Here is a 72,089-nt window from a genome sequence, read left to right on the forward strand (position 1 = left end):
CAGTCCTTTTTTATTCTTCTTTGATGGTCCCTCTACCTATGTGCAGCCTCTAAACACTGCTATTCCTCTAGACTCTGACGGCTAGTTGTTAGATCCTCCGCTCCCCTCCTCTGTTCTCTCCTCTCCTCTCCTCTCCTCTCCTGTCCTCTCCTCTCCCCTCCTCTCCCCTCCCCTCTCTTATCGTCTCTCTTCTGTGCTCTTCCTTCCTTTCCTCTTCTGCTTTCCCTTAATCTCTCTCTCTTCCAAAGTAACCTTATCCTTTACCATGATTTAAATGCCACCTCTATGTTGAAGAGTCTCAAATTTATATAAGCAGCCTAGCTCTTCTTTCTGAGCTCCACAAGTAAATATTGAACTGCCTACTTGATGTTGATATTTCAATGTCTCGTAGATATTTCAAAATTAACATCTCAACATCTGAGCGCTAAATCTCTCTCCAGAAATCTGCTCCTTCTACAGATTCTACATCTCAGTGAATTATATCTTCATATGCCCAAGTACTCAAGAATATCCCTGGCCTCCTCTTGGAACTTTCTTGTGCCACAGGTGCTACAGACATTTCAAACTCAACATGTTCAGAGCCATTCCATCGATTTCCATCCTTTCCACATCACTCTGCTCTCAGGAATCTTTGAAACAAAACAAAACTTAAAACCCACATACAAAAGAAAGGAAGGAAGGGAGGGAGGGAGGAAAGGAGGGAAGGGAGGAAGAGAGGAAGAAACAAAAATAAATCCAAAGCCATCTGGTTCTGTCTCACAACCGTCTACTGTGCTATTAAGTCAGAGCGTAATGAGTTTTGACTTCTTCCTTTCCTTTGTCCCTTGTACCACATTTATGCAAGAGAAAGTTTCTTCTACTTCTGGCCATGATGAAATAACAGGAAGTAGGTTGTCTTTTCCATCTTCCACACTGAGAAATAGGCAAAACATGTGCATGATTTTGAGGGGATTGGATAACTGGTTGATTGTAACAGCGGGTGGTTCAGAACAGAGATCTCTGAAAGAAGGAAAACAGTGTGGGTCCTACAATTAATTTCCCAAGCTCTTTCAGAGCACGTTAGCTTTTCCCTGTGTGCTCATCTATTGTCCCTCTCCTTCTACTAGAATATGGACTCCAGGAAGCGCAGGGACTTGGTTGTCTAGCGGAACACCTAGCCCAGTGCCTAGCCCATTGTTAGTACCCAGTAAATTTTCCATTTGGGGTACATGAGTGAATTCTTGATAATTTCTGCTTCCTCACTAGCCAAGTCCTATCTGATTGTAACTTTAAATTACATCTGAAATCCATCCACTTCTCTCTAACTCTATTGCTATTACCCTGATCCCCAACACCACCATGTCTGCTCTGGACAAATGCTATATAACTTCCTTGGTGGTCTTCTACGCTTGCCTTCTCCAATCACTTCACTCAAATTGATTCTTTAAAATGTAAACTTCATTGTGTCACTCTATACTAAAATGTATCAGTGACTACTGCATTTTGAATAATTCAAGCTCCTTACAAGGGGATGATGGCCGACCACAGCCTACTTACTCAGCTTCCTCCTCACACCTCTAGCTGCCTAATCCAGCAGCCCATTGGGTCCATGAGATGCAATTTGAAAACCACTGAACTAGATGATTGCCAATGTTTTTCCAGCCCCTAGGTGCTGCACTACGATGCTTAGATTTATTTGCCACAATCTAAATTACCCATCAAAGTATAATTGACAAAAGTTACCTGTAAGTTTGATAATCTAAGCACAATGACAAGTACAAACAGAATGAGAATATCTTTCTTTGACAATGGGAAAAATGAGGGTTGAACTGTAACAATTTATCAATGTCACTCTGGCACCCTCCAGGGAGAAGACCATCTCATTCTAAATACTGGACTTGGTTTTTCAAGCATAACCATCATGAAAGGCAAATTCTCAGTCTACCAGAACTTTCTAGAAATATCACATGACAACATACAAACAGCTTTGCATTGATTCTGTGTTGACAAGGCCATGCTTTGCTTTGCTGTTTGGCTTCTATGGTGGACTCACCCCAAATACAGTGGCCTTTCAAATGCATGTCCTTGCTTCTCACCCCAGTTTAATCTTTCTCTGTAATTTAACACATTGTTCTCTCAGTTTATGAATCAGCCTTTTGTGGGTTTAATTAGTGCAAATCAATTTACAACCATTGGATCATACAGAGTAAACAGATAAAATGCATCTTGTGGTCCTGAAAATTTGAGAACCAGACTAGAACATAAACATATCACAAAAGCACAGGTGTCCTTTGATGAAGAAACGATGTCATGGCAGAATAGGGTCAAACGGTGATCTGTAATGTTGGTCTCAGGAAGTCTGGAGAAGGTAGTAGGTCCAGGCCATGGTTCTAGAGATGGAATGGAGAGTGGGAGAAGGAAGAAATGATAATAATAGCCAATGTCATTGATATGACCCGTTTCACACACATAGAGGAACAAATAAAGTCACATTTCACATATTTTTTGAAATTAATACCTTCTCTACTCCTCACATGCATGGAGAAGTAGGAAATCCTGTCTTCCTCTCTTAGCCCCTCCCTCCCCTTATATGGACAGGAACTATGGCGGGGCCTTATTGGTGCCCATCTTCTCATGCTGGGCCCAGAACTCAGGTGCCCTGTTGAGGCTGGAGGAGCCCTATTGCTGAGTTCCAAGAACAGTTCACTGTTGCTGGTTTTGTTCCAGTGAATGAGCTGTGCCTGGATCTCTCTTTTGGGTCACTGCTGCAGGCACACAATTGTTCTTTAAAGGGTAAAAGAGTTTGATTCCCACTGGCCTGCTCTTCCCCTTCCTGGAACAGCGTTCCCTCCAGTCTGCAACACCCACACCAACTCACTCCCCAAACTAGCCTGCTCCCAACACTACTACATTTACAATTTGCTCCCTGCATGGCCAGTTTTGGTGCTAATATTCTTGGGAGGGCGTGCTTGGGACAGGCTCTGGCATCTATTGCCACATGGACCCAGAGTGGCCTCTACCCTGAGATCGTCAACTTGCTCCCTTCCAGAACAAAGAAAAGTGTGCCCAGAAGACATATTCTTGCTTCCACTTTTAGAGCCACAGGAAGCAAATTTCTGGAAGATTTCAAATACATTTTGTTCCTAATTTTACCCTCAAGTGTTCAGAAACGGTGAGATCTAGTCTCCTGACACCCCACTGCACTCAACATCTGTGTTTTAAATCATTTAAAAAGTGGATACTTGTGTTCTTGTTTATTTATTTTCTTGTTTGTTTACTCTTACTAGGCAGGAAGCAAAAGTGCTGACTTTAAGTGCTTGAAGTGCTGGACACCCCACACTCTGGCTGTATGGAGAAATGATGGTATGTGTGTGAGTTTGTGTGAGTGTGAGAGTGAGTTTGCACGTGTGCATGTGTGAGCGTGAGTGTGCGTGAGAGTGGATACATGTTTCTGCAAAATCACAGGCAGGGAGTGGCTGCTGGAGGAATCCACGTGGGCCCAGGTACTGAGTGGTAAAGGGGAGGGAGAAGTAGGTAGGAGCCATGCAAAGGTGCCATCCACAGAGAAGACCCAGGGAGAGAAAGCCACTGGGGAGAGAAAAGAGTCCATATAGTGGTGGTAACAAAACGCTTATTCTGGAGCCAGAAGAAAGAACAGGGTCAGAAACCTGCCCTGCTACTTAAGCTGTGTGACCTCAGTTTCCTCATGTGTATAAAGGGAATAACGATGATGATGATAATGATCATAAGCCATATTAAAGGAGCTGATATACATAAAGCATTAGTAAATGCTATGAAAGTGTTAGCTTTTGTTATCATCATCACTTTTTTCCACGTGTGCAAAGATAGAACGATGTTTTGATTTTCTTCTGAAACGTTTTCTGTCTTACATGGCAGAGTGAATTGAATATTGCCAAGAGCATATTTAAAGAACTGTAGATGGTTAATATTTGGGCCAAATGAGGGGTTTTCTCCTGCTGAATGCCATCAAACTAACTTTTGGGTCTATGTGGGTGAGGAGGGTGAAGTGGGGGCGTGCACACACACGCACACTCACGCTCTTTGAGAAGAGAGATATTGAAAGACTTTTAGCACTGTGTTATGCAATGTGCAGTGCTGCATCTTTTCTGCATACCCTCAAGAAATTATCAAGATAAACTACTTTGCTCTGTAAGGCCTCGGTCAGATCTGAGTTTTGTTTTGTTTTTTAAAATAGGCCAAGTTATATTTCAGGTAAAATTAAATTATTTCTTTCCATGTAAATTATTTCTTTTCATATTTAGTACCTTAAACCTCTAAATAAATTTAGTCCACAAATTCTCCTAGTCTTCATGTTTATTTCTCTCCTAAAATACTAGATTCCTTTAGCCTGATTTCCCCTATTTTGCCACATTTGAAAAATATGGAGGATTTCTGCTTGATTTTCTCTTCTACTAGTTTACCTGTTATATAAGTGAAGCTTCTGTTTAGTTTGTACATTTTTTGAAGATATTCATGCAGAAGAGATGCTTACTTGGCGATCAGAAGTCACGTGTTGACTATGGCTTCTTATACATTTTGGGAAATACTTTCTTCAGAGCTCCTGAGTAGCTCTCTGGCTCTGATGACATTGTTCTATCAGCCACATCTAGAACATTCTGGGCGTTTATTGCTGCTTGTTCTAGTGTTTCCAATCAGTATTTTCTTTCTTTTTTTTTTTTTTAATTATACTTTAAGTTTTAGGGTACATGTGCACATTGTGCAGGTTAGTTACATATGTATACATGTGCCATGCTGGTGCGCTGCACCCACTAACACGTCATCTAGCATTAGGTATATCTCCCAATGCTATCCCTCCCCCCTCCCCCCACCCCACCCAATCAGTATTTTCAAATGGAATTTGGGAGACAAAACTTCCCTAAAATCTTCATTTAGTCTCTTTCTTGCTCTCTCTTTTTTTAATTTCCATCTATTAAATCTTTTGTACCATGATTAAAGGAGGTCCCACAGACTTCCAGCTGAACTTCCTCTTTCTCTTACTCCAGCATTGAAAGCTCCCAGCAGTTTCTGGTTTATACCTGTCCCTTACAATCTGTGTGTCCCCTGTTCCTGTGAGTCTCACTTGGCCAACCTTTACATTAAAAAAAAAAAAAAAAAAAGAGGCCAGGCACGGTGACTCATGCCTGTAATCCCAGCAATTTGGGAGCCCGAGGTGGGTGGATCACTTGAGGTCAGAAGTTCAGGACCAACCTGGCAACATGGTGAAAACCCGTCTCTACTAAAAACACAAAAATTAGCTAGGCATGGTGGCACAGTCCTGTAATCCCAGCTACTTGGCAGGCTGAGGCAGGAGAATTGCTTGAGCCTGAGAAGCGGAGGCTGCAGTGAGCTGAGATCACGCCACTGCACTCCAGCCTAGGCAACAGAGCGAGACTGTCTCAAATTTAAAAAAAAAGTATTCTTCCTAAAATAGAAGTGGTTTTTGTTTTTTGTTTGTTTTTAACTATTAGTGGTCATATAGATTTTTTTCTTTTTCTTTTTTTTTTTTAAGGATCAGATTTTTTTTTTTTTTTTAAATCTCTGGCAAGTACTTTCTTTTGGTTTCTAGTAATGTTTAAACAATAACCTGGTTTTCTCAATTAATTTTTCTTTATATGATTCCTTGTAATGCTTTTGTTGTTGTTGTTTCCAATTCACTGCTTGTGAGTTAATTACAGTTCCCTTTTTAAAACTGGGTAACTGAATAATGGATATTTTTTATTTTCTGCCAGAATGTGGAACTAAATTGTGTTGTAACCATGATTACATAGTGGTTCCTATGAAAATACTTTCTCTGTAAATTCTTATCTGGCTCTTAAAGCCCAACTGTGATATTTCCTTTGTTTGTGAATTCTAAAGAGCAGTCATTTGTTTGATCCCCACACTCCTTACCAAATGGTGTTTAGCCCGTTTGTACGATTAAACGAGGTCCGTCATTTTTCTACCTTGCTTAATCTTGTGATTTCTTCACTTTCATTTAATATCTCCAGTTTTATCTCATAGATATTTGGCTTATAGTAAAACCCTGTTGCCACATATTCGTGATTTAACTGTGAAATTTCTGCCTAGGAAAATTCGACTGTATTTTCTTAGCCCTGCAAACATTTTCCAAGGTTGCTGTTGATTTTGTTCCTTACAATGCACTTTTTTTCTGGGAAACACCCTCCATTCTGTCCCATATTTATAACCGGGAAGCTCTTAGTCCATTGTTGGCTAATGATTGCTATGTAAAGCCCCTCACTTTCAGCTCAAGAGCCGAATCCCCCTTTTCTATTTTGTGTGTTTCTAAGCAGAAAGTGGTAGGTATGTTGGCTTCATTTTCCCCAAGCCCCACATTGTCAGTTACCTAATTAGGTGGGTACTTCATTTTCCTTTTTTTTCTCACTGTCAAACTAAAACTAAAACTCACATTCATTCACACTGATCAGACTCACCCTAATATCTACCTTGAATGCAGCTTTCTGCTTTTTAGTGCAAGAAGCTGTACACCAGTTTGGTTTGGGTCAAGCCTGTCCTGCCTCTGTAAGTTTGAGTTATCCTGAGATAATTTTAGTCGTTAGGTAATTGTCAGGGACTCTAACAAAGTGGAAGTTGATCTCACTTTCAAGTAAACACTATCTATGGTTGGTACGATTGCTCCCTTATCATCAGGGATCCAGGCTCTTCTCTTCTTGCCTCACCGTCCTCAACATGTGGCTTTCACTTTGTGGTCTGAGATGGCTTCTGTAGCCTGTGCCATCACGCTTAGATTTCAGTGAGCAAGAAAGGAGAAAGGAACAGCAAAGGGGCATACTCCCTGAAATTGCACACACGACTTCCTCTTATAATCCATTGACCAAAACTTTGTTGTAGGGCAACATCTCAGCTGCGAAAAAAAAGCTAGTCTTTATTTTAGGCAGCCAAGTGCCCTGCTAACCTTTGGGAATTCTGTTACTGAGCGAGAAGGGAATAATGACATTGGAGGTCAATTAGAAATATTTATACATACCTTAATTTCAAATAAATCCCCAACTTGCTTCTTCTATAATCACATCTATGTATCTACATTTTGGGAGCTATTTAATTCTACAGTCTTGTCTGTGGGAACTCCATGGCAGAGGTCCCAAACAAACAGCTCTGCCTTCTGGGTACAAGCGATTCTCCTGCCTCAGCCTCCAAGTAGCTAGGGCTACAGGGGTGTGCCAACACACTGGGCTAATTTTTGCATTTTTAGTAGAGACAGGATTTCACTATGTTGGTCAGGCTGGTCTTGAACTCCTGACCTCAAGTGATCTGCCCACCTTGGCCTGTCAAAGTGCTGGGAGTACAGACGTGAGCCACTGCACCCAGCTAAAATTCTAATGCAGAACTTATCCATGTTCCCAATGGCTGTCTTCTACCCTCCATAGCATTACAAGAGGCAGGCCACCTTTATTCTGGCACTGAAGGTTACACTTTTCTAGTAAACTGGAAACTCCAGAATCTGAGAAAAGATTGTACTTTTGACAATGCCAAAGGCTAAAGTCTCCTGCTAAATATTGCATTTGATTTTATTTTGTGGTGATTTGCACATTTCTAATCTGAGGAGCTCCAGATTTCCAGTTTACTTTTATTTACCACAGCTTTCTTCCAAAGCCTCTGTTCTGGGTGGGGTGTTTTGCTGATTCTTTTGCCTTTCCCATTTGCTCCTGGAAGATCTTCATGTTTACATTCATTTCACATACAGACATTTCTCTTTTCCTGAAATTCTCATGCTTTGCTTTTCACCAGGTTTTTAAAAACATCTTTCCTGGTATCTACCTTATTCTGTGTCGAGTGTCTATTTTTCTTTGGATTTCGGCATCGGTTGGGCCTCTTTCTGTTTGTTACCGAAGTAACTATAAAAAAGAAGAGAAAATGTCAGGTAAAAAATTCACATGATCCTTAAAAGATCAATTAGCTGTCTGATACCAGCTATCCTTATCCAAGAACCATTTTTGTCTTGAGCTCTGATTGCTTCTCCTAGTAAAATATGTTTTGATTACATGTAGCACTGTTCTGCTATTTTGCTAAAGATTAAAACATGACCTGGCAACATATAATATCTCGGTGCGTATTCTCAATCCCCCCAACCTTGTAAATTTCAAAGTTATATAAAACTAAAGCCAACAAGAATATTAACCTTAATTTTAACCATGCGTCTTAGAATCAGAAGTTAAAAAGAAATATTCCATGGATGACTAACTCATAAATATATGTTACGAATTTTAATCTGAAAAAAATGCATCCTCTACTTGATAAATTCCCCTTGTCTTCAGTGCCACCACCCGTATTCTCATCCCCAGGGTTTTCATTTCCTCTTTCCTCTCCTTTACTCCTTTATTGACAAGCATCTTTCCTTTCTCCACAGAGACTCTTGGATTTGTCCCCGGGTCTTCGTGTCAGCTGTCACCTCTCAGAGCCAAGTCCCTATCAAGTCCCATATAAATTTTTGCAACAGCCTCTTTACTGGTCTCCTCACTTTCAATCTATCCTCCTGCCTGCGGCCAGATTCATCACTGCTTTCATCATCTCTGTCCCCCGATTAAGACCCTCCACTATTTCCTTATTTCTGATTACTTCAAGTCTGGGCTCAGCCTAGTAACAATGAGCCTTGCTCCATGGACTGTATTTTTCAACTTTCTTTCACAGAGCATCCCACTATGCATGCCCGACTTCAGTCACATGGTTTTCAGCATGCTCTCTTCTTTTTCTGTATATTCCCATATTCTTGTCTGCTTATCCTCTGCCCTCCCTGTATAACCTCCTCTCCCCTAATCCACATGATGCCTTTCCTTTAATTTCCTGAAGACTTCCTGCTCTCAACCCATTCCACAGCAATCCATCTTTCTGAGGCGCTATTTCGAACTGTGGTCTGTATTTGTCAAATTACTTCGAATTGAAGATTATGTGAAGGTCGCTACATAGTTGTTCTATTAAGGTTGCTACATGATTGTACATCTTCTCTTTTCAACTGCTTTCTGTTCTTTGTTTTGTCTAGCTGGCTATAATTTGGTATTTAATTGTTATTGAACAAATCAACAAATGAGAACCATGTAGGAGTCAACACATTCATTTCATGTATTTTGCTCTAATGTCCCATACTTGTTCATGGTGTGGAACTGGGGTTTGGATCTTATTATTTTATACATGAAATTCCACACTGTTCTGATATATATCTTTGTTTCTTGTCTTTATGGCCTTGTTATTTCCATTGATTACTTGAGGGAAGCAATTAAGAGACGCAGATCACAGAATAAGCCCAAGGTGAATGAGATTAAACCAAGAAAGAAGACGAGAAAATAAAAATTTCCTCACTGGGATATGCGGGCTATCCTCATTGGATTTAATTTATAATGAATTAGAAAAGATTTAAATATATTGCTTTAGAACTGTCTGTTTGAATTTGTTTCCACCCTGGCTGAACTATTGATAATTGATTTATGTGGGCTGTTTCCCATGATATTGGACAAGATCATGTACAGCCAAACAAAAATAAGTGAAGTCTAAGAAGAGTTAAAAGGGAGAAACCACCAGTCAAAACTAAAACCCGTGGCTCTCAAAATCCATTTGTCTTAGCAAGAAAATAGGCCTTGAAATTCAGAGTCTCAAGTTGCTGTTGAACATTGCAAAGTTTGGGTTGGTGTTATGGCTAGAATTGGGCCCAAATATTGTGCTCGTAGGAATGCAGAAAAACATGAAGGCACATGCTTGGGGGAGAGGGGGTTAGAATTGTTCTGGCAGAGTTTCATGTTCATTTGCTCTGACAGAGCCAGGAACATTTTGGTCTTCCCTATCTGTTGAGGTTTATTCATCACTTTCTGTAAACCCCAAGTACCTAAAAGGCCATAATCAAACTTGCTTATGAGGCAGACACCTGGAAGTCACCATGCTCCATGGAGAACAAGAATGGTGTGGCAGAGACTGAGGAGATGCTTGCCAGTCCTGACCCCTCCTCCTGGGCATTTCTGGCCTCCCTGGTAGTTAAGTTGGAGCCATATGACAAGCTCTCATCAACGGAATGTGAATAAAGGTGTTGTGTTGTCTTCCACTTCTGGGCCTGGCTGCCCAAATCTCCGTGGAGGTTCTTACCTTGCTCTTTCTCTTTGCATGCTGACGGGACAGATGAGGAAATGACAGTGGAAGGTTTGAAGGGAGGGTATGGAAGAGCCACAGATGGAAGGAACCTGGGTCCTGGGACCTTTGTATGGAATGCTGCTCACAGAACTCCTTCATTGAACATCGAAATATATGTAAAATATACTTTCATTGATTTATGCCTCTGGCATTGCTTCTGGTGTTGCTTGCTGCAGTTTCTGGTGTTGCTTGCTGCAGTTAATTAGCCTCACTAATACAAATAATATCTTTAATTCATCCTAAGATTTGAAATAGTTTTATTAAGAAAAATTACTTGTCCAAGAAAAAATTTTAAAAGCTACCAAATTTAACTCAATTTAATAGTTGATGAATATTAATAATAAAATAAATTAATAATAATAGTAGTAATAATATTGAACCCCTGGAATTCAAGGCTGCTGTAATTCAAGGTTTGAGCCCAGGAATTCAAGGCTGCTGGGCTGGAGCCCAGGAAAACAAGTCTGTTTTCACACTGCTGATAAAGATATACCCAAGACTGGGCAATTTACAAAAGAAAGAGGTTTAATGGTCTTACAGTTCCACGTGGCTGTGGAGGCCTCACAATCATGGCAAGAGGCAAGGAAGAGCAAGTCATGTCTTACATGAATGGCAGCAGGCAAAGAGAGAGCTTGTGCAGGGAAACTCCTGTTTTTAAAACCTTCAGATCGCGTGAGACTTATTCACTATCACAAGAACAACATGGGGAAGACCTGCCCCCATGATTCAATTACCTCCCACCAGGATCCTCCTATGACATGTGGGAATTGTGGGAGTTACAATTCGAGATGAGATTTGGGTGGGGATACTGCCAAACCATGTCAGCTGCAGTGAGCCAGGATCATGCCATTGTGCTCACTCCAGCCTGGGCAACAGAGGGAGACCCCATTTCCAAATACTATTACTACTACTACTACTAATAACAACAATAACATCATATTTATATAGTGTACTGAGAATATATATGGGGAACAAGAGAGAATATTTTACTAAGAATAGCAAGTTAAAAAACATATACAAGTGAATAAACAGTATGCTTACATGTGCTATGAAGAGAATAGGACACACTAACCTGAAACAGAGTGATGGGCTGGGGCCTAACTTAGATGGAGGACCAGGGAAGATCTCTCTTTGAGAAGGTGATATTTCACTCAAACTTGGATAGGCCCCAGTTATGTGGTTGTCTGGGGGAAGAGCTGTCTGGAGAGACGGTACAGCATTTGCAAATCACTGAGGCAGGAACAAACCTGATGTGCTCAAGGCACAGGGAGAAGAAGGGTGGCAGAAGCCTCAGGGGCAAGTACCACAGTGAGCGGGGAGCGGTCGTGAGGCCCAGACCTCTTATAGCTTTTAGACCAGGATTCAAAGTTTGCACTTTATTCAAAGAGCATTGGGAACTCTTTGTGAGTATTCAGCGAGGAGCCTGATTTGTGTTTTGAATAACTGGATGCTGTTTGGATAATGGATTTTAGAGAGAAAACATGGAGGCCAGTTAGGACACTAGACAGTGGTCCTGGAGAGAGAGTATGGTGGCTTCACCTAGGATAAAGTTGGATGGATTTGGGATTGAGATGAAAGAATGATTTTTCAGATGGCTTGAACATGAGGAGTAGGGGAAAAGAAGAAGATTTATTAATTCATTCAGCAAATATTGATTTAACATCTACTATGGGCCAGGCACTCTTCTAGGCTCTGGGAATAGAGCAGTGAACAGAACGGGTCAAGTCCCTGCTCTTGAGACCTTATTCTCTCATAGAGAGGGACAGATAATAAATAAACATCTTATGTCAGGTAGTGACAGGGCTTTGAAGTTAAGCAAAGCATTGTGAAGGGATGGCTAGAGTTAGATAAGATAATCGGGAGTCTTCTTTGATGGAGTGATATTTAAGCAAAGAAATGAGGAAGTGAGCCACATTGCTCTCTGGGGCAAGGGTGTCCTGGAAGAGGAAATGGCAAGTGTGGAGCCCTGGAGGTTGAAGCCTGAGTGGCATGTAGGCAGAGTGGTACACAGGTACCAAGGAGGGAGGGGAGTGAAGGAGAGAGGTTGCTGGGGAGACAAGGCCACGGGGAGGTGGGCAGGTGGGCAAATCATAGAGCTGGTGTCCCTGGCCCTTGGAGAGTTTTTTGTTTGTTTGTTTAGACAGGGTCTGGCTCTGTCAGCCAGGCTGGAGTGCAGTGGCATGATCTCAGCTCACTGCAACCTCTGCCTCCCAGGCTCAAACCATCCTGTCACCTCCACCTCCCGAGTAGCTGGGACTACAGGTGCACACCACCACACCTGGCTAGTCATTGCAGAGTTTTGAGTAGAGGAGTGGATGCAGGAAGGCTAGGTAGAAGGCAATCATCTTGTCAAGACATGATGGTTTTGTTTTCACCACTTTTTTCCATGATTTTCACCAGAATTTTCACCACGATGGGTTGTTTTCATCAATGCTTAGACGTTGATGCACTGATTGAGAAGGGACAGACAGAGGAAGAAATATGGGAGGAGAAATCAAAGTTCTGTTTAGGATAGGTTAAGTCTGAAATGCTTATTGGACCTACAATGAGAGATATCAGGTAGATAGCTGATGACTGAGCCCAGAATTCCAGGGAGAGTCAGGACTAGAAAGAGAAATTTGGAGTTGCCAGCTGAGAGATGGTATTGAATCCCTCAGGACTAGATGGGATTTTTTCACCCAGGAAAAGCCTGTAGACAGAGAAATGAAAAGAGCTGAAGTGTAGCCCTAGAGTTCTCCTACTTGTAGAAGTAGCATGAGGGGAGGAAGGTTGAGGAGGAGTGGCCAGTGAGGAGGATAAAAATCAGAAGTGTTTAGTGTTACAGAATCCAAGACAAGAGTCTCAAGTTAGCAGGTTCATCTCTATCCAATTCTGTTAGCAGTCAAAAAAGATGAGGACCAAGATGTGACCATTAGGTTTGACAACACAAAGTCACCGATGACTTTGACAAGACAGGTTTCAGAGGCATGATAAGGGCAGAAGCAAGGGAGGAGTGAGTACAGGAGGGGAAGAAGTGGACAAGGGGACAGTGAACAGCTCATGGGACAAGTTTTGCAGGCAGAAAAACAAAGAAATGCGGCAGTAACCATGGGGAAATGCGATTTCCGTGGATCAAAGCCTCATATTCCAAGACATTAGGGGAAAAATTCTCATTGTACTGTGTTATACCAATTTCTACAGGAATGAAGGCTTAATGTTTTCTTTCATGTATAGTTGCATTTTAAAATGCAAACCTCTGTCTTGCATGTAGTAAATAGTCTAATATACATTGGATACCTAGAATGAATAAATATTCTGGCTAAGACTAGCTCTGGAGTGAGTGTGTGTGTGTGTGTGTGTGTGTGTGTGTGTGTACACGTGCATTGTTTTCAAGTCAGGTGGGTTGGAAATCTTCCTGACAATCTGTTAGGCATCAGGAATTTTTATCTCCAGATGGGTGCCCCATTTTTCTTCTCGATAACCTCTTGCTAATGAAGAGCCTTGGATGGGAGTTCCATTTACAAATGGTGAATCATTAGAAACAGATTTGTAGGCAGGGAAGGATCTTCCAGCAGCAGAGCCTCACTTCTGAGGCATGCAGTCAGTTTCCTGCACAAATGGGCCTGTGAGCAGCTCCACCAGAGGGAAGACAACTCGTTCCACACACCCACTCCCACACCGCGGCTCCAACTACAAGCCTTCATCTGAGAGCCTGAGGGCAAAAGGACACGCTCTTTGTTTATTAATCACCTCTCCAGCCCCTGGCTTTTCCTCTCTTCTCTACCTCCTTTCTTACCAGTTATTGGGAGACAGAAACATTTCCTTCTATTACAGCCCATAGTTGTTAGCTGTGCCCTCAGCTCTCCCCGCCTTCTCTAAGCTTCCTTTCAGTCGGTCCTTCCTGGAGCCATCATGGTTTTCTGTCCCTGGTTCTCATGACCAGTCTGCAAATGGATCTCCTACTGCTCTGAGGCAGGGTGTTTTGCTGCCTCGAATCCTTTCTAAACCACTGTGGAAGGCAGGATGGGCCAGTGAGCTTTCAACAGGAAAGCAGAGTCAGGACCAGCCTGCGTTCTGGGATTTATGATTAGACTCTAGCTTCACAAGTCCTAGCCCATCATTCCCATGATGTTTTAACTGGTTTTTCATTCTTCTTATGCTCCTCCTCCTAAATGCTCATCACACGACCCTCCCATTGCTGTCTGTCCCACCACCAGAATGGTGGTCCCAGTACTCTGTCATTCATGTTCCTCCTTTCTGACTCCTGGCCATATCTACCACTATACTACCATGAATACTACTAATCCTACCATTAATACTACTCATCCTACCACTAATGCTACTATTAAATCAACTGACCATTTCACTTAAATATGTACTTAAGAAGGAAATTCTGTGGCTATATACATAGAAATTCACATCAAATAAAAAATAAATGCACCCCTCACAAAACACCCCAAATCAAGTTTATATTATCACACTCTAGCTGTATGCTTGTTTACCAAAGCCTCTAAGCTTGCTTTTATTTTTTAAACATAAATAATCAAGTATGAGAGCATTATTAAAGATATTCCAGTAACAAACTGAGACTTTTTCTTTGACACGTTCTGAAGGATTCAAAGAGAAGTGCTGTTTGCTCAGTATTGTGAATGTACTACAAGCCACTGAATGACACACTTTAAAATTCATCATGGTTAAAATGGTGTATTTTATCTCAATTTTTAAAAAGCCCAAAAGAATAATTTTGATTCAGTGTTATTTAATACCATGTTATAGTATTGCTTAAAATCTTTTCTCCCTCATTTTGGCAAACCTTACCCCAGTAAAGATGTAATGCTCAAGAGGCTGAGATCCATGCGGCTCTGTCTTAGAGTAGCACTGCTGTCAGAAGAACATGGCCTCGTGGGCTAAAGCTGTTTTAAGCTGAGCCAATACCTTCACCTGAATTTCTTGAATGATGGCGAATATAGCAATACACACAGAGTACAGCAACGTTCCCCAAAAGCCCCTGTTTACTTCTTCCCACTTCCAATATGTTTGAACTTTAATAATTTACTTTTCACTCTTTAGGTTTATTTACTTGTAAAATAGAGATAATAGTAACTATGTCAGTTTTATGATTATTAAATAAGAAAATCATGCAGCAGCCTAGCACAGTTCCTATATGAAATACAAGTTAGCTCTCTTCCTCTATCTCCTCAACTCCTTTCACTCAGTTGAAGAATATTCAGGGAGCAAATTCATATTGATGCTTTATGAATGATTTGATGCTGATATGATGATGATTTGCTAGAAATCCCTACAATCCAGAAATGGAGTAACTTAGAGATTCTGGGAAATCATCACTATATAGCCAGTACCAAAAAAAGAAGAAGAAGAAGAAAAAGAACAAATAGATTCTTCTGAGCACTCTTTTCAGAATCATTGATTGTTGATATACAGCTCTTCATTTGCATTAAGAAGCATTAAGAAATTATTTGTATCCCCACTGGGTTTCTATTGAATTCTTTTCTAGTACAGTTCTATACGTTGGAGTTTTGCCAATTTGGTTTAATTAATTAATCTTCAAGTAAAACCAAAGCATATTTACAGTATTTATGGGATTTCGTTATGAAACATCATCACTTCTGGTTCACTTGCATTCTGCTGTTTTTGGTCATCATTATTTGTATTGTTGGATTTGGCAGCAATCCTGGAAATACAATTTACTTTATGCTAAAACCATGTCTAAGAAAAAGCTGTGACTCCACGGTGGAGTGAAATATGGTGTACACTCCCTTGCATTGTGTTCTTGGTTTTGGAGATACATCAAACTACGAATGATGTATTCTTTCAAACTTGAGAAAGTGTGGGAGGTAGGGAACTTTTAGATGCCACAAACACGTTTTAAAAAGCATCTCAGAACCAGTTCTCTCTAAGAGGAGAAATACAGTTAGATTCTCCATGGTAAAAAGGAAGTTTTTTTTTTTAATTTTTGTTTTTTAAAGCACTGTGATAGGAGAAAAGGAATACTCTCAATGTATAGGCTCCTTGTGGCAACTGAAAAGACAACCAAGGCATAAGCTTGTGTGTTTCAGGCATAGTTGGTTTGTGGAGTAACTGAGGCCATCTGAAGTGCTTTTTATGATGGGTTTTGCAGTTCATTAAACATTCACTTACAGGGAGAATCTTTAACACTGTAGTTCGTGAGGTAGGCCTTTTCCTCCCAGTCCAGAAGAATAAAATTATCTGGAATGAGAATCGGATGTGAGACAAGTTAAAGAGAATTGGAACTTCTTTTTCTAGGCATTTCAGCTGTATTTTTAGCAGGCAAAATAATTTTGGGGAGCATCATATCTAAATCTTTCACTCCCATTCTTTGAATTTAGCAATTCACGTATATTTTGGGAAAAAAACAACATATGAACACCTACATCTTACAAGGAAGATGTAGATCTATACACACCTAGCGTTGATGTTAAGTGTCTCCCTTCATGGATGAGGTGAAACAGAACAGTTTCACACAGCTGGTGGGAATGTAAATAGTACAACCACTATAGAAAACAGTATGGAGGTTCCTTAAATAACCAAAAGTAGATCTACCATTCAATCCAGCAATCCCACTACTGGGTATCTACCCAAAGGAAAATAAGTCATTATATGAAAAAGACACTTGTACCTACATGTTTACAGCAGCATAACTCTCAATTGCAAAGATATGGAACCAACCTAAGTGCCCATCGATCAATGAGTGGATGAAGAAAATGTGGTATATATACACCATGGAATACTACTCAGCCATAAAAAGAAATGAAATAATGTCTTTTGCAGCAACTTGGATGGAGCTGGAGGCTATTATTTTGAGTAAAGTAAGTCAGGAATGGGAAACCAAATATCCTATGTTCTCACTTATAAGTGGGAGCTAAGCTATGAAGATGCAAAGGCCTAAGAATGATGTAATGGACTTTGGGGACGGGGCCAGGGAAAGTTGGTAGGGGTGAGAGATAAAAGACCATGTATCGGGTACAGTGTACACTGTTCAGGTGATGGGTGCTCTAAAATCTCAGAAATCACCACTAGAGAACTTATCCATATAACCAAAAACCACCTGTACCTCAAAAACTATTGAAATAAAAAAAAAAACAGAATGTTAAAGAGTATCCCTTAACTTGCCCTTCATTAGTGATCAGTACCTTGTCAATGGTAGATAGATCCCCCAAAGTGCTGTTGGTCTGTACATAGGCCGTCCAACTATGTGTAGGTTTGTCACCAGTAACCTAAACTGACACTAAGTGTAGGTAATTTCAGCTCCTCAAACAGGCATGATGGTTTTCAGGAACCATGTCAACTAGAGGAAACCAAGAGGATTTTCTGAAAGCAGCTGATTAATTCTTCGATGACTTCTCTTGGGGTTCCCTGATTTCCCATGGAATCAGACAGCTCTGAGCTGTAATCATTGGTAGTGTTTTGAAATCTTCACGTTATATAAACAAATCATCATCTTGCCAGGTTTGGGGGTCATCCTGTTAATAGGTCTGAAACAGGAACTCAGTGTGAGTCCTGGGTCACGGCCTCTTTTCCCCCAAGATCACATTTTTTTAGACAAACATTGCTTACTTTCTTTAACTGCAGAAAGTCTGTGCACGATTAAGTAGAATTTAGGCTCCTGGTGGTGTGCTAAAGTGAAACAAAGGAATTCCAGTGATTGGTAAGACAGGTGTTTGCTTCCTCTTCCTTGTTTTGGGCAGCACAGGCAAATCCCCCACATTACTGTTGTTCTTCATGGGATTGCCCCTTGGAGAGAGGATGGACACTGCTTATAAACCATCGTCCAGGTCCTATTCCCTCCTCTTTATGGTCGGAGGCACAGTTCTGAGTTCCCCCATATCACAGCAATTACCTTGCATCCCTTTTTCCCCTTTTTGATTACTATAAGTTTGAGTCAGCTCTTCATCCTCTCAAGTTGGCACCCATGGGAAGAGGCCAAGTTTATTTATCTTTGGTGCATCCTGTCTTCCTTTTCTGCCCTTCTGTGGCTTTTGGTAACTTCTTCATCCTTGGGCATTTTTTTGTGCTTAGCTCTTTTCATCTCCTCCCTTCTAAAAAAAAGACTCTTTGGCAAAGGCTCTGATAAACACATTTGCACTGAGGTGTAAATGGCTGATAAAAGATGCGTGTTTTGTTTGTTTGTTTGTTTGTTTTTTTACTAGGAGCATTTGCTTTGGTGCAAAGATATAAATTTCTAATGGTGGAATTTCAGATCAGCAGCCAGGGAAGGGAAGGAGTTGGGGGTGAGATATCTTCTTGAGGCCCCCATCAGCCTGCTTCTAAGGACATCCTCCTCCAAGGTAGCAGCCGGTCATAGGAGGCCCGGGCTGCTGTCTGTGGGAGGGGCTGGTCCCATGGTGAAACTCTGGCCTCACTCCACGACCAGAGCTTGAAGTCCTGGGGCTCTGTCTGAAAATCTTGAGCAAGCATCTTGCTTTTCCCAGAGGAATGTTTGGAAACACTACGAATATCACATTTGTGGTATATGTTTCATTACTTTACTGTTTTCTTCAGCTGATCTGATAGATACTTCATCGTTTTAAGGATTCTTGAACTTGCCCTTTAGCGACTCCAGTGCAACATCCTGGGTTCCCACATAGAGGTTAGTTCTTGCTGACAGAAACCTTTTAGTCTCATCATTCCTCAACTTGTCTAAATCAGAAGTGTTTTCGATATTCAAACCCTGACCTCCAGTAAATGAAAAACTGTTACAGCACAGTGAAATTCCTCCAGGCTTGGAGCACATACATCCATGACCACATCACTGCAGAATGAGATGACTAGGGCTGATGTCAAGGCAGGCAGCACCAGCCCCCACAGAAATGCCGGCCCTGCCCCGATTTCTTTGACACAACATGCAAGCCAGGCCTCTCAGGCACACTCCCAAGATGTGACATCTTCCAAACAACCCCTGCCCCATTAAAAAAATAAAAATCATCAAGCTTCAATGTAACTCAAAGCAGAAAGTATTGGTTAACATTATTTTTTTCCCCTAAAATACAATTCACCTCTCAGAGAAACTACTTTTGGATTCTGTTTATTCTAGTGAGTTGAAAATTTACTGTGGCCAGGGGCCTGTAATCTCAGCACTTTGGGAGGCCAAGGCGGGCTGATTGCTTGAGTCCAGGAGTTCGAGACCAGCCTGGGTGACATGATGAAACCTTGTCTTTACAAAAAATTTAAATAATAGCTGGGTGAGGTGGCACGTTCCTGTAGTCCCAGCTACTTGGGAGGCAGAGGTGGGAGGATTGCCTGAGTCCAGAATGGTGAGGCTGCGGTGAGCTGTGATAGCACCGTGGCAGAGTGAGATTCTGTCTCAAAAAAAAAAAAAAAGAAAACGAAAAATAACAGAAAATTTACCCTGAATTTCACCTTATATGATTCTATGATGTTTATGTGTGTTGAAGAACAAGTCAGACCTATAGGGTAAAGCGTTGTGTATTTGTCGGTTTTCTTTATCAGAGTAACTCAATTTTACCTGTCTTATCATCTTTCCAGGGCCTTTGGTATAGTACGTTCTCATAAAAAATTGTGAGGTGAAAAAGCAAATAAAGATGTTTATTTCTAACCCTATTTTGATAAGTTGAAATCTTTCATTTTCCAGCTGTTTTGTCTATAGTATACTAAACTTCCTCCATGGGCACAATAATACTGTTTATACTGCAGTGTGGGTAAACCTCAGAAACATTATGCTAAGTGAAGGAAGCCAGTCACAAAGGATCCCATATTGTACGGTTCCACTCATGTCAAATGTCTAGAATAGTCTAATCTATAGAGATAGAAAATACGTTAGTTGTTGCCTAGGGCTGAGGGAGACAAGAGAAATGGGGGTGACTGCTAAAGAGTATGAAGTTTCTTTTTGGGGTGATGAAATGTTCTAAAATTATGTTATGGTGATGGTTGTATAACTCTGTAAATGTGCTTTGACTTATACACTTTGAATGTTATGGTATGTAAATTACATATCAATACAGTGGTTTAAAAATGAATAAACTGGCCTGGCATGGTGGCTTAAGCTTGTAATCCGAGCACTTTGGGAGGCCGAGGTGGGCAGATCACTTGAGGTCAGGAGTTCGAGACCAGCCTGACCAACATGGTGAAACCCCAACTCTATTAAAATACAAAAATTAGCCAGGTGTAGTGGTGGGCGCCTGTAATCCCAGCTACTCAGGAGGCTGAGGCAAGAGAAACACTTGAACCCAGGAGATGGAGGTTGCAGTGAGTGGAGATCATGCCACTGCACTCCAGCCTGGGTGACAGAGTGAGTGAGACTCTGAAAATAAAAAGGAGAAAGAAAGAAAGAAAGAGAGAGAGAGAAAGAGAAAGAAAGAAAGAAAGAAAGAGAGAGAGAGAAAGAAAGAAAGAGAGAGAGAGAGAGAAAGAAAGAAAAAAGAAAGAAAAATGAATAAACTATGGTCTTATAAAATGGAAAGAAAAAGAGAGGACTTGGTTTGGATCCTTACTGCGGTGTAATATGAAAGACATTTGGTCTTTGTCCCCAGTTCCTGGCAAAGAGTTCCCTAACACCCAACCTATGGGATCTAATGCTAACTCCAGATAGATAATGTCAGGATTGAATTGATGTATAGTATACCCAGTTGGTGTTTGCTGGAGAACTGCATGGTGTGTGGGGAAAATCCCCTCTGTGTCTGGTCACAGAAGTGTTCTGGGCTGTGATGCAAGCACAGTAGGAGAGAAACAGAGTATCTTTCTTCAGAATTGGCATCAGAAGTGTTGCGAGAGAGGGTAGAGCAACAGCGAGTGTGCTTACCCCACCCCCCAACCTTTCTACAAATCTGGGAAATAGAATGAATCTGATCATTTTACTGGTATAGTAAGAAAATGCTTTGTTGTGGCTATGAAGGTGAGGATGAAATGGGTGAGGGTACCCTTCGGAGATGAAAAGGAAATTAAGGTAAGTGGGAAAGAAAATAAAAATTGAAGCCAAGGAATGTGTGCTGGTCACATCCTAAGGTGGCTCGCAGTGGCCCAACCTGTGTAACTCCCTCCTCTCGAGCTTGGTGAGACCTATGACTTGCATCTGACAATAGACTATGGCAAAGCCGCTGCGACATCATTCCTGTGATTATGACTATCAGACTCCGTCTTAGACTGGAGGGAGAAATTCTCCTGCTGGCCTTGAAGAAGCCAGTTGCTCTGACGTGAGCTTCTTTCAGAGAAGGCCACATGGCTGGCCCCCTCAGGGACCTCTAGGACCCGAAGGTGGCCTCTAGCCAACATCCAGTTAGAAGCTAGGAGCCTTCAGTCAGTCCTACAACAACAAGGAACTGAATTCTGCTAACGATCACATAAGCCTGGAAAAGGCTGCTCAGCTCCAGAAGGAATGCAAGCCAGCCAACACCTTGATTGCAGCCTTGTGAGGTCTGATGTTACCATCAAGATAGATAACGCCAGAACTGAATTACCAGCACCCAGCTCAGCTGTGCTGGGACACCCGGCCTCTAGAAACTGTGAGATGAAAAATGCATGTTGTTTAAGCCACTAAATTTGTGGTAATTTTTTATACAGCAATAGAAAACTAATACTATTATTGTAATAGTAACAATAACCGTTATAATAACAGCATATTGGAAATTAGTATGTGCCAGGCACTGGGCTAAGCTCTTTATACACAGAAATTCATGATTTCATTTTGAAGAAACAATATAGGATGGGTTCTGGCTCTGAACACAGACCACCAGGTTCCACGCGCTAGTCCTGTCTACTCGCCAATGACAGGGCCTTCAGCAAGTCACTCAACACCATTTCCTTTCAAGCCTCACATTTGTCCTTTTTGGTTGTTTATTTTTTGAGACAGGGTCTCGCTCTGTCACTCAGGCTGGAGTGCAGTGGTGAGATCATGGCACACTGCAGCCTCGACCTCTTGGGCTCAAGCAATCCTCCCACCTCAACATCCTAGGTAGCTGGGACTACAGCCACATGCCATCATGCTCGGCTAATTTTTTTTTTTTTATAGAGACAGAGTCTTGCTTTGTTGCCCGGGGTGGTCTTGAACTCCTGGCCTCAGGTGATCAGTCTGCCTCGGCTTCCCAAAGTCCTGGGATTACAGGTGTGAGCCACCGCGCCCGACATAAAATGGGTTTAAGAATGGTGTCTGCCTCACGGAGTTGATGATAGGGTTACATGAAATAATCCTACATCAGTGCCTGGCTCAAGGTAAATGCACGATAGTCACTAATTGTTGTTGCTGTCATCGCTACTATTTATTATATTGTTACATTCACGGTAATTAAGAGACCTCCTCTGCCACTCATTCATTGGGTGGCCTCGAGCAAGTTATTTTCTTAACTGAAGTTCTTCATCTGTAAAATGGGCATAGAAACAATACCTTCCCTGTAGGATTTTTATGAGGATTAAATGAGACGGTGCCTGTGCCACAGTGCTATGTCCAAGGTCTGACAGATGAGATAGACTTCATTCCCTTCTATCAGGGTGGAGAGGTGCCTCCTGGAAAGAGGCCAGTGTCAGATGGGACGCTATGCTCCCTTCCTTCATTCAGCAGTTTCATCTGTAAGACTGTGAAAAGGCACCTAGCACAGTAATCGAGGACTTGTGCCAATTCTCAGTAAGAAGGAATAGCTGCTGCTATGGTTGCATATGATCAGCATAGCTTTCCCAACATGGGTTCTTTATTGTAATCATTTTACATGTGCAAAACTGAGGCTTTTATAGAGGGTAACTTGCCCAATGCCAAACAGAATCAGAACTGAAAGGCAGATCTGCCTGGTTCTAAAAGCACAAATACTCCAGAAAAGCATATTTTGCATAGATTACAGTGGACTAAGACCCTTAGCAGGGGTCAAAGCAAACAGTACACTTGGAGATGGAGGATGGGGGAAAAGGGAGTAAAGAAGGATGGTCAATAAACGTAGGTGATGACAAGAAGGAAAAGAAAACAAAGGCTAAATGAAATTTCTGGTAAACAAGCTCATGGCACTAAGATGCATTTAATTCCACTTATACATTTTACAAGTGATTGTGATTTTTACAACAAAACGGTGACACTGGGTTAGAAGTTCTCATTTCCTGTCTCAGGGATGGAGTTGTGGACAACCCAAGCAAGTACTTCTATGTCTGATTTCTGTGGGGCCGTGAGCTGAGACAGACACGATTGCAAAATCTCACAGTCTGGCTGGAGCTAGTCGGGAGGGGGAATCAACTGGTCTCTCTTTATCCAGATAAAAGAAGGAAGGCAATCAGCAATGGGATGAAGTTGTGCCAGGGACACACACTCTGACTTCATGCCAGTTTGCATCCTGGCTTGGCTCTTTTGGAATTTCAGGGCCTCCCCCGACAGTGTATCCTACCACCCATGCATTGGTGTCACACCAGATTGACCTTTGGGGCAGCGGCAGGATTAGTACAGTGTTGTTTGTGCAACAAAGTTACCATCCTAGAGCTGACTGAGCTTGCTGGAGCACTTTTGTAATATGAGATAGGCCTGGTTAGCATCCTGGATTACGATGATGATGATGATGATGGTTAACATTCATTGACTTGAAGAGTGCATTGAGACATTGCGAGACATTCTAATGGAATGCTAAGAGCACAGACTTTGAATCTTAATTACCTGGGTTTAAATTTCAGATCTGCTACTTACTAGCTGTGTGACTTTGGACAAGTTACTTAACCTGCCTCAGTTTCTTCATCTGTAAAATAGAGATAATTATAGTACCTCCATCATACGGTTGTTGTAAGGTTTATATGTTGTTACAGGCAGTATAATGTGTATGTGTGTGTATAAATACATGTGGTATATATACACACTATACATGTGCATGTGTGTGTATGTGTATATATATATTTTTACATACTCCTGTGTGTGTATATAGTTACATAATATATAAAGCCTTAAGTACAGTGAGTGATAACTATGATTGAGGGCTTCCTCTGTGATAAATGCTCTAAAGACATGATCTCATCTCATTTTTAAAATGGTGCTGTGAGGCTTCACTTTTTCCATTTTACAGATGAGGAACCAGAGGCAGAGAGGTTAAGTGACATGTCACAGGTCACGTGTTGATGAAACTAGGATTTAAATCCTAGTTTGTTTGACTTCAGAGCCTGACATTTCTCTTGATGACTATGCAAGTGTAACCTATGCCATCTCCCCATGGATTGAAGCAAAGGAAATCCTGCCCACAAATATCTTTCATATACCAACACAGAAATTCAACTGCAGTACTGTCTACAAAGTATTTCGTAGCTGACTGGTTTTAGCATAAAATAATTTATGGCTACTCTAATACAAATTAGAATGTTATACAAGATACCTGCATGCGTGCTGCTGGATAAATGAATTTCACAATCTGCACCTGCAGAGTGAGGCAGGTGAGCCTGTTGGGGAGCGGGGATTAATTGAGAATGTTTCTTTCTTTTCTCCAAGAATGCACACTCACTACCCAGGAATAATGAGAGTTTTATCAGGTTGCAATTGAAGAGGAACAAAGAATCCAAATTAGGCATTGTGCTAACTAGCTGCATTTAGTTACCCAGAGGATATCATTTAGTGCCACAAGATTTCATTCATTCAAAAGAGAGACTGGCAGCTGCTGTGCCACATTGTACTGGTTGCTGAGGGAGTGCTGATGAGCAGTCCAGAGTCCTGCAAGCAGGAAAAGCTTGTCTAATTGAGGGGCCGTGGCGTGGAGCATGGTGGTCTAAAAGCATGGGTGACCGAAGGGTGTCTCTCTGCAGACAGAAACCCCCAAAAGCTCATGGTGGAAGTGAGTTGGGCCCAGTGGATGAATAGGGGCTCACCAGGCAGAGAGCAGAATAAATAAAGGCCTGCCAGGTAGGAGAAACTATATTTGCAAAGACATGGAGGAATGAAAAGCTTGCATGCTCAAGAAACAGCAGGAAGTTTGGTCTTGCTGGCGCAAAGGGTGAAGGGAGAGAGAGGAGGAGGGTGGTGTGGACTATGTAGCTGACAAGGTCCATAGGTTGGGCTGGAAAGGCCCTGCGCTTGTTTCCAGGAGTGTAGGCTACAGCTTTGGGAAACAGGGGTTGAGCATCAGGCAGTGACACAGCTCTTCACATGTTTGCCTTGTAAAGATTGGAAGAGGGTAAGGCTGGCAGAAGAGCGACCAGAAAAAAGAGGATTGCAACAGTTAAGACAAGAGCTGATGAAAGGTTGAATTCAGGAAGTAGCAGTGGGGAAGAGGGAGAGTTAAGAGATGGGAGGGAGACTGTTGGCATTGAAACAACAGGGATTGCTCTCAGATCAGATGGGAAGTTTGAGGGGGAGGAAGGTATTAAGGGGGACTCTGAGATTTCTAACTGTGGACAACCAGATACTTGACTACATAGGAAACACACAAAAAAGCATTCGCAGAAAGAAAAAGAAATATTGAGTTTGAGATGGATGTGGATATATGAAGGGTGTGTGCCTGACTGATTTTTATTTCAGACAGTAGGCAATTGATACATGGTGGTTGAGTTTGCTGGGTTCTAGCTTGAAGAGCCAGTGGGCAGATGTGGTGCCGGAACCCAGGTGGGCATTGAGGGGTGGAGACCAGACATGGAGGTCCCTAGTATAAGGGTTATAGCTCAAGCCTATAGCTCAAGTCCTATAGTTCAAGCCTATAGCTCAAGTCTATAGCAAGTCCTATAGCTCAAGCCTATAGCTCAAGTCCCTAGTATAGGGATTATAGCTCGAGCCTGTAGCTCAAGTCCTGTAGCTCAAGTCTATAGCTCAAGTCCCTAGTACAGAGGTTACTAATCAAGCCTATAGCTCAAGCCTACAGCTCAAGTCCTATAGTTCAAGCCTATAGCAAGTCCTATAGCTCAACCAGGGGCAGCTACGTGGCATGAAGGGGGAGTGGGCTGAGAACTTGCTGGTGGTGAGGAGGCATTCCCATTCTGGAGGAGAGAGCTGGGGAGCGAGACCCGGAAGAATCATGAAGGCAGGCACAAAAACAGGAGAAACAAACAAATTAAAGTCAAGAGAATAGAAAGATTCAAGAAGAGAGTGCTGGAAAGTGTCAGATGCCACCAAGAGGTCATGTGGGAGACTTGTAGGATTCCTAATTAGGAACCCAGCAGAGGACCTAGGATTCGAGTCTCAGGCAGGAAGTGAAGGCATCGAAAGGAGGTTGTGGTTGGGATCAAAGGAGGCGACTTACGTGACAGTGTGGTTATTATTGTCAAAGAGAGGGTACCAAAGTGGGATCCGGTATTAGGACATTCATGTCCTGGAATAATTTTACAACATCCTGTCATCAAATCTTGGAAACTAGGAAAAGATTTTTGTTACCGAAGTTGTTCCTGGCATTGATGCTGATGGCTTGTGGAATCACATGGAAGAAGGGGATTTTGAAGGAATGTGTAGAAGTGTTTGGAGAAAAGGAGAAAGAAACGGTAAATGGATGGGCCAGAGGTGGCAGTGAGGAAGTCAGGTCAGAGGGAAGGGGAGGGTCTGCTTGTCTGCAGTGAGTGTCTGATGTGAGGCACAATGGCCTGGACAGCTCATCACTAAGCAGTCGGCTCTGACGTGAAATGCCCTTGGAGCCACGGTAGTTTTCTGAGAAACAGAGTGATCAAAACAGCATAGTATGTGCAGAATCAGGGTACAAGGCCAGAATGTCAGAAATGACCTCCACAGTCTACACTTGCTTGGTCACAATCTGAAATGGAAATGTCTGTGTGTGTTCTGGTCCCAGCAAACTCCAAAAAGCGCCTTGGCCTGGGTAGCTGACATCACACTCAATTGCACATGCAAATGCAGTAATTACGCCTGAAATATTAGAGGTCAGCTGGAGGCCAGCGGAAGATTTGGTCTCTCTGCTTCCAGATTTTGAAATAGCAGATTATACACAACTCACTGTCTTCCGCCAAGACCTTGTTACACACATTTGTCAGGATCTCATTTTGCAATTTCCATTCCTTTAAAGAGAAATCCTCACACAGTGGTGATTCTGGCTGTTTTTCCCTAAAGTGCAGATTGTCATAAACCCGCACTCTCTCCCGGGGCCTGTCAGCCTCCTGGGCCCTGCAGTGAACACACCATCACTGAGGGAATGCGGGACACAGACAAGGCCGGGATTTTCTTAGGAGAAACGTTTTGGGAGAGGTAGATATTGTAGAGTCCTGAATATAATATGGCACAACAATTTTATGTATTCCAGACAGGAAAAGTTTTTTGTCAAAACCTCTGACAGTTTAAACTTTAAAGCTTCAGCAAAACTTTTAAACTTTTAAACTTTGAACTTGTTTGAACCTCTCGTGATTTATGAATTATTAAATGTACCACTGAAAATCACAGACTTTAACTAGTAAAGCTTTCTGCTTAAAAGCAACTGAGAAGAGGGTGGCTGTGGGACTGCAGGAGGAGGAGAGGGCTGGGGGTTTTGTCGGAATGGCGCTGCTCCTGGTTGCATAAAAGCCAAATCCAGAAAATATTTAGGAGGCAAAAGACCCAAACCAAGACAGAAACTACGAAAGAGGAGAGACATCAAAAAGTGAAATGGAAACTGTCTGACACTAGTTATGTAGGTGTATCTAAATAAGAGTTGAACTAATTTTATATTTAATATGTATATATTATATATTAGTGATAAAATATACATGACATAAAATTTAGCATTTTAGCCACTTTTAAATGGATAGTTCAGTGGCCTTAAGTACAATCACATTGTTGTGCAACCATCACCACCCTTCATTTCCAGAACTGTTCATCTTCCCAAATGGAAACTGTCCCCGTTAAACACCAACTCCCCATTCCCTTCCCGCAGCCCCTAGTAACCACCATTCTTTTTGTCCACATACCTCATATAAGTGGAATTTTGTATATGTATGTAGGTACATTCACATAAATATGTATATATATATATGCATGACTGAAATTTTATGTGTGTATACATTATATATAATATAATATAAATATAATGTAATAAAGTTAAAATATATGTATATTATTTGACTATTCCATGTACCTCATATAAATGAAGTTATATCATGAATATATTATTATATTATATATTATTAATATAATTATATAAAATATATAAAATAATGTATTATTACATGATTCCATTGATATGAGGTATAGAATAGTCAAATATACATATATAGTAATATATTACATCTATGTAGTCATATTATATAATATATATTACATATATGATATACAGTATATAATATGATTCAATTTATATGACGTACATGGAATAGTCAAATAATATATATATTTTAACTTTAAATTCATAGTAACAAGCACAAGGGGGTATTAGGTAAGAAAAGTTCTGAGGTTTTTCATGCCTTTCAGACAGAATTGAACGGTAAACAAAGTGAGTACAGATAGGGACAGAATCTGACAATAATTTATGCTTCCCAGAGGGTGCAGTCCATTTAAATCTCCAGGAGCTCCGAATTGCTCTTGAAGTGTCTGGGTCCTGTGGCCAGCAGAGCAGTCTTGAGAGCTCCAGCGGGCAGGGCTGGGCTTGGCTGGGCTGGGAGGAAAGGGGAGGGGCGCGCAGCTTGCGGCGGGCACACAGCGAGCCCGTGGAGGGCGAGTGCCCTAGGTCCTGACTCCAGCTTGGAGCTCAGGCACGTGTGGGATGGGCCGGCTACTTCAGCTTCCCCAAGGCTCCCAGCACGAGGATTCCATTACTTTCTGTTAGTGTGCACTCAAGGATTTAGTAACCAGTTCACAGAAAAGCCCCTCACTTCACAGCAGGAAGTGTAAACTCAGCATAAATCTTGCCAGCCTGCAGGGGAGCCGGTTAGGAATTTAGGAATTACCTAAAGTTTCGGAATCCACCCGCCGCGCCCTTTGCACATTTTACCTGGGATGAGGCCTAATGGCCTCTAGGAGGTGCAGCCCAATAGGAGGTCGACAAATTAAGCAGGGATTTGTTTCTTTAAACACTTCCATTGTTACCAAAATGAGAGCGAGCCCTGGAAAGTCTAGGGCGTGGGAAGGTTTTGTCCCCTGAGGAAGCAAAGAAGACAGGCAGTGGTTTGAGTGGGTGGGCGCTTCCACGTGGACAGAGGGCCCCCGGGAGGGTGGAGCGAGGGGCCCCTGGGAGGGAGGAGCGAGGGACCCAAAAGGGGAATGGTGGAGCCCAACCGCGACTGCTTGCTTCACAGTTGAAGGGCTGCCCCTTCCTTTCCCTCTTGGAGACCTCTGTCCTGGTGCCGCTGGTGCAGCTTCGGTTACAGTTGGATCTGTCCAGTCCTTTACCCTGCCTGCATGCACACATGGTCTCAGGGAGTGAATTCCTTGGGCGGCTGCCATGTCTGTGCTGGGACTCTGGCAATAGCCAGAAAGGCAGGAGGAGAACTAGGGGTGGGAGAGGATTGGGGTTCCGCTTCTTTCTTCTGCACCAGATATCAGGACCTGGGCACCACAACGGAGGCCAACTAGCAGCAGGTGGGAGTTGATGCCAAGTCCCAGGATATTGGACTAGAGCTGTGTTAACACCTCCTGCTGAGGTTGAGGCCTGGCAGGGTGAAAGGAGGGGTGGCCCAGCTATGAACCCAAAGTTGGAGGCTCCAGGGTGTGCTTGAGGCCCCTACATTCTGACACCCTCAGGCACCAGCGTTTTCAATGGGAGGAGGATTTCTCTTTTCCTCTTTTTGCAGTGGCATTTGTAATTCTAAGAGAGCTTTTGTTTCATGATGGATCTTTCAAGGATCTTGTATAAAGGCCCGGCACACAAGTCCCTGGGCTTAGCGTGAGTGGCCCCATGGGTGGATGTCCCCAAGATACGTCCGACAATCTATTGCTTAACTCTGCCCCCGCCGCACGAAAGAGGCATCCACAGTTCACCAGTTGCCAGAGAGAGCTGCCACTCGCTCTCCTTCTCTTACCCTGCCAGCCACCAGGGTCATGGAACACTTGAGAGAATAAGAACAAAATAAAAAAAGAGAGCAAGACACCCCAGGAAACTGAATGAAACTTGAGCAGCCTAACATTTAAATGTGGGACTTGGCTCTGGCTTAGTGTCAACATGGGAAACAACAGGAGCTTCTGAACTGAGAGAAGAGGAGAGAGGGAAGGCAGTCCCAGTGCGGCACAGAGGAAGGCTCGCACGGGGAGCCACAGTGACTTTGCTAGCACAGACTGACTGCTTCCTATGTACTAGAGTGGGTTACATGCTTTATTTAATCCTTGTCTTTCAATCCTTGAGGAATTCTGGAGCCAGACTGCCTGGGTTTGAATGCTGGTTCCATCACTTACTTCCTATGGACCGTAGACAACTGTCTTAAATACCTGATGATTCAGTTTCTTCAATTGTAAAATGGAGATGATAATGGTACCCAACTCACAGGGTTGTTCCAAAGATTGACTGAGCCCGTGTTTGTAAGTATCTTAGAACAGTGCCTGATGCATAGTAAATGCCATGTAAGTACAAGATGAACAGATAGACAGATAGGCAGACAGACAGACAGGCAGACAGATAATCCCATAAGCATAGATAAAGAAACTGAAGCTTAGAGAAGATGTTAAGTAACTTGTCAGAGGTTTCACAGGTGTTTGCTGTCAGAGCTAAGATTTGAACTTGGCCTATTCGACAATTTCACTTGTGGTCACCTTAGCAAGTGGGATGGAATATTACGGTTTGGAAATATAATCCATTCCCTGACATGATGGATGATGGTAATGACGATGGTGATGATGATAAATATATTAGCAGCTAAAATGTATCGATTGCTTATATTTTGCTAGGTGCCTTATGTACATTATTGGGTTTAATTCTTCTGTAGCCCCTTCAGTTATATACTCTTATCTCCACATACTGAGTTGAATAGTATGCCTCCAAAATTCATGTCCACCTAGAACCTCAAAATGTGACCTGATTTGGAAACAGGATCTTCACAGATGTACTTAGTTGAGATGAGGTCATATGGGATTGGAATGGGCTCTACATCGAATGACTGGTGTCCTTATAGGAAGGCCACGTGAAGACACAGGGACCTTCAGGAAGAATGACAGAACAAAAGGTGATGATGGAGACAGAGACTGGAGTGAGGCAGCTGCAAGCCAAGGAATTCTGAAGGTGGCCAGCAACCACCAGAACCTAGGGAGAGGCGAGGTGGCCATTCGTTCCTAGAGTCTTCAGAAGGCACGTGGCCCTGCAGGCAGCTGGATTTTGGACATCTAGTCTCTAGGCCTGTAAGATAATAAATTCCTGTTATTTGAAGCATGACACATGGGGTTTTATTAGGGGCTTACATACAGTTTACGGTACTTTGTTATGGCAGCCCCGAGGAGCTAATATAGACCAGTTCACAGCTGAGAAATTGAGGCTCAGGGAGATGAAAGAACTTGCCTAAACTCAGCTAGTTAGTGGCGGCAGACCTGGGACTTGAACTTGGGTCTGTCTGACTTCCAGTGTTGTGCTCTGACATCCTCTAGTGAGTGTTGGAGTCGTCAAAGTGTCTGGGTCAGCTTTTAGGCTGGCTGTCTTGCCAAACCCCTATTAACCTCAATAGGAATGGCACCAAGTTCAAGAGGCAGGAGACCCAGCATCAGCAAATGAGAAACCTGGGGTTCTATTGGAGGCTCACATACAGGAGAGAGAGTCCAGGGGCAGTGGGCTGGACGAGATAACCATCTTACCTACAGTCCAGTGGCGGCAAGCTGGGCAGGAAAACTGCAACCACTTGCAAACTGCATGCCGTTTATATAGCATGTCACTTAACACCCTCTCCGTAATGGCCTCCACCTGGACACTCTCATTTAACCCAAAACTCAGGGCTTCAATCCCCTGTATGGCCCCTGTTACATGGAATGGGCTGAGAGTTCAGATGTTTATTATAGACAGGAATGACTTTCCGGGTTGTCCACACCACGATTCCTTAGCTCAGAACACACGTTCAGGTGCGTCTGCCATACAGGGTCACTGTAAGTTCTTGCTTAAGTTCTTGCTATAAGGTGCGTTTACCCTGTGCTGTCAGATTGTGTACCCTGCCCAGCACTGTCTGGCCCCAGTGCCTTCCTGCAATGGGATGCTGTGGTCCACCGACCATGGGCCACGTGCTGCTCCATGCATCCTGTTGGAAAGTATTTAAAATGGCAGCAACTGGGAAAAGGAATCCACCAAAACCTTTGAAGAGAATTCCTCATTTAAGCAGGTATTAACTTGGGAGGTTTTCTTTAAGTACAAGCGATATAGACAATTATTTCAGAATAATGAACATTTTAGCCCCAGGCAAATTACTTTAGTTTATATCTCTCCAGTGCGCAGAATCAGACTAGTAATGATTTTTGGCTCATAACACTTTAACATCTTTGTATGGCTTTGCTAGCTAGTCCCTATACAGAAATGCATATTATGAGACCCACAAAGCCACCAATCAACCCCCAAACTAAGATACTGACAATAACCCAGAGCAACCTCTATTCCCCTGCCTGTACACCCTCCCTCCCTGTATATACATAACCACCTTTTTGAATTTTGTTTTCATTTCTTCTGTGAGATGTGCATATGTGTGTCCACAATGTCCATGCAGTCCATAAGTCTGGCCCTTTCTTCAACTTGACTTTTATGATTCTCCCTCATTCACTGTACACCAGCCACGCTGGGCCTCTTTTCCATTTCTCCAACATGCCAAACACCCTTCCGCCCCAGGGCCCTGGTACTACTCATCCCTATTTCTGGAATGTTCTTCTTCCTGATAATGAGACTCTCTAGTTCACCTCGTTCCAGGACCAATGGTCACTTCTCAGAGTCGTTGTCTCTGATTCCGCCATCTGAAACAGCCTTCCCATCATTCCCCATCTCCTCACCTACTTTATTCTTCCTTTTAGCTCTTATCACTGTTGACATTATCTAGTTATGCATTTGATTATTGACTGATCCTCCTACATAATATAAGCTTCAGAAGGGCAGGGAGTTTTTTCTCTGTTTTGTTCGTTTCTATAGCTCTAGTGCCAGACTTATAGTAGGTGCCCAATAAATCAACTCATCTCTTCCAATAAACCAGCATCTCTCTTGTAGCTCCTGTATGTCAGGCAATGTGCTAAGATGCAAAGCTGGTTACAGACCTATCTTCACTCTTCAGGTATTTGTAGTTTAGTGAAAACACTGAAATGTAAGCAATAATTCAGCAGTGTGACCTGGGTATGCATAAGTTGCTCGAAGAGTTATGGTGGTGAAGGAGGACTTGGGGGAGATGCCATTTGAACTGAGCCTCAGTGGATGCATAGACTGAAGCCCAGGAGACATAAGTAAGAGGTAGCCTTGTAGGAAGAGAGAATAAACATGGGAAAAGACATGGAGGTGATGGCGAGTATGAGGATGGCATGTATGGGAGAGGAGAGAAATGAGGCTGGAGAGGAAGGCAGAGGCCAGATCAGGCAAGGCTGGGGTTGCGGCACTGTGTAGTATGAACATTCTCCTGCTTAGACCTGGGGAAGCATTGGGGGTCATGCAAGTAGAGGAACAGCAGGACCAAGTTTGCATTTTGGACAGTTGCTCTGGTGAACCCCTATTAACCCCAGTAGGGAAGGCACCATGTTCAAGAGACTAAAGAGGAGACCCAGAGCCAGCACATGAGACATGGGGTTTCATTAGGGGCTTACATAGAGGGGAGTGGTCCAGTGGTGGCAAGCTGGACAGGAGAACCACCTAACATGCAGAAACAGTCCAGTGGCAGAGGGCTGAACCACATATCCGCTTTCCTACAGTCCAATGGTGGCAGGCTGGCAGGAAAATGGAAGCCTCTGCAAACGGCGTGCAGTTTACATAGCATTTTCACTTAACACCATCCCCCTGACAACCTGGCAACCTTCATTTAACCCCAAACTCAGGACCCCAATCCCAATCCATTGCACAGGCGAGGTGCTCAGATGTTCCTCATAGACAAGGAACAAATCTCAGGTTGGCCCCTCCCAGATTCCCTGGCTTGGAACACACATTCAGGTGCATCTGCCACCCTGGGTCATTCTAAAAGTGTGCCTAAATTATTGCTATTCGCTGAGTTTACCCCACACCAGTTCACTGTCTGCTGCAGTGTGGAGGATGGGCTGGAAGGAGTGGAGGCTGAGGTAGGGAGAGTGCCCGATGGCTGTTGCATGCAGTAACCGGGGTGAGAGCTGAGGCTACCAGGATGCATACGAGGTGTTATCAATCGAAGTGGTGGACTTTGATGGAGATGAGGAGATTGGAGAGGATGCTGAAAAGATAGCTATGGATGTGCTGAGTTTTGGGTCTCCGTGGGAAACACAGGGTCACCCAGTAGGCAGACGGTAGCTACTCTGCTTCGTTGCTCTCAGGCAGAGCCTGTGCATATGAGCTTTCGTGAAGGCTCTTTGATAATGAGGACTTCCCAATTATGACTTAGTTTTCATTGAGAAACCTTTCAAGGATGCCATCATTAGAGCTTACATCTGAAGGAATGAAAGTCACACACTAAAATTTAGACTTTCAATCCATTTGGAACAGACTCCTGTGTGACCTCAGTCATTCTCTTTAACCTCCCAGAAGTCCATGTCCAGGAGAAGGTGGGGCTACAGGAACTACCATGTAAGATTTTGTTCATTAGTAAGATTTTATGCCTCACAGGCTGCTTTCTCAGGTGGTGGAGATAGAATGAGTGGCAGGGTTTGCCATCAGACATTCAGGAATCTTAGGGGCGACTCCAACTCCATTTATTCATTCTGGCTTGGTAACGGGTGGGTTGTGGTCTCATTAGGTCAAAGGATGCATTCAGTCCATTCCCTCGGTATCTGTAGGCATCAGTCACTCTGTGGTTTCCATTTTTACATTGTCCCACACTCTTGCCCATCATTCCTGTCCCCCCAGCAGGCCTGGTTGCAGACCCCCTATTAGAGACAAAGGCACAACTTGTAGAGAAATGAGGGAAGTCGTGAATTGTGTAACTGACCAGGGTACTGCCGGAAGGGCGCCGTGTGCCAGATTAAGTTTCTTAGCCGGGTCTGTTAGGTCATTTGATAGCTCACTTAGCTCTTGGGTGCCCTTGCTTTTTGTGTAATCACACTTCTTTTTAGAAGAGTCCCAAACATAGGCCTAATCCTGTAGCATTTTTACACACACAGGGGCTTTTGTTTCAAGGCCTTCTCATGCAAATCATAGCTTTGAAGCAGTTAAACAAATCTCCTTGCAACCCAGGGAGGCCGATGCCTGTCTCCACAAAGAGAGCAAGGGCCCAGGTAAAAACTAAAGGAAATGTTTTTTGTTTTGTTTCTTTTTTTTTTTTTTGGCAGGGGTGCAGGGTGGATTCTGGTCAGGCTTTCCTTGCCAGGTGGATTTAAACTTCAGCTCAATCACACATGATTTAAACTTCAGCTCATATCCCAAGCAGGACTAACACTGGGGGTTGCTGATAGGAGGAGAAGAGATTGGGAAATGGAGGTAGTTAGAGAGAGAGGAACTTTGTTCAATATCGTCACTTTTTGCGGGAAAGGAGTAAGTGGGGGAAAATGCATCCTCAGCTGATCCACAGAGAAGACCAACTGTCTTCCCTCCTGATTACTGACATTCTCATCCATGGGTAAACACAGAAAAGGAAACAAAAGCAGAAAGGTTTCTTGTCAGCAATTCCAGTAAGATGTTTCTCCAGCCAGAGACGAGCCTAGAGCCAGCACACTTCAAAGACAATACAATCGCCTGTCAGCTGCAGAATTTCTCCTGGTCCAAGGTAAAATATTGCATGGAATGATGAGGCGAAAGTGTGGGAAGGAGAAGGTGATAACGTTAAGCCAAGGAAACAAAAGAGACAAGGAGTGATACTCCAGCAGGGAGACAAGCTCTGGGACTATTTTGGCCTGAACCTAAGGTAAAAATGACATAAGAGGCAAGCGGGTGTCTTCTGGCCAAGACATCAAAGCTGCTGCATTTGGAATGTTGTCATGATCCATTTGTAAAAGGCAGCCATCCTCCAAATGATATGCAGTAACCAGTGAGTATGTTTGCAAAAAGGACTTGGGTGGAGATAGTCAAAATCCATGAATGTATTGCAGCAATTATTCTTTTCCCTGGGAGATCAATAATGGATGGGGCAAGGATTGAAGCCAAGAGGATCTAAGGATCATAGGAAATGAGTCCCCAGGGCTTTCCAATGGAACCCTAGGGTGTTATATTTTTGGACATGGCTACAGTATTTGGAAAGGTAGTTCTTACTAATACAGTTCTGTCCATGTAGAGCTCACAGATCAAAGGATGGAAGATAGGGGGTTCATGCCAAAAAAGTAGTCTATCAAATGCTTTATTAAGCATGGAAAAATGAGCTTTGGCAAGGATATACTCTCACATGTGCAGAAAAAGTGATCAAGGTAAAGAAGCCAGTAGAGATCTCTAGAAGCCAGAACTGTGAACATTTTTCAACTGCGATGAAAGGAAAGAACAGACAACCATAATCAGGAGACATTTTGGGCAATGAAGGATTATGACATGAGGCCATTTCCTCAGGGAAAGTTGGTTGTGGTTTGGGAAGTTTGGGCTTTGGAGCTGATGATGGATTTGGAACAACTAATGCCTGGTGGCAGCCCCTCAATTAGGGAACAACACAGGAATCTGTGGGAAGGGCTGGGTTCCCAAGAAGGCATTTCAACACTTGTCTAATAACCTCGTCTCTGGTTTTTTGAGCAGCCCTAAACAACTTGTTCCTGAAATCTAAGTAATGGATTTCTGGGTGTCACCTCTTTGGGTTAGGGAAGTTAAACTGATTTCAGTTGCATTGTTAAAATCTTAGGTGTGTCTGAATAACAGCTGTGCTGGTGCCTACTGGAGGACAGAAACATGGCAAAGAGTAAGGGGAAGTGATGATATAGAATGTGTAAGGTGGGAATTCAGGAAACAATGACAGCAAAAGTGATTTGAGAAACAAAGCCAAAGGAAAAGGTGAGTAAAAAGAAAAGAAGGAAGTCCCATCTTCTACAGGGCAAATACCCTGGTTATTTAGCACGGTGCATAAGGCCCTCTTGGTCTGCATTTGCTGCCTGCTGCCTCTAGTGTTGCTGCATCATCCCCTTAGTACAAGACAATCTGTAGTTCCCCAAATGGACGATGGGAGGCAGGGTTTAATCTGGCCCCAGTGATCTCCACTTCCCAGTAGCCACATCACTGTAGAATCCCCTCTCCTGAGTGTGGGCTGGCCCAGCAACTTGCTTCTAACTGTCGGAGAATGACAAGTGATGGGATGTCACTTCCCGTAATTAACTGACGGGAGACTGTAGCTTCTGTCTTGCTAGTGGATGCTGTCTGTTGCCTTCCTGGTTTGTGTGCTTTGATGAAGCAAGTGGCTGTGTTGCAGAGGTCCACTTGGCAAGGGGATGAAAGTGGCCTTTGGCCAACAGCCAGCAAGGAGCTAAGGCCCTTTATCCAACAACCCTTGAAGAACTGAAATCTTCTAACAACCACATGAGCTTGGAAATGGATCCCCGCCTTGACCCTTCAGATGCGACCCCAGCCCTGGCCAGCGCCTCGATTGCCACCTTGTGAGAGATCCTGAAGGATGGATCCAGCTAAGCCATGACCAGGTGGCTGCCCCAAGACACTGTGGGATCATAACTGTGTGTTGTTTTAAGCCACTCCATTTGTGAGTAATTTGTTAGGTAGTAATAGGTATTAATGAAGAGTTCTTGAAATTTCATGGTCCATGCATTTGCTGTGGTCTTTCTGATTCTTTGGAAAGCCCTTTCCCTCCTTCTCCTTGCCAGCTTGGTCAACCTCTACTCATTAGGACGTGGTTCAAGCGTGATGTCTTCAGAGAGGTCAGCCGTACTTTCCCCATAACCTGCCTTTACCTGGACTTGAATTATCCTTTCTTTGTCCCAACCGGGCCTTGCATAGACTTTTATCACAGCACATAAGCCTATAATGCAATTTTCTCTTTTCCTATCAATCTCCATAAACATTGGAAGCAAATAGCTCCCTGCTTTCCTGGAAGGTAAAAATGTTTTCACTGTGATAGACTTTTCAGAAACACATGAAATCAGCTTTGCTAATCATGAAAGAGACAGATATTCCATTTGTTCTGTGACAGGGTAAAGATGGCATGTTTTTCATGGGGAAAGCAATGAAATGCTCAGCACTCCTGTAGCCAACTCAGCACTCCTTGCTCCCTGCATTTTGGTTAGTGTTTTTATTTTTCATTTATTTTTATTTTTTAGAGTCAAAATTTCACTCTGTCACCCAGGCTGGAGTGTAGTGGACCACCATGGCTCACTGCAGCCTCAACTTTCTAAGCTCAAGCCATCCTCCCACATCAGTCTCCTGAGTAGCTGGGACTACAGGCATGTGCCACCATGCCTGGCTAATTTAATTTTTTTTTTTTGTAGAGGTGGGGTCTCACTATGTTGCCCAGGCTTGTCTCAAACTCCTGGCCTCAAGCAACCCTCCTGCTTCAGCCACCCAAAGCACTAGGATTACAGGTGTGAGCCACTGTGCCTGGTGAATTTTGGTGAGTTTACTCCTATGCTCAGCTCCCTACTGGGTACTGAGCATGCACCTTGACAAGAGTGGCACTCATCTCTAGACACCTGGCACCCTATGTTTAGCACAGAGTACAGTCATTAGTAAATGCTAATTAGGGATGAAGGCATGAAAAAATGAAGGAAATGATTGAATGAATGTATAATGAAAAAAGACATGTGGCTCAATTTGGGGCTTCTTGGTGCTAGGAGGTGGGAGGAAGGGTCTTGCAGATTTCCTGTAGCCCAGACTCAAGGCATATCCTTAGAGCTGGTCAGGGATTGATGTGAGCAATTCCAGGGTAAGGCCCATGCAGGAGTTCCTGGGGTACAGGGAGGATAAGGGGTTAAGGAGCAATGGAAAGGGCCTAGCCAAGGCTGGAGGTGAGTGGCAATGGGGGCTGGGAGGGAGGCAGACAGGCAAGGGAGGTACCCCGGCCCCATAGTCCTTTGGAGAGAACCAGACAGAGAGAGAAAGAGGAGAGACGGCAGGGGCATCTGGAAGGAGATTCGGTACACACAGGTGGGCCCCACCCATTAGATAATGCAGGATGATGGTCTTGGGACACAGCTCAGCACCTTGAGCTTTCCTTGCACTTTGTAAAGCTATTGTGTGCCCCTGGCTTTACATTCTTTGTGATTCCATGTGCTAGAAATTATTTGTTTGTTTACGGCTCACTGTTTCTACAACATCTGTCTGGTTTAACATTGCAGCCTGAGTGTTCAGCAGCACGGGGGGCCCACTGCTTGGTCTACACCCAAAAGAAAGGGAATCCCTGTTTGGAGGGATGTCTGCACCCCGGGCTCATGGCAGCACTGTTCACCACAGTCAAGGCGTGGAAGCAATCTAAGTTCCATCAACAGATGAATGGATAAAGAAGAATATATAATACACAATGGAGTACTCTTCAGCCATAAAAGAAGAAAGACATTCTGTCATTTGTGACAATGTGAGTGAACCTGGGAGATATCATATTAAGTGAAATAAGCTAGGCACAGAAAGACAAATACCATGTGATCTCACTTATATGCAGAAACTAAAAAAATTGAATTCATAGAAGCAGAGGGTAAAATGGGTAAAATGATGGCTACTAGGGACTGGGGGAGGGAGACGTTGGTCAAAGGGCATACAATTTCAGTTAGACAGGAGGAGTGATCAAGAGGTCTATTGTGCAACATGATGATTATAGTTAATGAATTATATACTCGAAAATTGCCAAGAGAGTAGATTTTAAGTGCTCTTACCACAAAAACGTAAGTATTTGAGGGAGTGGATATGTTAATTAGCTTAGCATAGCCATTATACAACATATATGTATTTCAAAACACGTTGAATGCAATAAATTATACAATTTTTGTTTGTCAATTAAAAAATAAATAAATTTAAAAAGTGAAAATGAAACCCAAGTGCTCTTGTATTGAGAGCATTGGGTGGAGGTAGCACTGGAAAAGAGAAAATAAAGTGCAGACTGGCCCTGAGGGGCCCTTTCTGGGGGAGCATAGCCCCAATCCATTTTTTTTTGTCCTGGGACGGCAGAACTCCCTGGCAGGAACGCCTTGCTTTCCTGTGCATTCCACAAGCTCTGACAATCATCTGATAAGCACCAAGCCTTTCACTGAAACGGGGATACTAGGACAGGGCACTATGAGCTTCCTGACCCTCAGGAGCTCACTGTCTGCTCGGTGGGAGAGTGGGAGGGTGAGGAGGGCCGATGCCCGCAGAGAGCAGGGTCAGATAGACAATTCTGGGCTGGCTCCCTCTGTTCTTTAGAGGGGGCCGTGCCAAGCCTGCCAACTTGGGCTGCAGGGCGTTGTCAGGGAAAACTTCCTGGAGAAGTTGGCCCCGGGGTCAGGCCTGAGGAACAAAGACGAGCTAGAGAGGGAGTGGAGAGGACTGGGGAGTGGAAGCAGTAACGGAGGCCCGCGGGGTCCCCAAGGGCTGGGCGCAGGCAGTCAGCAGGACAGATCGAGCCTAGCTCCCCTGTCTTGGTGGGGACTCTGGCAAGGAAGAATAGTGGTGGGCGCTTTGCTGAGCCTGGGGCTGGAAGAGCGTGGAGCAACCTGCAGGGGCTTCAGGTGCAAAGGGAGGAGGGCCTGAGCTGAGGGACTGGGCTGTGGAGGAACGGGGGTGATGGGGGAGGCTTCTCTTTGGGGCGTGTGAGCAGGTGGAAGGGGAGCATTTCATGTCCCGGCCTGAGACAGGACTGGCTGTGCACCCAGTCCAGAGACAGACTCAAACTTCACCTAATCCCAGGTCAGGGCTCCTCAGGGTTCTGAGTGGGCACTGGGCAGTCTGGCTCTTGACCTGAAATGACTTAATGCCCGGGGTGCTAAAGGACATTTCAAAGCATTGGCCTTTCAGAGTCGAGGGGACCTTGGCCCTGCCACTGATGACATGATGCTTGTCATGAGAAGTGACTGGCCCTGGTCGGTGCCTTCTGTGGGGAATGCCCATTGTGCTGCTTGTGTCCTTGTGTGAGGTCATCTCAGTCCCAGGGAGAGATGAGCCCTCATCTATCTATCTATCTATCTATCTATCTATCTATCTATCTGTCTATCATCTATCTATCTATCTATCATCGATCTATGTATCCATCCATCCATTATCTAACATTGATTTATCTTACCACCACTCAGGCCCTTACCTAATCACATTTTCTGAGCTTACTTGCTTCCTAGGAATCTCTAAAATTTCTAAAAATCTAAAGTCTAAATTTCTAAAAGTCTAAAATTTCTAAAGTCTGTTTCAATTTTTGCCAACTTTCCATGACTCAGAAGATATGAATTCCCTTACTACAGACAAATTTGGGAAGGGACCATTTCTTTCCACCCCAGGGTTCTTGAGCACATCTTCCAGGGAGTCTCAGAGAAACTTATCACTTCTCCAGAGTTGTTCACGAATGTCAGATCTAGAATGAGGAGCCGAGTTCCTCGGCTCTTATGCATCTATAAGCAAGCATTTCCTCAACATTCTGCAGTGCTCACCCACCGCTCCTGAACCAGGGGACACACACACACACACACACACACACACCCCACACCCCTCTTCAAAGAAAACTGCAACCGATAAAAGTTTCTTTTAGCAACACAGAGAATGTCACAAGGTCCTACATGATTAAATGCCCAATGGTTGGTGCAGACAGAAATTGAGAGGAGGAAGAGATGCTACTAGTGGAGTCAGCCTGGGAGGAAGGACATCATGGAGAAGGGAGAGAGAAAACAGTGATGAAACTGGAGCAATTGCATAATTTGGCTGGTGCCATGGAGATGCATATATCACAGCTCTTCAACACAGGACTCAAACCTCCAGGGACAACTTTGAATTTGATCTGCAGCCTCCAGAGCTTGGGGGCACCTCCCAGGGGATGCAGCTACATAAGTGGTGAACTCTACCCCTCAGCTGGCCATCCAGGGACACGTGCGTTGGTGGACCACATGAGACCCTTTGGAAAGCCCCAACTGGTTGCCAGATCGCCTGAGAATTCCAACTCCTACTCTAATATTCAGAGCTGCTACTCGTGATGATAGTGGTGTATCCCTTTTGATGTTAAGTGCATACCAACCCCTTCCTAAGAGTTCCTTCCCTGCTCCTTCCTGCGGTTTCTGTTTCCTCCCTGAGGCTGGGGCACCAGTACCTGCCCACACCATCAGCACAAGTGTCACTTCCTTGCCCAGATGAAAGGGAGTCTGCTTCTGTCTTTTAGTTTAAGAACAGAAATGGGTTGCTATTTTTAGCTTTGCATGGGAAAATCCAAGGGAGCATGGAGAAAATGGATCAGCCAGATCAGCCAAAAATCTTTTCTGGGGCAGCTGCCATCTCAGCTGATATGGAGCAAAAGAGGAGAGAAGGGAGGTAGAGATGTCTCAGTCACTCCATTAAACACTGCAAGGCCCTCCCTAGAGCACCCTGGTCATTAGGGAAAGTGTGGAACTGAATCATTCTTGGTAAGGCAGACATTCTTTGCCTGCTATAGGCAATGAGGAAGGACAAGAAAGGCAGAGATGAGAGATGTGTTGTTCTCCCAAAACAGTGAATCCAATCAGCAAGGGGTTTAGAGATGGGTGGCCTGTAAATGGGCTCAAGGGAGGATGGGAGGTGGCCCAGGGGAGGGGTCCAGTTACAGGTGATAAAAAGAAGCCCGATCAGACAGATAGAAGGTTTGGGGATGGGGGACTGGAGGCAGGCCAAGCAATCTGTCCCCATCAAAGAGCAAAGGGAGTAGGTAGAGCCCAGAGAGAGGCACAGAGACAGGGTGGGGATGGGAAGAGGAGAACCAAGGAGGTGCTCTGTGTGTTAGGTAGTGGGGGTCCCGGAGCCTGCAGGTGGGAACTGTCTCCAGCTATTGGGATGAAATAGGGGGCAACTTTAAGCCTTAGAGGAAAGGGTAAAGCAGGGTAGGCACTGCCAGAAGAAATCACGTGCCAGGCTATTGATTTGGTCTTGGAGAGGCAGCATGACTTATTAGAGTGTGAGCTTTTAGGCAGACCTGGGATCAGATTCCTATTATGATTCTTATTAGCCAAGTGAGCTTGAGCAAATTGCTGAGCCCCTCTCTACCTCAGCTTGCCCATCCATATCTTGCAGGATGAGGGCAGTTGTCTTCAAATGGCTTTACCAGAATTAGACTTATGGAGAGCGTTGTGCTTTGTGGGAAAGCTGTGTTGTCCTGTGCTGACGCCCCAAGACACTGGTGGCAGGGGACGGTAGGGTCTGTGCAGGGTGCATTGTGTCCTCTCTTCTTGATCCTTCAAATATTCAAGGCTTCTAAACGATTTGGTGTGAAGGAATCTTTTGTGATCACCAGAGGAAGGGCTCAAGGCTGTGTCAGGATTGACTTTGGACAAAGAGGCAGTAGCTACACATGAACGGAGGCAGGGCACATCCGGCTTCCAAGTTACAGGCAACAAAGGGATGAATGATAGCAGCCTCTTCGAGGAGCATCTGTGAGGAGAGGTGGGCCTAGTGCCCTCAGCCAAGTGCCTGGCATGACGTTGGCACTAAGTAAATCAGAGTTACTCACTAGCCATGGAAGCCGACCCACAGGAGTTAGAGGGAAATCCACTGTCTGGCTTCTAGGAGGGGCTCTGGGCACTCCCACAAAGAATGAAGTGGAAGCCCATATAGGGACCTAGGGCTAGGTGGGGTGAGTCAGTTCCGGGACCACCCCATGCTGAGTCTGACCAACCCCAGCCCAGGACCAGGCTGTGTGTAGAGCGAGGGGCATGGCTTTGCCACCTGCAACAGCATGTGGGCACATATGCTGCTTCTAATCTTTCTTGAATTTGATGCCAGATTAGGAAAAAAAAATGATGACTACTTTATTGGATGCCGGATTGGGAAAAAAATTATAACTACCTGAAAATGATTTAAATGTTCACGTATTAAAACCAAACCTATGGGATTAAATAGACATTTAATCCCTCAGAAATTTCTAGTTGTTTCTCATTGGAGGGACACCGGGGCAAAGTTTTATTTTTCCTTTTGGTTTATTTAAAGCCCTTATTTTCAAGTTTTTAATTAAACTTTCTCATTTCTTTTAATGGGGCAATGTAGCAATGTGAAATATTGAAATGTAAACCTAAGGTTGAAGGTCACAAAGAATAATGTGCAAATGATTTCATACGATTCCCAGCACGATTAACTGCAGAAAGCCACCCTGCAGCAGGCTGGGGTTTCTCCTCTCCACTTGGAAACTTTGGAAACTTTTTCCTTTGATAAATACCTGCCACAGGAAATTAGGCTTACTGATCTTTTACAACTTTATCTTTTTAAAAATGTAAATAGACACACCCCAAACATAATTTTCTCCCTCCAAGTGCATTTGGAGAGCCTGCTGCATTCTTGTGAAAGCTGGAACTGTATCCCATGCCATCCTTTCCCTGACACGTTCTGTCCCTGAATGAGGTTATCTTCCTCCCAGCATGCAATGAGGCCACAGGATGACAGTCACAAGCATCAGGCTTTGAATTCATGGGGTTGGCGATGGGCTCCTTCTTGAATGTGAAAAATTAAACATCTCTTTTTTATTAGAAATCTCCCATCAGGGTTGGAACTTTTCCGAGTGTATGCCCTTAACTCTGAGGAGCCCGGCTATGATGGAAATAGCGTGTGTGTGAATGGCTGGGCTGAAGTGTGACAGGTGTTACTGCTTCCAGCGCAATGCTTATTGTTGTCATGAGCTTTGGGAACCCTGTCTGGCATAGGTGGGCTTCCCCAGATGGAGACTCTGACACAGGGACAGTCATGCAGATTATTTTTCTATGAGTGCTCCCATGAAAGACCAGCAGACATGAGCAACATGAGACAGGCCAGGGAAGGGGCCCAGCAAGGGGGTGACACGAAGCAAAGTCCTGCAGCAGAGCTCCGAGAACAGGGCAGGTCATGCATCCCTGTCATCAGCTCTTGGGTAGGGGATGGAGAATTTAATCCTCCCCTGGGGGGCTGCAAATTCCCAGGCCCATCCTGTGTGCAGATACAGTGGGCTCTGGCATCTGGGGGCAGCCTCCTACTGAGACAGCCCTGCCAGCTGTGGGGACAGACGGCACTGGGAAATGGCCACTAGAAGCAGGTGCTCAGTGACGGCCACCCCTTCCCAAAAGGGAGACAGCTGGGCCTCTGTGTGACTCTCATGTCTCTTCATGTCTCCAGAAGTGTCTCATTTGTTTCAAGATATGAGCAAACACTACTTCAACTTACAGACAGAAGAAGAAATTGCTGACACCAAGTAGTAGCCAGCTCCACTGGAATCTGCTATCTTGTTGTTAAAAGAGCGTTCAAGGCCGGGCAGAGTGGCTCACGTCTGTAAACCCAGCAATTTGGGAGGCCGAGGTAGGCGGATCACTTGAGGTCAGGAGTTCAAGACCAGCCTGGCCATCATGGTGAAACACCGTCTCTGCTAAAAATACAAAAATTAGCCGGGCGTGGTGGAGGGCACCTGTAATCCCAGCTACTTGGGAGGCTGAGGCAGGAGAATGGCTTGAACCCAGGAGGTGGAGGTACGTGCCACTGCACCCCAGCCTGGGCAACAGAGCAAGACTTTGTCTCAAAAAAATAATAAATAAAATAAAATTTTAAAAAATAAAGAGAGTTCAAGATGGCTTGGGCTGGCTAGGTTTCCTCTCTCCTTCTTCAAGGAAGTTCAACCAAATTGGGATGCACTGACTCTGCCCTGGTTCCAGGGAGTGGCTTGCAGATGTTTCTGGCAGCGCTTACTGCCTGTCACCAAGGGTTCTCTCTCACAGGCATTCTCTCTTCCCTTGCTCTCTCACAGTCTTCTCCTCTGCCCTTCCTCCTCTGTAAGCGTGGCATTCCAGGTTCTTCCTGATCCATTCCTGCTTACCCCTCTGCCTTCATCCCACACCACTCCAGGCGCATTTGATGAATGCAGCATACCTGTATAAGCACCTACTTTGTGCCTGCCACTGCTTCTGGCACAGAGATACAGAGGCAAGCAATGTGAATACTATTCCTGCTTCCACAGAGCTTGGGGGCCAGGGTGGAATACAAACAAATAAACAGGTGGTGACAAGGTAGTGTGATAAGTGTCAGGTACCCATGTACAGGGTGCTATGGGAACCAGTAAATGGAATGCCACCTGGACTTGGTGGGCCAGGGATGCTTCCCAGAGGAAGGAACATTTCCTTAGGGACCTGGAAAGTGAGTTGACATGAGCCAGATGAGGGTGGGAGGGTGGGCAGAGTGTTCCAGACAGCATATGCCAAGGCTGAGGCATGAAAGGAAGAGTTCCATATGGTGAGAAGACAGAAGATGTGCTGGGAAGAGGTAGAGAGGGGGCTGGAGGCATAGGCTGAGGCTGGACCCCACAGGGCCTTGGAAGCCAGCTCAGCAAGGCTGCAGAGCCACTAGCAGACCTTTGTAGGCCGACAGGCTTCCTAACCTCTGGGCCTTATCCAGGGATGGGGTCCCTCCAGTTCCAGTGCCCTTGAAATGGCAGGTGACCCATATGCTATAGTGTGTATCACACCACACTCTGAATGCCTGTTTGCTTGCTTGTCTCTCCCATCTGTTCAGTGGGTAAGTTGAGGGCAGGGCTAACTTTCATGCCCAGCATCGAGCACAGGGCCTGGCTCGACCTTGCCAAGGAGGCCACTGGCCTTCCTGGGAGACTGGGGTTTGGGGCCAGCTGCAGACTGGCTGACAAGGAAAGCAATAGGCAGAGAGAGGAGAAGCAGAGAGGGACAGAATATTGAGAGAGCGTGAAGAAGTAGAAAAAGGAAAGGAAATGGAAAATTGCCCTCAGCATTTTGGGCTTCTTAAAGGAAGAGAATAAAAGTATAATTCTTAATTTCTCTCTCTTTCTAATCATCTCTTCCCCCCTCCCCCCCACCCCCGCCTCTCTCTTTCTTTCATTCAGCTGGATCTCCCTATGTTGCCCATGCTGGGCTGGAACTCCTGGGCTCCAGTGATCCTCCTGCCTCAGCCTCCTGAGTGCTGGGATTAGAGGCTGAGCCACTGCACCCAGCTTAAAAGTGCCATTCTTACTACAGCTGGAAGTGAACCACAGCAAATCACCTTCAAAACAAAAGGACACCGAAGATAAGTCAGTGCATAAAAGAACCACAGGCTGAGCCAAGGTAAGAGGCCCTTTAGTGGAGGGCTGAGTAATGGTGGCGACTTGGGCCTCTGCCCATCAGTTAAGAGCATGACTCCTGTGGCTCCTTCAAGCAATCAGGATGGTAAGAACCCACTGCAGAACTGTGGTTTGCTTTTACGGTTTTAATTAAATTAAATTAACTATAATAACCAGGGCTTCTGTGTGTTTCACTTTCCAAATCAAAACGGCCTATTGTAGCTGTCGGGCACAGCGTTTCTGAGCTGAAAATCTAAGTTGCGTGTGTTGGTGCTTTTTTTTTCTTCCTTTACTAGAAGTGCAGGCTGATCTTTTGAGAGCTGAATTACAGTAATAGGAATGGAAATGAGTTACTGATGGCAGCTCTGAATCCCTAATACTGTCACTTCTTCCCATCTGTGCGCCCGAGGCATTGGCCATCATTCTGGGTAAAATGCAGGGCTAGAGCTCCAGCTAGGAGTCAGGAGACTTGAGCTTGAAACCCAGCTGTCTCCTTTATTAGTTTCAAGATCATGGACAAAAAACCTATGGAATAGTCCTAAATCCATAGAGTGGGAATGATGATAATACTTACTTTTCAGGTTATTTGAGGATCAAATGTTGCTCATGCAGCACCAGCTGATGCCAGATATTCCTCAAGGGCTTAACAGACCAACCAGTGATATATGTGAAAAGGTTCACAAAATCCCTCTTGTTTTCTGAGTGGGGAAGGCAAGAGTGCTTTGCTGGGAAAGGGAAAGCCCCTCTGCTCTCCCCATCCACCTTTTGGTAGGTGCCTTTGCCATTAACCCCCCAATAAGTGTTCATTTGCTCCAGGATTACAAGGGGTGTTGCAGGTGGAGCGCTGGTCTAGCTCCCCCAACTCATCGCTGTTGTTCTTGGGCTGAGCTGACATTGCTGCCCTTCACTCTGGCTTTTTAGAGTCAGTTCTGCCCCCATAATGATAAGACTTTCCCTCCCGGGGCCCCTGATGTTTGTTCTCCCCCATGGCCACCTCTTAGGTCTTGCCTGCGTGTGGTTTTCTTCCTCCCAGCATGCAGTGAGGCCACAGGATGACAAACAAGCACCAGGGTTTGAATTCATGGGGTTGGTGGCGGGCTTCTTCTTGAGTGTGAAAAATTAAACATCTTTTTTTTCATTAGAGATCCCCCATGAGGGGGATTATACAGCACTTGCTGTGCTTTCCTTCCTTAGCACCACTGTCTCCACTCAAATCAGCTGTGGCCCCAAATGCTCTGGACCTCACGGTTGATACAAGACAGATACAGCCCTCAGTCCCTTTCCACATCCGAAACCCACGAAGCCTTGAACGCTGCAAGGTTTTTGTTGTTGTTGTTTGTTTTTGTTCTTTTTTTTTTTTTAAATAACACACTTGGTGCCCAAACCTGAACTCCCATGAAGCTATTATAACCTTCATTTGCCCACTTAAAGAGCCAAACATGTTGCTGCAGAATTATTAATATGTTTGTTTACAGGATGACACCTAAGACTCCTAGACCCTACTGGGGAGTTAGATAAAACAAGATATGCACTGATCTATTGTTCTAAAATTGGAAAGAGTCTGAATTCCAAACACACTTGGACCCTTGCATTTCAGAAAGTGACCATGCACCCATAACAATGGCTAGTCTTCATGGCGCACACTCATGTTTTAGGCCATTTAATCCCCACATAGCCCTATGGGAAGGTTCCTTTAGCTTTTCCATTTGACAGTGGGTGACACACAGAAAGATAAAGAAACCAAGACAGGCTGCACATTTAACAAGCACAGAGTCAGGACTGGACCAGGCAGCCTGGCATCAGAAACTTTTCTCTTGAGACTCCTTTGCACTGCCTGTGTTTTCTGTTTCACTCCTACTGAGATATTAATCACCTACCAAAACTCAAAATACCACGGGAAACAGCATTCTGTGGTGGTTAAGAATATGGACTATGGATATAGAATGCCTGAGTTTACATCTCAGCTCCATCACTTAGCAGCTGTGTCACTTTGGGCATGTTACTTAACTTCTCAGTGCTTCATCTGTAACATAAGGATAATAATAATACTTCTTAGGGTTGCTTGAGGATGAGTTAATATATGTAAGGTAACCCGGCACATGTCCGTGTTAACTATTATTATTATTATTTCATCTCACCTATCTGCAGCTGAACTAGCACCAACGAATCTCATTATATGTGAACTGAATTAGGTTAAGCTCTGGGGTCAGATCCTGATCTCTTTATCTAGTGGTTGACAGTGTCACTCACTGTTGACAGGACAGCCTCTAACAGGGGTTATTGTCATCTCACGCAGTAGTGTTTCCTGTGGGTACAGAGAGTGGCTGCATGCATAAACCAAGGGCTTCTCAACTTTCCAACATATTAATAATAAAATGAAAAGACAGAAAATCACACTTATTGACCAATTCCAAAGGAAATTCATTTTACTTTACCAAATTGTTACCAAAATATTTGCTTATTTCAACTCTGGAAAAATACCTTTGGGAGGATGAAAGGGTTGAACTTTTACTTTTTATGCTTCAAATAACTTCTAAACACAAGCCTGTTTGGTGAAAAGGGAAAAAACCTGTGAATGTCTCACTTTGCAAAAGAACAACAGGAAGCTCTGGTTGGCAAGGTTTTACATGCACTTCAGAGAGTTTAAGGTCAAGGTGCAGAAGGGCTAGTGAGGAACTGGAGCTGAGGCTGAGCTTGTGGCTTAAGGGGTGGGTGCTAGATTTCTGCCTGCTTAGGAGGGGCTGTGCCTCTCCCTTCTCCCTTGGCCAGCTGCTCACAGGAACTTCTTTTTCTGGAGCCTTGTAGAAGATTCATCGTGGTCCCAGCACTTACACATCTGAGCCAGCTCAGGCTGGATGGAAAGTTTTGAGGGCCACCTATTCCTAAATATTCAGGAGGAGAAAAGAAAATCCCTTGCAAATGACAGGAAAAAGCCATCCTTTCTCAATACTTAAACATGACATTATGATTCCTGGAAACCACAACAAAAAAACAGAACAACATTCACTCTGTCTCAAAAATTCAAATAGGCACAAGGCAATGACATATGGTAGTTTTTGTTTCTCACAGAACTGAGATCTGCAGTTCTCAAGGACTTTCTGGATGGTGACTACAGCCAGGGGCAATGAGGTCAGCGTGGCTGGGGCTTTCCGGTCACTGGTGGGCAGAGGAGCACAGGGAGCATGTACTGGGGTTGGATCTATAGGCTGGGAGCCAGCAGGCCTGCACTCAAATGCAGTTCTACCACTTTCTACTTGTGGGGTTTGCTGATAAGGCCTCTCTGCCTCAGTTCCTCAGCTGCAAAGTAGGGAGAATAATAGTATTTGGCTCCCAGGGTGGCTGTGAGCGTTAAATGAATGAAGACATAGCAAGGTGTTCAATACCTTGCACGGGTCAGCTATTTAGTTAATGTTATTTATTATTGTTGTGCTCTGATCCTACTTGTGCAATCAGGGGAATGCCATTAACCTCTTTTTGTCCTTGTTTCTCCCTTATAAAATGGAATAAAAATACTTCTTTTGGGGCTGTTGTAAAGTTTAAATGGAATAGTGTACAAATTGGCATTTATTGAGTTGGGTTCAATAAGTGGTAGCCTTCCCAGGAAGGATCGTTTGGGAGTCTTCTACACCTTAGATTCCCCATGAGATCTTTTCAAAGGCAAATCTGATAACACATCTTTTCTTCCTGGAGAAGCCAAGGTTTGATCCTTGCTCAGAGCAGCTTGAAGCAGCAGTGAGTGAGTAAAGCTGGCACCCCTCCAGCTGAGAGAGGAAACCTGAACAAAACCATGGAAGGAAGTATCTAGAAGGCTTTATGCAGTGCTAGGCACACTTCTAAGGATGTGATAACTTAGTTCAACCTCACACACTCTTACAAGCTGGAACTACTATCATTTCCATTTTGCAGGTGATGAAACTGGATTCAAACCCAAGTCATCTGGCCCTGGAGTCTGTGTCCTGGGCATAACACACTGCCCTGGCATAGGAACTTTCCGAGGAGATAGGAGGCTGAGATCATGGTGGGGAAATGAGCAGAAAGGCTGGTGGGAGTGCTGTGAACACCAGGCCAACCTTCAATTTAAAACAATTCCTTCAAGGAAACACAGCTCCAACTATTCCTTGTCAGCAGAGCAGCTGCACACAGTCCCTTGTCCTGTATGTCCTGATAATCGTCCTTTTCCACTTCCTCTCTCCCCTCCCCCTGGCCGACTTATTGATACCGACGTGGACAAATGAGGTCAGAAAACTTCAGTGACCGCACACAGTGTCCTTCTCTATGGGTCACTCGCTCACAAGGTCAGCACAACAAACCCTCCTGCTGCAAGGATTGTCCCTGGGAAGCTGGGGGAGGAGCCTGCGTGCTTCCGCGTCTCCCTTGACTCCTGCCTGTCCGAGGCCAGAATGGGACTGCGCTGATTAGAGAGGGAGCAATTCTGGAGGGCAGGAGTGAGGTGGAGGAGGTGACCCTGAGCTAGGCAGAAGATCACGTAGGAGGCTGTTCACTGAAATGAGCTTTTGCACTTGGAACATTACATAATCAGAGAACACCTTGTTACCTTGTTTTGGTAATAATTAAGAGTTCAAATCAATCACCTTTCCATTCATTATTTTTAAAACGACAGATGTCAGAAATCTAAACCTTGTTTTTACTGTTTTGGGGGATGCGGGGAAGCGAGATTAGCCAGCCTCTGAATCACCCACCCACATGTGGTACATTCCTTGGGGTAATTAGAAGATTGTATGTTCCTCTTTCCAGAGATACTTGAAGAATCATACTGTAAATTTGTGTAACATTTTATAAATTATTTTGCGTACATTTTTAGGAGATGAGAAATCATTTTGTTTCAGATTAAAAACTCTCTCAAAATAAAATCTAAATATCTCTTCCTGGACATAGCTTTTTTCAGACTGCAACTGCAGAATGGGGCTTTTTTCTATCTCTCTTTATTTAAAGATCACATAAATTTTAAGAAAAGAAAGCCACTGGTTTTAGGAGTCTAAGAGCAAAGATTTAGAAAGAAGAAAGAATACGCCTTTGGAAGATCTGCATACTTTGGAAATGAAGAGAGTTTTATTTCTTAGAGACAGGAGGAAGATTTATAGATTTATGTTTCCTCCATAAGACAAATGACCGAAGCGCACGTTGTTGGTTTTTTTCAGCACTAAATCTAATCAATAACCTTTGTTACGAAAGAAACAAATAATCGCTAAAGTTTAGTAAAGGTATAAAATTCACTAGGTTCTAGTGTTCGGGTTATTTGAAACGTGTGTGTGTGTCTCTCTCTCTAGAGCTGTGCTTCAGCTAATTCCTGTTAAATAGTTATGGAGTATTTTTTTCTTTTTGCTACGAGCCTTGCAACATATGAGACAAATCAGACAAGTTTAGAATCACAGAATGTTAGGGCTGGAGAGGACGTGGCGCTAGCCGCGTGCCCAGAGTTTACAGTTGAGACGTTGAGGCCCCCAGAGCTGCTGAGACTTGCCCAGTGTCACCTAGCTGCTGAGGCCCGGGGACCTCGTTGTCGCATCCGACCTGGGGCGTGCGCAGCTCTAATTCTCCGCTCTGAATGCTGGCCCTGGAGTTGCCCCTGCTCTCTCACAGCTCAATACTTGGGGACCAAACTCTCTCTCTTTCTGCTCCCCTCACCCCCACCAAGCGCCGTACCCACCTCCCTCGCTATCAAACAAAAGCTCCAGGCATTGGAAACGTTTCCCCGCCGGGAGCGCCAGGGTCCGGCCGCGCTGCGGGGTCGGTCTGCGCGCGCGGCGGGGTGGTGGGCGCGTCTGGCCGCCCGGGTCTTCAGGCGCGCAGCGACGCCGGCCCGGGCCGCCGGTCTCAGCGCCCGGCTCCGGCTGGGCGGCCCCGGACGCGCCGAGCCAGGCTCGCGGGGGTCAAGTCCAGGTTGCGGCGCAGGAAGGCGGCGGGGGAGGGGCGGGCCGGCCGCGCCCTCACCCCCTCTTCTCCGCGCCCAGTGCGGAATGATGGGCCGGTTCCCTCGGTGTGGTATGTCTGTATAAACATCGTTAGCCTCCGGGCCGACACGTGGTGCATTTTTAATTTCGCCTTACAAATTGCGGCCTCCTGGCGCTGGAGAAGCGGTGGGGGACCTTGACTCCCCGCCTTTCGGGTGCATTCCTGGGCTCCCGGCTGCCTAGACACGAAAGGGTGCTGTGCTTCCTGGCTTCGCAGCGCACCTCATTTGTAACATTATCTGTGCTAGGGAGTCAGTCTTTCCTACTTACCTGGAACTGGCAAAACGTGGCTGCATGGTAGGGTTGACTCTTAATCTCCCGGGGCGGGAGCAGAGCGCAGAATCCTCTTTCCACTCTATGTTCGCAACCACAAGCCCCGACAAGCGGCGCTGGCTGCTCCGTCCCGTCTGCGGGCCGCGGCTGCTCCGTCCCGTCTGCGGGCCCCAGGACCATGCGCTTCCCCGCGTCGCCCTCACCTGCGTCCCCACCACCTTTCCATAGCGCTCAGTCCTCTCCCACCTCCCCGTCTCGCTCACTTAGCGCACAGAGCCTCATCCGGAACCGCCCCAAACCCAAACCCTTTAAAAATCGATTTCGGCATCCCTCAATTCTCTGCTTTCTTCTTCCTGGCAGGAGGGGAATCATGCTCCTTACTTGGGAGGTTGTATTTTGAGGCAGATCATACAAATGACAAAGATGGAAATCCCTCAGAGCCTATGGCAGTTTTGACTTTAAACATGAGGCGAGTTAACAAGGCAAGCAGCGATAAATTCAGCCCAGGGCACGACCCAGCACTAAATCCTCCCTTACAGTGTCCAGATTTCTGGCCAAGTTGTCAATGTGATGCCCTCTTTCTCCACTGGCCTCCTCAACTCCCTTTTAGGTTGTGTTGTTTTTGTTGGTTCACTTTTGTTTTACTGCCAAGTTATCTCTGCCACCACTCCCCACCGCCCTCATTTTCTGATTCTGTTTTCCAAGTTTCTTACGCATGACCAGAATAACACACCCCACGCTTCTCCTGCTAAATCCCTCAAACTGCTGCCCTAGTAGAAATTTTGGAACAAGTTCGTGGCAGAACATTTTGTTCATTCCCCTACATGAGCTGCTGAAAGATGGAAGAACATGGTATTTGCTGGGAATGAAAACATGGGAAAAGCTTTTGGAACCGACACCGCTATATTCTTTTTGTCCCTTGCACAAGGTAATCGTGTATCCTTCACATTCTATATAAAAACAACCTACAAAAAACATGTAGCCCCCCGCCACTGGAGATGATCAGTACTGGGCAGGGTTAACCAAGAAGCACTTAGTGTGCCTGAGTAAATAGTGCGGGAAGGATGACAGCATGTTAGACTAATAGGCTGATCATAGCGATAAACTTGTCCCAAAGATTCTTTCCGCTTTACGTTGAACAGTTACTTTGCTTCAAAGGAAATGGGTAAATGGTGTTGGTTTTATGGCCTGGAACCCTCTACTCAGACAGCTACACAACAAGCCTGCATTAAACGTTGTGTTATCTTCCTGCTCCGTCAGATTTAGAAAGAAATAATATTATTACATACACCATAGTTTATTTCCCTCTTGATGTTCTACAAAAGGAAGGAGATCAAGTTACACGCGGAATAAGTGCTCCATGGAATAAATGGTCCACAAGGTAGAAGTAAGCAGATGATTCTGCCTGCCTACCTGACAGTGGTGGGGATTATACAAGGTAAGAAATAAAAAGAAAATGAGGATTTTCCCAAACACATAAAGGTTCTTTAAGCCTCACTCTGTTTCATGCTTTTGCTTTTGCTCAGCCGTAATAATAATGATAGTGATAATAATGGTAACTGCTAACATTTGCCAAATATTTATGATGTACTGAGCCCTGTGCTAAGCCCTTGCATACATGATCTTATTTAATTCTCACAGAACTTCAGTGGGGTGGGTCCCTTTTATCCCAATTTTATAGGTAAGGAAATGGAGTCAGAAAGAGCTTATGTAACTTGCCCAAGGTCACACTGCAAGGAAACAGAAGTGAATTTAAAGTACTACTTTTAGCCCCTGTACACTTCTGCCTCCTATGTGATTTCATGCTGAAAAGCCGTTGGCAAAATCAATCAAGAAATGAAATCAGCTCTATTAAACGTTGGATTCTGAAAATAGTTACTATTAACCATTAATGGGGCACTTAGTATGAGCTGCTCCTCAAGGTAGTTGTGTAGTATCATCCCCAATTTGAGGAGGACGCACCAAAGGCTTGAACAAGCTGAATGACTTTCTGAAGTTCATGTGGTGGCAGAGCTGGTGTTTGAACCCAGATCTTTTCACTCCTGAGCCTGGACTTTTAACCTTGCTGCTGTGTGTGGTATCCTCTGCTCCCTGGCACGTGTCGCTTTGTGTGTGTGTGTGTGTGCGTGCGTGCGTGTGTGTGTGTGTGTGTGTGTGTTGGGGGAAGGGAGATGGAGAAGTCCACGTAGGCTGAGCAGCAAGAAAGAAGCCTTTTTCTCCAATAATCTGTAGCCCTCCTTCAAATCCTATCAAGTGACTGAAATTGCTCTGGTGGCCCTGACAATAGAGAAATTAGGAAGGGCACAGTGACTGTAGCACAGGGCTTAGCACATTGTAAATATTTGGTAAATGTTAGTAGTTACTATTATTATCACTATGATTTATTTTATTTTATTTTATTTTATTTTATTTTATTTTATTTTATTTTATTTTATTTTATTTTATTTTATTTTATTTTATTTTGAGACAGTCTCCTCTGTTGCGCAGCCTGGAGTGCAGTGGCGCGATCTCGGCTCACTGCAAGCTCCGCCTCCCAGGTTCAAGCGATTCTCCTGCCTCAGCCTCCTGAGTAGCTGGGACCACAGGCGCCCACCACCACCCCTGGCTAAATTTTTGTATTTTTAGTAGAGACGGGGTTTCACCGTGTTAGCCAGGATGGTGTTGATCTCCTGACCTTGTGATCTGCCCGCCTCGGCCTCCCAAAGTGCTGGGATTACAGGCGTGAGACACCGCGCCCTGCCATCACTATCATTATTTTTATGGTTGAGCAAAAGCAACGGCACTAAACAAAGTGAGGCTTAAAGAACCTTCATGTGTTTGGGAAAAGTTTCAGAAGACAGGAGCTCTGGGGATTGCCCTTAAAGGGCAAGTCAGGTTTGGGTGGTGGGAGATGAAGGGGCACCAGCTTTGCAAAGAGCTCGAGGTAGAAACTGGCAGGGCAGTGACAGAAGAGTTTGGCTGACCCGGGATTTGGTTCAAGGCTTATAGCTGAGCCTGGCATCACATCCTCTTCATTATTGACTCCGAACTTGTGTCTAGCACAATGTGTGGCAAGTAAATGCTGAGTAAATGTCAAGGTGAAGAGAATTGAGATAAATCAGCTGAACCTCTGCACGCAGCCTGAGACGACCCCCACTGCCTCCCTCGCTCCTCTCCCGTCACTGCTCTGGGCCTAGCCTCCTTCACTCTTCTTTGCCTGCTTGTCTTGGATTCATCAGTTCCTTGCCACAAACAAAACCTTTTTTAAAAAAAGGTTTTATTTTATTTTTAACTGACACATAATAATTGTATATATTTGTGGGGTACAATGTGATGTTTCGATAGATGTATACATTGTGTAATGATCAAATCAGGGTAATTAGCAAATTCATCACCTCCAACATTTATCATTTCTTTGTGGTAAGAACATTCAGAATCCTCTCTTCTAGCTATTTTGAAATGTACAGTACATTATTGTTAACTGTAGTTACTCTGCTGCGCAATAGGATACCAGAACTTACTCCTCTTATCTAACTATAACTTTGTACCAGCCTCTTTCCACCTCCTCCTCCCCTCTACCTTCCCCAGCCTCTGGTAACCACTTTTCCGCTCTCTTCTTCTATGAGACCAACTATTTTAGAGCCCACATCTGAGTGAGACCATGCAGTATTGGTCTTTCTGTGCCTGGCTTATTTCACTGAACATAATATCTTCAGGCTCACACATGTTGTCTCAAATGACAGGATTTTATTCTTTTTTATGGCTAAATAGTATTCCATGTGTGTATATATACCACATTTTCTTCATTCCTTCATCCATCTGGTAATGAACACTTAGGTTGATTACATATCTCTGCTACTGTGAATAGTGCCACAGTAAACATGGGAGTGTAGACACCTCTTCTACATACTGATTCAATTTCCTCTGGATGTGTATCCAGTAATGGGATTGCTGAATCATATGATAGTTCTATTTTTAATTTTTTGAGAAATCTCGATACAGTTTTCATAATGGCTGTACTAATTTACATTCCCACCAACAGCGTGCAGGGGTTCACTTTTCTCCATATCATTGCCAACACTTGTTATTTTTTTGTCTTTTTGATCATAGCCATTCTAACTGGAATGAGATACTATCTTACTGAGGTTATTCTGTTTACATTTCTCTGATGATTAATGGTGAACATTTTTTTATATACCTCCTTGCCATTTGTATGTCTGCTTTTGAAAAATGTCTATTCAGATCTTTTTCCCATTTTTAAAATGGATTATTATTATTATTTTTTGCTATTGAGTTGTTTTTGTTCCTTTTATATTCTGGTTATTGACTCCTTGTCAGATGTCTGGTTTGCATATATTTTTTCCCATTCTGTAGGTTTCTCTTCACTCTGTCGATTGTTTTCTTTGCTGTCAGGAGGCTTCGTAGTTTGATGTAATCCCATTTGTCTATTTTTGCTTTTGCTGCCTGTGCTTTTGAGGTCTTATCCAAAAAAATCCTTGCCTAGACCAATGTCATGTAGTGATTCCCCTAAGTTTTCTTCTAGAAGTTTTATAGTTTTGGGTCTTACATTTAAGCCTTTACTCATTTTGAGTTGTTTCTTTTGTATGGTGGGAGATAGGGTTCTAGTTTAATTCTTCTGCATGTGGATATTCATTTTCCCCAGCACCATTGATTAAAGAGGTTGCCCTTTCCCCAATGTGTGTTCTTGGCCCCTTTGTCAAAAATCAGTTGTCTGTAGACATGTGGATTTATTTTGGGGCTCTCTATTCTGTTCCAGTGGTCTATTTGTCTGTTTATATGTCAGGATCTTGCTGTTTTGGTTATTATAGCTTTGTATATTTTGAAGTCAGGTAGTGTGATGCCTTCAGCTTTGTTCTTTTTTGCTTAAGATTGCTTTGTATATTCAGTGTCTTTTGTGATTCCATACAAATTTTAGAATTGTTTTTTCTATTTCTGTGAAGAACGTCATTGGTATTTTGATAGGGATTTCACTGAATCTGTTGATTGCTTTGGGTAGCAGACATTTTTATTTTAGTTTAGTTTAATTTTTATAGATTTAAAACAAGTGCAGTTTTGCTACATGGATATATTGCATAGTGGCTAAGCCTGGGCTTTTAGTGTAACCATCACCTGAATAGTGTACATTGTGTCTATTAGGTCACGTCTCATCTCTAACCCCTTCCACCCTCCTATCTTTCTGAGTCTTCAGTGTTTATTGTTTTCTCACTCTATGTCTGTGTGTAGCCATTGTTTGGTTCCCACTTATAAGTGAGAAGATGCAGTTTTTGACCTTCTGTTTCTGAGTCATTTCATTTAAGATGATGGCCTCCAGTTCCATCCATGTTACTGTAAAAGACATTATTTCATTCTTTTTTTATAGCTGAGTAGTATTCCATGGTATATATACCACATTTTCTTTAATCATCTATTGTTCAGTACTTAGGTTGATTCTATATCTTTGCTATTGTGAATAATCATACGGGTGCAGGTGTCTTTTTCGTAGAATGACTTCTGTTCCTTTGGGTAGATACTGAGTAGTGGGACTGCTGGATTGAATGGTAGTTCTATTTTTATTTCTTTGAGAAATCTCCATATTCTTTTCCTTAGAGGTTTACTAATTTATATTTGCACCAACAATGTGTAAGCATTCCCTTTTCACCACATCCTCACCAACATCTGTTATTTTTTCAACTTTTTAATAAGAGCCATCCTGACTGGTGTAAGATGGCATCTCAGTGTGGTATTAAAGTGATGATGGAAAGAGGTGTAAACATGCACATAGCTCTCTTTGTGTGTGTCAGCCACTGTTCTAAGCATTTTATATGCATTAATTAGTTTAATCTTCTACAAAATAAACATGCTGATGATCCTCACCTTACAGGGAAGAAAACTGAGGCACAGAACTTAAGTAATCTGCTAAAGTCACTCTGTGAATTAGGGACTGAGTTTGACTAAAACTCAGGCAGTCTGGCTTCAGTGCCTGTGCTCTTCACCATTTACTTACCGCTTTTAAAAAGTAGCTGCACAATGCTCCAACTGCATCCAAGCCTCACACGCCACCTCTTTGATGTGTGTAATTCAGACCTTCAGATCAGACAAGTAAACGTCAAAACTTCTAGACTCCAGGAGTTTTAAGATGTGCTGACTCTCCATCCTGCCCTTTTTCTATCTCTCTCCCACTCCCTATCTCTTGTCTTTCAGCTTTCTTAGAATTTTTAATTCTTCTTACTCTTAATCATCATGGAATAGCACCAAGTTCAGGCATCCAACTATGCCCTTTTGAAATTCCCATAGAGAGCATCACGCAACTCCAGGCCTGACCGTTATGAAGCTATTTTTACTGACAAAGTCTTTGTGAGAATGAGCCCCACATTCAGTGTTCTAAGCATCCTATCCGGGACATGAAACCATAAGGGGAGCTTTGCCACACTCGGAACTCATCTGCTTTCCTGTCCATCAGTCAGAATCTTGCAGAAGCTTAGGGTGAATGAGTGCCCTCTTCTAATTTTCAAGAAATGGAGAGAGTTACCAGCCAGTTTCACCACCTCAAGCTGATAGTGCAATTGTAGAGAGATCTGAGTGGTTCCTTAAAAAATGGAAACAGGAAGCAGCTACAGATGAAATTTTGGACTCCCAAATGCAAGTTAATACATCAAGCAGATGTACGGAATGTGACCATGAACCGGTGTTCCTCTAAATACACTTAATAGCACGGCCAAATTTGAACTTCCTGCATTCCCTTGCAAGCATCCTTCCAAATCTGGCCTTTCAGTGACGTTGGTGAGTGGAACATTTTTAGGATTTAGGGACATTGTGCTAGAGTGGAGGCCAAAAAAACATGATAGAGAAAAATGACATTAAGCAGCTACAAGATGATCCAGGGAAAGGGATGTGTCATTCTAATGTTGAAAACGTCCTCTGATAAGTGCGTGAAGTTTCCTGGACATTGAACAAGAATAGGAAATGGTTTGCAGAAGACCTATTCACATAGTAACTATTGAGTATTCTGATCCAATGTGTTGGTGGATTAGTGGTCAAGATGAGAATAGGAATTTATAGCGGTTTAAAGTTGTGGTCCCAGATTTATATCAACGCCTCATTAGCTGAAGAGATGGACCATAGGCAGGCTCATTTAGGCAAAGCAAGGAACAGTTCGAGGGATCTCCTAAATCCTTGAGATAAAAGTCGCTGAAACAGTATTCAGGCACCTTCCTCAATGCTGGGAAGTCAGTAAGTGTTGTATTTCTGCCAGTTCTAGAAATAAATACAATACCTTGCATCTTACTTTGATCCTGTGATCTCACTTCACCCTTCACAACAACCCCATGAGGTAGGTAGCTTGTAATATCCTTAATGTTTATTTTAGAGATGAAAAATAGTCATAGGGAGATTGAGGAGCTCTGTTCAGGCTTCAGAGTTGTTTATTTAGAGAGCTGGGCCTGGAACCCAGGCCTTCCCACTGCCTGGTTCATATGTCTCCAACATGCACAACATTCTCCAACATGCACTACGCATTCTGTTCAAGTTTGTCAGTACAGTTAATGTAAAATGTGTCTGAGAATGATGGGGATCTTGGTAATATCTGACTATTGGGGGGAAGTAAAGATAGCGAGTAGAACCCTCACACCTGGAAATGATATTCTGCTGGCTCCCAGAAGCTCTCATGGCGAGGATAAAGGTTGAACTGTGAGCACTCGGCCCGCGGGAGTCCTTGAACAAGTCAGGAGGGGAGTTCAGGTCCGTTCACTCCCATGGCATGTTCATTTCGTTTGTCCCCATAGCTGTCTCTAAGTGAGGATAAGGTCTGTGATTCATGAGTTGCTAAAGTCTGTGGAGGAAACTACTCTTATATAAACACCACTGATGCTGAATAGCTTTAGAAAACCAATTATTCAAAGTTGACTTTTATAGTACTTTGAAACCTAATTTGCTGTCATTCCACATCTCTATTCTTTCCCTTTCTTTGAGTTCTTTCTTTCCTTCTCTCCCTCCCTCCCTCCTTACTTCCCTCCCTCCCTCCTTCCTTCCTTCCTTTCTTCCTTCCTTCCTTTTTGCAAATACCCAAGTATCAATAGCTTCAGAGGTAATGTCTTGCTCACATCAGATCAAAGTTGAGTATTTCTGATCAGCAGATGGCTCTCCTCCAAGCAGCAACAGGGCACAGGCTGTCCATACGTGGGCTCTGTAGCATCCGGGCTCCCCATCAACATGAGGGAGGCTTCCTGGGTCACGGTGCTCACCTTCACCAAGCCGGCAAAAGTGAAAAGAGCCTGCAGCATTGCACGTGGGGAGGCTACTGTGGACTTCTCTGGGAATGGCATGGGTGACTCCTGCTCTCATCCCATTTACTAGAATTTGGTCAAGGTTCACACCTCCTGTGGTGGGCTCTGGGAAGCATCTATCTGTGTGCCGGGAAAGCAGGAGCCAGGTTTGGAGAAGAGCTGGCGGTGTGCTTGCTAGCTAGCAGGTAGATGAAGTCTCTTTCTAACAGAGCTGTGTTTGGCCATGAGTCACAGAAGCAATATCAGGACACACAGGATAACAACAATATGTAAAGATGAACCACTTACTTTGAATAAGCCCCCAAATGGTACAGATGTCCTCTACTGCAAGTAGGCAATTTTAAATTGAAAAAAAATTTTCAAATACTACAGCTCTTGAAAGAAAATACACAAAAAGCAGGTAAGTCAAAAATTAAAACCCATTGAGAACCACCCTACCATTTTGATCTATTTCTTATATAAGAATTTTAATTATTAAAATAATTTTATTTAAGATGTTTTATAATCCCATTGCCAAATAAACTATATTTCTATTTATACTTAAACATAGAGTTTTGTTTGTTTTTTTGAGATGGACTTTTGCTCTTATTGCCCAGGCTGGAGTGCAATGGCGTGATCTCGGCTCACTGCAACCTCCAGGTCCAAGTGATTCTCCTACCAGCCTCCCGAGTAACTGGGATTTCAAGTATGTGCCACCATGCCCGGCTAATTTTGTATTTTTAGTAGAGATGGGGTTTCTCCATGTTGGTCAGGCTGGTCTCGAACTCTCGACCTCGGGTGATCTACCTGCCTCGGCCTCCCAAAGTGCTGGATTACAGGCATGAGCCACCGCGCCAGGCCAAACATAGGTTTTATGTGATTGCAATGGTGAGGAAATGTAATTTTAAGCACTACTCTTTCATTCTGTAATAACGCTTTACACTGGCATAGCACATTGCTACATGCAAAAGACATTTTTGCATGTTTTTATGATCTTATTTCAGATTTTTCTCTTTTTCATGTATTTGTGTAGTCTTCATATTTACAACCTTTAATACAATTCATGTTTTGTTAGTTGAATAACCATAGCAAGCTTAATTATTATTTTTTTAAATTTTAATTTTCTCCCCGCCTCCCCACAGTGGTCAAGGTTGGTGTTCCTTCTAGATCCTTTCCAAATCTTTTCAGCATTTTTGTGTTGATAGAAATGTGAATAATTTTAGATTCTTTTGGGAGGCTAGCTGGTAGAATGTATTAAAATTTAAAATGTATATGCTCTTTGACCAAGAAGTCTCCTTTTTAAAAATTTTTATTTCCAGAGATTGGATAGCTGGAAAACATATTGAGAAATTATTCATAGTAGCAAACGGAAAAACAAAACCCCAGAGCAAAATAATAAAAACCTGGTGACAAAGTGGTTGTCCAGTAATAGAATATTATGTAGCCATTAATGAGAATGAAATGGAGTTATACCAGTTGAATTGAAGGGATTTCCATAAAGTATTGGTAAGTGAGACAAAATGCAAGCCATTGTGCAGAATGTATAGTATAATTCCATTTCTGGAAAATAGACAAGATAAAAACAAACAAAAACAAAAACAAAACTGTAAAATATAGATGACCCAAATGAAAGCACAGATATATTCACATCCTAGTCACAAATTTTATTTTTTCACGTAACTGGGATAGTGATATTTGAATGACACTTATCTGTTTCTTTGGAGCAGAAATTATTACCCACCTCTAATACCTCATGATAACAAGCATTGTAAATATGTGGTCCAAAGACATTCCTTTAGAATACAAAGGTTTGGCCAGGCATGGTAGCTCTTGCCTGTAATCCCAGCACTTTGGGAGGCCAGGGTGGATGGATCCCTTGAGCCCAGGAGTTCAAGACCTGCTTGGACAATATGGCAATACATACATTTTTTGTATTTTTGGTAGAAACCCCATCTCTACCAAAAAATACAAAAAAATAGCTTTGTGTGGTGGCACACACCTGTAGTCCCAGCTACTCAGGAGGCTGAGGTGAGAGGGTTGCGTGAGTCTGGGAGGCAGAGCCAAGATCGTACCACCGCACTCCAGCCTGGGCAACAGAGAGAGATCCTGTCTCAGAAAAACAAAACAGAGCAAAACAAAACGAAAAAAGGGTTAAAGGAGACATTTATTTTGAATGTACACAAGTAGTGTTATTCTTAGTCAATGATTTTGCTTTACATTTTCAGTACTGCTTTAAAAACATTATGATATTTGTGCCTGGAGTAAAATAAAATAGTTTGTTAAAGAGTGTGTCTCTCCTAAAAATGATAAGGATGATGACTAACTTTCCTAGTTTTTACTACATTCCAGGATATATGGCTGATTGCTTTACATATATTATCTTAATTGTCGCAATTCTGAGAGGTATTATTATTTGCTCCATTTTACAGGAAAACCCAGAAAGATTAATATTTATCTAAGGTTATACAGCTTGTGAGTGGTAAAGTCAGATTTGGAATCAGAGTGGCTGACACCAAAGCCTGTGTGCTCACTCACCTTCCTAAATGGCCTTTTAGTGTCTTTCTATGAAATGAACAATTTTCCATACATGAAATTAATGCTTTCTTGAAATATCATGGATAGAGTTAATTTTCTTGAATTAAATAATAATTTACAACTGACTTATTTTTTAAAATTAGATACATGTCCCTAAGGCCTAACTGTTGGTCAAATGACATTATAAAGTTATATGTGTGTATATATATGTCTCTCTATATATTTACATATGTCCATATAGAATATAATGTATGTATATATAGAACATTATGTATCATTATATATATTGTAAATACTATTACCTTTGATATACACACGCATGTGTATATAGAGAGTGGAGTGGTGTGAGTGGGATGGAGAAGCTCTGTATTTTATTCTGTGTCTGGGCAGTGGTTTCACTTTTCTCTTGTTTGGTTTCTAGATGGCAGGAGGGAAGATGAGCTCTGTGCTGCTCATCCTATGGGTTTTTGTATTGCTTTCAGGATTTTCAGATACTTTGGTTAAGTCAGTGCCCTAAGAAAGACTGGAGGTGGTAGATGCAGCTATAAGATGAAGGAACCTGAACAATCCATGAACAGGAGGAGTTTGAGGTAATTATATTTAAAACATTAAATAATGTTTCTGTTCTGCATGTCGATTATTGCCCAATTCAACATAATTTATCTCCTGATGATATTTTCACTTTCAGTAAAATCTAAGTTGTAAGTAGACTTGGAAATATACTAAAAGTAATAGAATGAGATTGTCTATATTGCAAAGTAGAATTTCTGTTGTAGATTTTTAAAAATCAACTTTATAAACATAGAGGATTTGTGGGATAATTGTGAGTTCTCTATTTTACTAGGGATGGTAAAAATATATTAGGCATATATTAAGATGTTTCTGTATTATAATCTCTTAACCTAAAATAAAAATTTTCAGTACATAAAGGGCTATCTATTCAAAATTAAAAGTATTCAGGGGTAGAAAAAAGTATTCAGATTAGAAAGAAAAAATAAAAAAAGTAATAAAATCCACAAAAACATCAATAACTTCTTATGCTCCAATGTTTAAAAACTGCAGACTTGTGAACCCGGGAGGCGGAAGTTGCAGTGAGCCGAGATCGCGCTACTGCACTCCAGCCTGGGCTACAGAGTGAGACTCCGTCTCAAAACAAAAACAAAAACAAACAAACACAAAAACTGCAGAGCTTCTTCCACGGCAAAACTCAAACATTTTCCTTATTGATACTCTGAAGACAAGATTAGGTTTGCATTTCCACAAAGTGCAAGCTCACTGGAGGAAGCAAGCAGCTTGGTTGATGGGGCATCTGTCTGCACTCAGGGAATGTCACTCCACTGTTATTTTGATCCTCCTTTAAATACTCCTCTAGTTTTAGGAAATATACCCAAGGGTTGGATATCAGGAATTCTCTCTATGAATTGATGGAGATCTGCTAATGAATCTTTTCTTAATTGCCCAAAGACAAAATAGTAATTGTTTTTGGTGTAGCATCACAAGGATGGGAAAAGTTTTCATTTCCCATGCCAACTCTGACGCAATGGTAGTTGTTTCTTAGGTTGAGAAGGATTTTGAGGCCAGCTTCAATTTTGAGTTCAGTCAAAGTGTTCTGGGACCAGTACATCATGCTGAACTTTGGAGATTACCATATTTGATAGACCGACCTTATGTGGACATGTTTCCTATTGCAAATACATAAACATATTAAATGTAAAGAGTGTCAAGAAAACACTTTAAAGTATATACTCAAGCAAGCAAGAAAGGGAAAGTTGTGGGTTTCACAAACAAAAAGAAAACTGCAACTTAGAAGGGAGCGCTACAGTTGATGCTGAGGTGTGCCATGGGCTTAGGTCTCAGGAACTGCGGGCTGGGAGTTTAATGCTTAATCTTGACAAGGCATGGCTTGAGGGCTGGGACTCAGACCCTCAATTCCAGATACTCAAAGGGCTACCGGTCTTTGTAAAGGAACTATACAAACAAATATCTTTGGGTCAGACCAAAAACTTGGGATTTAATAGAAGCAAAGATAAAAATGTATCTGAAGAGATCTTTCCACAAGTAAGGGTACATGGGACTTCTACTGGAAAACACCTTTTGCTGAAGATGAGCTAAAATAAATTGCAAACTATATGAAGGACAAACCCACCGTGGTGTAGAGTCAGCAGATGCAATAAATGGGAACACAGTAACCAAGACTGTGAGAAAACAGAACGATCCAAAAGAGACATAAAATAGAAATTCTGAAAATGAATAGAAATAAATGATAGAAATTATATGACAAGCAAATGACCTTCTAATAAAAGAATAAGCAGATTTGAAAAAGAACAAAATAGAAATTGTGAAAAGGAAAAATATTGACATTTAGAATTCAGTAGATGGGTCAAAGAACAAACTAGTCATAATCGAAGGCAGAATTATTGAATCAAAAGGTAGAGCTGAAGAAATCACCCAGAATATAGTACAGAGAGATAAGGAAGTGGAAATTTGAAGGGAGTTTTTGTGATTTGCCTGATAGACTAAAGAGACCCAATACAAATCCAAATGAGAGTTCTGGAATGAAGATATTCAGAGAATTGGGGAAATGTAATGTTGGAAGGCTAGGAGGCTGATAATTTTCTAGAAACGAAGAAAAATTTGAGTCCGCAGAATAAAGAGGCACACTCCAGCAATTGCAGTCTCTCTCCTTCTCTCAATCAGTTTTTTTCCTCTCAATTATGTTATTATCATCAGCAAGAAAAGATATTGCAACAACTTGTCATAGTAAAATAAAGCAAACTTCCCTTGTCTGCTACTCTGCTCCAGATACTACTCCATTCCTCTGCTCCCTTTCACAGCAACACTCATTCAGAGTTGCCTAAAGTCCCCATGTATACTTTCTCTGCTCTTATTCTTTTTCAAAACCCCTCTAATCAGGATTTTATCCTGGTCACCACATAGGAACAGTTTATTACGGTTACTGAGGCTGCCCACATTGCCAAGTCCAGTGGCCGATTCTCCATCTTCATGATGTGCAACTGGCAGCATTGGACAGAGTTGTGTGATTTCTCCTCTTGGAAACGTTTTCTTCTCTTGGCTTCTAGGGACCACTTTCTCTGGGTTCTCCTCATACTGTTCTGATTGTTCCTTTTCAGTTTCCTTGTTGGTTCCTTTTCACCTGTGGACCTTAAACATGAAGTTTTTGAGGATGTAGGCTCCTTCCTTACTCTCTAAGGCAATCTCCTCCCAGTCCTGTGGCTGTGAGTCCTACTGCTAACAACTCCCACATTGCTCTCTCCAGCCTGGACCTCTTCTCTGAAATTCAAATTCCCATATCCAGCCTCCTATACCACAGCTCCATTTTACCATCTGACAGACATCTCAAACTCACTGTCTTCAAAGGAAAACCCCTGACATTGCATCTCTCCCTCCACCTAAACTGTTCTTAACAATTGCCCATGTCACAAAAAGATTTTTTTCATTCTTTCAGTTATTTGGTTCAAAGAATTTCATGTGATGCTTGTATCTTCTCTATCTCATACCCCATATCCAATTCAGCAAATGTCGCCAGTTCTATCCCGAAAAGATACCCAGACTTTGACCATTTCTCAATGCCTCCATCACTACTGCCATGTTCTGTCATCTTTCCTCCATCATCTTTCCTCTGGACCATGGCAGTAGTCTACAACTGGTCATTCTGCTGTCCTTCCTACTTGCATCCCTACACAATAAAATGTCTGTTCTCTGCGCAACAGTCACAATGAGCCTTTTAGACAAATGTCATACTCTATTATTTAAGACTGTTTAGTGGTTTCTCAGAGCCTTTCCAAAGTCTTTGCAATGGACTGGAGGATCCGTGTGCATTACTCACCCCTCCACGTGTCTGACCTGATCCATTCTCCCTCTCACTACTCCTGTCCAGACACATTGGCTTCTATGCTCTTCCTTGAGCACAGCAGGCATTCTCTGACCTCCAGGCTCGTGCTTGTGCTGTATCCTCTGCCGCAATGCTCTTTCCCCAGATATTTAGATAGTTGGTGTCCTCATTTTCTTCAGGTATCTGCTCAAATATCAGCTTATCAAAAAAGACCTCCTGACCACCTTATACATAGTACTCTCCCAGCATCCACTACCCCCATGTCCTAATTTATTTTTTTCCATAGCTCTTATCATTATCAGACATAATGTATTTCCATGAGACTGTTAGTTAATTTCCATTTCCTCCCACCAGAAGGTAAGCTGCATGAACACAGGGACTTTGTCTGATTTGCTCTCTGCTGATCCCTAGTGCCTGGATCTAGCAAGTAGTAGGGGCACAATAAGTATATATCAAGTGAATGAATGAGTTTCAAGCAGAATATACAGCTGACCCTTGGACAACATGGGTTTGAACTGTGTGGGTCCACTTACATGCAGATTTTTCTCAATAAAACTTATGCTAAGTGTGCCTGCCTCCCCTTCCACCTCCTCCTCCTCTTCCGCCTCTGCCACCCCTGACACAGCAAGACCAACCCCTCCTCTTCCTCCTCTTCTGCTACTCAACATGAAGATGATAAAAATGAAGACCTTTATGAGATCCACTTCCACTTAATGAATAGTAAATATATTTTCTCTTCCTTATGATTTTTAATAACTTTTTTCTGTAGCTTACTTTATTGTAAGAATACAGTATGTAACACATATACAAAACATGTGTTCAGCTGTGTATGTTATTGGTAAGGCTTCTGGTCAACAGTAGGCTATTAGTAGTTAAGTTTCTGAGGAGTCAAAAGTCATAGGCATATTTTCAACTGCAGGGGGTTGGGGAGCCAGTGCCCCAACCCCCACATTATTCAAGGGCTTCCTGTAAATATAAATCCAAATCCACACCTTGCCACATCAGAATGAAAACTGCAGAACATGCAGAACTATATTTTATTTATATGTATTTTTATTAATATATCATAGTTGTACTTATTTGGGGGACACATGTGATAGTTTGATACATGTATATAGTATGCAGTGATAAAATGAGGGTGATTGGGATATCAATCACCTCAAATGTTTCTCTTCTTCTTATGTTGGAAACATTACAATTCTTCTATCAATTTATAAATATGCAATAAGGTATTATTCACTATAACTTCTCAACTGCACCATTGAATACTAGAACTTATTGCTTCTATTGAGCTGTATTTTTGCATGCATTAACCAATTTCTCATCATCCTCTCTACCTGCTTTCCTCTGGTAACCACCATTCTACTCTCTCCTTTTTTTTTTTTTTTTTTTGACAAAGACTTACTCGGTCACCCAGGTTGGAGTGCAGTGGTGTGATCATAGCTCACTGTAGCCTTGGCACCCTGGGTTCAAACCATCCTCCCACCTCAGCTTCCTAAGTAGCTGGGATTACAGATGTGCGCCACTATGCCTGGTTAATTTTTTTATTTTTTTGTAGAGTTTTTTTTTTTTTGCCATGTTGCTCAGGCTGGTCTCAAACTCCTAGGTTCAAGCCATCTGCCCACCTTGGCTTCTCAAAGTGTTGGGATTACCGGTGTGAGCCACTACACCCGGCCCATCATTCTACTCTCTATCTCCAAGAGATCCACTTTTTCAGTTCCCACATAGGGATGAGAACATGCAATATTGGCCTTTCTGTGCCTGGCTTATCTCACTGAATATAATAACCTCCAGTTTCATACATGTTGCTGCAAATGCCAGGATTTCATTTTTAATGACTGAATAATATTCCTATATATATATATAAATTCCTATACATATATAAAGAAATGTATGTATATATATCACATTTTCTTTATCCATTCATCACCTTGACTATTATTAATAGTGCTGCAATAAATGTGATAGTTCAGATATCTCTTAGATGTACTGACTTCCTTTCTTTTGGATATATACCTAATAGTGAGATTGCTGGATCATATGGTAGTTCTATTTTTAGTTTTTTGAGGAACCTTTCATAATGGCTGTACTACTTCACATTTCTACTAATGGTGTAGAAGTGTTCCTCTGTCTCTGCATCCTTGCCAGCATTTGTTATTTTTTGTCTTTTTGATTATAGTCATTCTAACTGGGGTGAGATGATATCTCATTGTGGTTTTGATTTGCATTTCCTTGATGATTAGTGATGTTGAGCATTTTTTCATGTACCTGTTGGCCATTTGTATGTCTTCTTTTGAGAAATTTCTATTCGGGTCTTTTGCTCATTTTAAAACTGGATTATTTGTTTTGTTTTGTTTTTTGCTATTGAGTTGTTTGAGTTCCTTATGAATATAGATTATTAATCCTTTGTCAGATGGATAGTTTGCAAATATTGAGAACTAAAATATTAAAAGAATCCAGAGAAGAAAGACAGATTATCGACAAAGGAATGATGATTAGATTGAGAATAGAATTCTCAAAAACAATACCAAAAGATGGTGGGATATCATTAAATTGTGGAAGGCAAAAAATAATTCACCTACAATGAGTACCCAGCTAAGTTATTTAGGAGTAAAAGTAGAATGAAGCAATTGCCAATAATAAATTGGAATCCATGAAAAAGTTACTTAAAAATATACATGTATTGCCCATTTAACTCCAGTAATTCCTCCCCCAAAATCAGACATTCTAAATGAAAATATTACCAAGCCTATTTTTTATTATTTCAAATAGGAAAAATTATACTTCATTACATGATAACCCCAAACCACTAACTATTTCCTAAAATGCAAATCAATACAGTAAAATATTAACATAATAAGCAACAACCATCAAATGTTTAAATAAATAAATGCTTAACGCATCACTTCCTGAGCAGAACACAGTGAACATAGCTATTAAACACTTGTCTGGAGTAATGTCATGATGCTTCTCTTTAGCATCACCAACATATGAGATGTACACTTCGCTGACTCTCAGCGGGCTTTTCAACATGGCTTCCCATGATTCTGACATCGTACCAATTGTATTTGAAATAAAACCCGTGACTCTTCTTGCATCTTGTTTTGCTTAAAATATTGATGAAATGTGGAGATGTACATGAACTTTTTCTATAAATATATCAGTCAAAAAACATTGTGCTTAGAAGTACGTAAGTTTTATGAAGTTTGGGAATTAAAAACAGGGAAATGTTAATCTAAGTATTGGTTATCAGGGTATGCCTGTCTTTCAGTAAGAAGGGAATTGAAACCAATGGAGAACCAAGAAATTGCTAAACATATTAGTAAAACAAACAAGCATTGATATTCAAAGAAAAAAAAGGTAACAATAATACTGAGTAAGGGGAAAGGGGAAAAATGAAGTGGAATTAAAACACTATCTAATAATAGGGAAGGAAGCAAGAAAGCATGAATGGCCCCCACCTTGTTCTTGTCCAATAGGAGGAGAGAGCCATTGGTAATTTTTGACTTTATTATTTGCTCATGTTATACGTTTAAGTGGTAATGTACTAGAAGAATAGAAATACAATGTATAACTTCAAGTCAGGAGAAGGAAACAAAATAGATTAAAGAAAGCTTGATCCCATAGAGGAAAGAATGTGGAGAAGAAGAAACAAGCAATGTAGCAATAAAATACCCACAAAATTAGAAGGTAGAAATAAGTTGAAATATCAGTAAGCAAATTATTCATTTAAAAGACAGGAAATCTCAGATTGTGTTGGAGAATATACTCAACCATATTCTGTTTTTAAGAGACATACCTTAGACACAATGACTCAGAAGGACACCACAAGATGTGAAAGAATCTTGTAAAGTATAGAATTCTTTCTGAATGGGAAGGACTGTTATTTATTGAAGTCACATCCCTCACCATGTTATTCCTTGAATATCTTTATCTGATTGTTTTTTCTGCTAGAGTGTCAACTTTTTAGGGGCAAGAATCATATCTTTTTAACAGTCTACCCTAATGTCTGACACCTATTAGTTTCTGAATAAATATTTGTTAAATGAACATGAATAAATATATAAATGAATGGACAAGATAGCAAGT

At 42.9% G+C, this 72,089-nt stretch overlaps 2 long non-coding RNA genes across 2 annotated transcripts, besides 2 other annotated features; both read right to left on the bottom strand.

The window, feature by feature from the left end:
- Positions 1 to 2,239: 2,239 nt before the first annotated feature.
- LOC101927548 (uncharacterized) lies at positions 2,240 to 29,050 on the bottom strand. The gene is made up of 3 exons (XR_001753531.2): positions 28,941 to 29,050; positions 7,777 to 7,853; positions 2,240 to 2,369 (listed from the first exon to the last, which is right to left on the bottom strand). It is a non-coding gene; the product is annotated as an uncharacterized LOC101927548 (long non-coding RNA).
- Positions 28,120 to 29,075: an enhancer, noted in NCBI's record as "H3K27ac-H3K4me1 hESC enhancer chr18:19903753-19904708 (GRCh37/hg19 assembly coordinates)". NCBI's record gives its function as "activates a minimal SCP1, AML or CMV promoter by ChIP-STARR-seq in primed H9 embryonic stem cells {active_cell/tissue: H9 hESC(primed)}" and the evidence as "EXISTENCE:reporter gene assay evidence [ECO:0000049][PMID:30033119]".
- Positions 29,076 to 30,030: an enhancer, noted in NCBI's record as "H3K27ac-H3K4me1 hESC enhancer chr18:19904709-19905663 (GRCh37/hg19 assembly coordinates)". NCBI's record gives its function as "activates a minimal SCP1, AML or CMV promoter by ChIP-STARR-seq in naive H9 embryonic stem cells {active_cell/tissue: H9 hESC(naive)}" and the evidence as "EXISTENCE:reporter gene assay evidence [ECO:0000049][PMID:30033119]".
- LOC105372019 (uncharacterized) lies at positions 52,176 to 53,744 on the bottom strand. The gene is made up of 2 exons (XR_935282.4): positions 53,370 to 53,744; positions 52,176 to 53,278 (listed from the first exon to the last, which is right to left on the bottom strand). It is a non-coding gene; the product is annotated as an uncharacterized LOC105372019 (long non-coding RNA).
- Positions 53,745 to 72,089: the final 18,345 nt, after the last annotated feature.

This window comes from Homo sapiens, chromosome 18 (genome assembly GCF_000001405.40).
Source record: "Homo sapiens chromosome 18, GRCh38.p14 Primary Assembly".
Taxonomy (NCBI): Eukaryota; Metazoa; Chordata; class Mammalia; order Primates; family Hominidae; genus Homo; species Homo sapiens.